At 36.9% G+C, this 72,089-nt stretch overlaps 1 protein-coding gene across 1 annotated transcript; it reads left to right on the top strand.

The window, feature by feature from the left end:
• The first annotated feature begins 27,256 nt into the window (after positions 1-27,256).
• On the top strand, positions 27,257-71,805 carry LOC134658380 (lachesin-like). Its single transcript, XM_063514059.1, has 10 exons — positions 27,257-28,045; positions 56,309-56,412; positions 58,271-58,478; positions 59,635-59,790; positions 63,196-63,324; positions 65,459-65,596; positions 68,141-68,290; positions 68,434-68,502; positions 70,089-70,175; positions 71,610-71,805. The coding sequence occupies exons 1-10, from the start codon at positions 27,958-27,960 to the stop codon at positions 71,699-71,701; spliced, it is 1,221 nt and encodes a 406-aa protein (XP_063370129.1). The 5' UTR covers positions 27,257-27,957; the 3' UTR covers positions 71,702-71,805.
• Positions 71,806-72,089: the final 284 nt, after the last annotated feature.

Raw genomic sequence — 72,089 nt, 5'->3', positions numbered from 1 at the left:
ATTCACGGTCGCGTTGTTTATGGACCATTGAAATACGAGCACCCATTGACCAGGCCATTTACACGAAACTCACTTTTGTTCTAAAATACTGTGCCAGCCGACTGCAATCTAATTGTACCTACATATACTTTTATACAACATGTAATTTTATATTCTTAATTAAATAGGTTAATATAATTAGGTACAATGTTATTATTATGATTTCCTTAGTAAATTTCTAGAATTAAATTATAAAAGGCACATGTTTCAGGATGTGTCAGGATGTGTTTTGCAGGCGATTATCAGTCAATTTTGAAAAATTAGGAACATCTCTTAACCTACTCTAAGTCTGTTTTCTCTTTAGGCTCTTTATGTTTAAAGTTTGTCAAGTTATTCATGCCCACCGTATATAAGTGGGTTTTCCTCTTACCAGGCCGCATAGCCAACGTGCCAATCGCTAACGCTCCGTAGCGAACGAAACGCAACTGTCACTGTCACACTAATAAGGAAGAGTGATAGAGAGACACAAAGCGATTCGATGGCGAAGCGATAGCGATTGTCACCTTGGCTAGGCCGCCAGGTCCTCACGCCATAATTGTCCTATGCATGCATACCGCGCTATAGGTGTCATTCACTGATAATTATTATCTACCACTGAATTAGAACTTGTTCAACTATTTAACCCTTAAATGCATAGTGTAGGAAGCAGCCTACACAACAAATACATCTAATATGATTTAGCCTATGCACTTCTAACACTGATTTCGCAGTTAAAATCGATGTTATATTTTTTCTGTGCAATCTATGATGTCATATATTAATTTCGGGCAAAAAGAAAAAACAGGACAAGTGCGAGTCGGACTCGCCCGCCTGGTTCCGTACAAATTTAACTATTTTTTTTGTATTTTACAAATTTATAGTTTTTTGATTTTTCCCTGTACTTGTAGTGTTAGACGAAATTAGATGCTAAATTTCATAGTTATACCTAGGTCAACGGGAAGTACCCTATAAATTACTTTAATTCCCTTGAGAGTGTCGAAATATATTGTAGGTACGTTTTTTGCGGCATAAACGGCCGCATCTTTTTTTACGTTAACTTAGAAGTTTGATTTTTTCACAGCTTCAGGAGTAAATACATGAGTGATTACTGATTATACATATACAACAAAGTGATTGTATAAGGATTCCGTTTTTTTTTCCTTTTGAGGTATGGATACGGAACCCTAAAAATCATGCACTAAAGGGATAAGTAATAAAAATATGGGTATGCTATCTATTTTAAATATATCTATATATATATATATATATTTATTTATTTATTTATTTATATATGTATTATACTACTCATATGATAACACGTCTACATTATGCCGTCCTTTTAAACTTCAGATAAGAAAAGCCTCTTTGAAAGTATGGGTAAGTGCAATCCTTGCGAGTTAAATTCGCCTCATTAAAAGTTTAAGGCTGACGATCTGGGTATAATATCGGCAAACATACGAGTATGTACCTACCTACTTCGATTGCTCTCCTGTTGCGGTTAAAACTAGGTTAAAATAATAAATAAACTTCAAGCTGGTATGAAAAGTATGCAATTATATACTGGTATACGAAGTCTTAATCCAGCCATTAAAGACGAGGAGTAGAAAAAAATAACTATAATACCTACGCCCCTCACCCTTCCATGTCGCCTTTCCTAAAATACTATGGAACCGATTCGATTTTGAACTAGATATCTATTAGACATCACCAAGATACGACAACGATATTTTTAAAGTCTAGCCTGTCAAATTTGACATTTCCGCGATTCTGGAGATACTCTTGAACGATTTCCACAATGTCTAAAACGTCTCGTTGTGTATTTTTAGATCTCAAAATGATTTTGAAACGATATTACTACGATAATTTAACGTAAAATTGACATTGGTTGCCCGAATTGAGCTGCAAAAGATATCTTGTTGAATTCTAACTATCAGGTATGTCAAACTGTTTATACGATTTTTAGTCGCTATTGGCGACATGTTTCGGGCCCTTCGGGGGTCCTTCCTCAGGCTCGAGTGCTCGCGGCGACTGCAACTCGTGCACTAATCGTGCCGCCCGCCTCGTCGCTCGTTGCGCGCGCGCTGACAGGGCGGGGGCGGGGGACGCGGTGCACTCCGCATCCGGAGTTGTCAGGTGAAGGTCTGGAAATAAGGTCTGGAAGGAAGGGACTAAAATTCAAGTTAGTGAAACCGTTGTCGTATAAACAGTTTGAAAATATGTCTCACGAAAGTTTAATATCGATTATCAGGTATCTAGTGCATATCGTATCGTTCTCTTCTCTAGAACGGATCTTGTTTTCCGAATACCGCGGTATGTCATAAGTCATCAAGATCTTTATAAATAGAATTGACGCTGTATAAAACAAATAACAAGGTGCCTTAGTTAAAATTACAGCTTTTTAGGTAAGAATAACTTATACATTGAGTAAAGATATTTGCTTGTTATGGTTTCTGATATTATCGCTTTGGTAATTAATATCCATCTTGAGAACATTTTAGAACTTTTGCAAAGTGAATCAAATTACCCAGGGTTTTGCTTGTTAATTTAAACAAACGGCAAAATAAGAGGGAATCATTATTTAGCGTTAAGCGCTTGATGGTTTCAAAAAGTACGAGTTCTTATTAAGTCTATTGTGGTAGTATTACAATTTTCAAGTACCCTATTTTATCCTACTCTATTATTTACGCCGCGAACAAGGCGTCCTCTCACTATTCAAAATTAGTCCATTTTTAACAATTTAATATGAGTCGAATTTAATATTTTACCTAAAGTACGTGCACATTTTACAATAACATCGTTAGCGTAAACAGCGTTTTATAGCGAGATCTTTTGTGAAATTGGAACCCATAAAATACATAAATTATTTAATATTAATAACTTAAATACGCCGCCTGCCAAGAACAACAGTTTTGTAAACGGACTGAATACTGAAACATCTACTCGTATTAAAGAATAATTAATAGACACGCATTAGACAATAGTTATTTGTTCACAAGGAGACAAAGTTGTTGTTTAACCTCTTATGCTAATATTAATACACGAGCAAGCAAAAGATTCCGAAACAGAATCACAAGCATACCGAGTGGTTCGAAAAGTGGAATCTTGAGCGTTGCAAGGGTTCCAAGGAAAGAAATTTTGCCACAGAGTGGAACGCAAAAATTTTCCCATCAGCAACGCAAGGGAAAAACTAATTGTAAAATATCAAAGAAAATCAAACCAAATCAATTCAAAATGAATGTTATTAAATATTTATCATTCAAAACCATCATTCAAAAGTCAATTCTACCAGCCAGCATAAGGAAACAACTCAAAATTTGCATTTGATTACTTTGCCACACATGTGGATAAAAAAAATCTTCATACCTACTTATAAATTACTGGCAAACATATTATAAGCTAGAATAGCTAGATCAAGCGTAAGTCATCTAAAGGAAAAAAAATGTGTGATTACGGAACCCAATTGAATCGCCATTCCGACTCGCAGCCGTTTTTAGGGTTCCGTACCCAAAGGGTAAAAAACGGGACCCTATTACTAAGACTTCGCTGTTCGTCCGTCCGTCCATCCGTCCGTCCGTCTGTCTGCCACTAGGCTGTATCTGATGAACCGCGATAGCTAGACAGTTGAAATTTTCACAAATGATGTATCTCTGTTGCCGCTATAACAACAAATACTAAAAATAAAATAAAATAAATATATAAGGGGGGCTCCCATACAACAAACACGATTTTTTGCTCTATTTTTTGTTGATGGTGCGGAACCCTCCGTGCGCGAGTCCGACTCGCACTTGGCCGGTTTTGTTTTTTTAATATTTATACATTTATAAATTATATGAGGTGGTGGGTATCACCGGCTTGCTTATAACTGCAGCGAAGAGCCCTATTCTCTTCCGTCTACTTAGTTTCGCCTTCCGCCTTCAAAAACTAAGTAATTACCCAGATGATTATTAATTTTCTTATTATTAGGTATTAATTACTTTTTGACAGAAATTTGCTTTACGACGGGATAGGGACTGGACACGTATAGGGGTGCCATATAAAAATTATTTTGGGCTTTTCAGTGGGTTGGTTTTTTGAAGGCGGTTCCCTTTTTTAGTAGATAGATTGATTCAAGAGGAAGGTTTATGTATAATTTGTTAACCCGTGTGAAGCCGGGGCGGGTCGCTAGTATAAAATATAAAGTTGTTTTTATTATGCAGTTGTGCTGTCAGCAATTGTTTTTACCCTTTTATGAATCTTCAAGTATGCACGACTGATCGAGTCCCGATACTTAATAATAACCAAAGGTTAATACTTTGATAAGTCGCATTTGCGTTCAATGAATAAATAACACTCACAACAGCCTGTACAGTCCGCGTAACGAAGAGACCTGGAGAGCGCGGTAAGATCCCGTCGAGAGGCCATTAAGACGCCCTCCGCCGCGCCAATCTTCTTGAGCACCACATCTAACTCTTAGAACAGATGCTCAAAATGTTACTATGTACATAACACTTTTTTTTTCAAATGTACTTATCAATATTATGAAACATTGAGGCGTCTTGCTTTATAAACTGCGTAAAGTTACCAACTAAATAACTCCTCCTTTACTAGTTAATGACAAGCACCTAAACGCCTATTCAGATTAAAAAAAAAATATACACCGATAAAAGAACAACATCACATTAATAACAAATTAGAAATCAGTATCAGTATCCTTAAAATTTCGAAAATCTGAACACGCCTCCTTCTACTACCTATCTCGTTTTTTACTTTAATTTGAAATTTAATAATTTTACGTAAAACGTAACTTGAAAAGTCCAAACTACGTGATGAAATCGTATTACTCTAAAAATCTTAAAGGATACTCACAAACTTTTACAAATGAATTATTTATGTTCAACAGAAAACAAAGCGCTAGCTACACATATTATATTTCTATTCGGTACCATTTCATTATTAAAGAGATATACGAAAACGGCGGGACTACGTAGGGAGTATACATTGTTATATAATCAAATTTGTTATTGGATTAAGTAGAGAATGTGCAGATGGCGCCGGACGAGTAAGTAAAGAGCGAAGTGATAGGGTCTCGATATACGTGTTCCGGTTACTGACGATCACTTTCTTATTTTTGATATTCAGATAGAGCAGCCACTGGGAATAAAAACCCAAGATAATGTCGCGATATTGAAAGCTTATGGATTTTCGATGTTGTCGGCTACCTAAAGTCGGTCACGGAGGACGTGTTTTGATTGTCACAATACAGATCAATTAAGAATGGTTGAAATATTTTAGAAAATGAAAAAAAGAATGGTTAAAACAGTATAACATTTCAGTGAAGTAGTATTGGTATTTTATTCCTAAACATGTAAAAATCATGAAATCGTAAAATGGACACTTACCTCAGAATACAAATACAAAAAATCTTTATTTTGCATAAAATATGCTTCAAACGGTGGTCAGACAATATTATAAGTACCTAGGTAACACATATTTCACTAGCAACTGGCGTGCAAAAACTTAAAACTAAAACTCAGTTTAAACAATCATAGTCTTAAGGTCTATATTACAATTTTGTAAGTAATTAGCAATTTAGCACAGCTACCTCAGTCAAAAGATGCCATGTATTCCTCGATGGAATAGAAGGCCTTTTGTACGAGCCATGCTTTTAGTTTTCCCTTAAACATTTTCAAAGGCAACTGTTTGATGTTATTACCCAGTCTATTACCTATAGATTTTTATGCTCCTACAAAAAAAAATACTAGGAGGTATCGGTATATGCATTGTTACACTTGTGGTGCCTCATAAAAAGTAATATATTGATATGTAGGTAATTAGATATCATTACAACATTTACATTTCACAATATTTTGGTACATTAAAATTCAGTAAATCCTAAAAATTTCACACCACTTACGTATTCCGAACTCTGTGTTTGGTCGGCAGCCAATTTTAATTGAATGAAAAAATGATCGTCTATGCATTTTTTCGTTTTGGTTGATGGGTTAATGGAAATTGGCAGTGGTCTCCGCTGCCATCCGTGCCAACTTTTGCGGAGCCAGCTATCGCTACGCTCCGGTCCGATGCTACGGACGAGATATATCGGTACGATTGAATAATGGTCTCATGGCAATTGCCTTCCACTGTCCGATTTAATGAAATGAATTGCCTTTTTTCCATCCTTAATTGAATAGGTACTAACGAGCCTTAGGTGTTCAACGATGTATGTACATACGTAGGACATAAATATATGTAAAATATGTTCAATGTCGAGATGAAGGAATCCATATACACAAACCTGTTTAATTTAATGAAATAAGCTACATGAATCAAAAATAGTTCTTAAAAAATATAAATAGGTATTTAAAACAGACTTGCAATGACCATTATGGGAAATGTTAGTAATTGTGGCCTGGATTGTTATTTGAGACCCGTCAGTTACGTTATTGTTAGATTATTAAGTTTGACTCATTTTTTTTTAAATTAAGGGTGGCTTGATCTCATAAAGTTTTAAACAAGCTTTAAAAAACTGGCTATGCGTTAGGTATATGGTATATACCGGGTGTGGCCTGTAACACGAGCAAAAAATTTAACTGTAGGCTGTACTCCTCAAACTGACCAACATATACAACAAAGCCGATGTGAGGTTTTATGCGTTTGAATAGGTACCTATATACGTATATTATTGGCTGGTAAAGTGATTTCATCCGTCTTTTCAATGGGAACTCGATCGAATGCGTTCTAAATGGAAGTATTGGCATGCAAAGCCTTGTGCAGTTTCTATTGAATTGTAAATTTAAGCCTTAGATCGGGTTGCGGTTATCGCAGTTTCAACTAGACTGTTACGAAAAATCACCATCATTATGGTCCCATATTTTACGGCACCTCTAATTTATATATTTTTCACTTTCGAATGAAAATAGTATTTCAAAGAATCCTTTTCAATCTCGTTATGCAAGTGCGTCATAGGTATACCTAATTAAAAAGTAAGTTTCTCAACATTGTGAATTGTAAAACTTCTTTTGAGGAAATAAAGATCTTTGAACCGATAAGTGTTTTAATGTAGGCAGGTACTCATTTAATATTCATACTTGTATTAAATCTCTCGGTATTATAAGCACTTATCGGAAAATTACGATTACCTACCGGGTTAGAAATATATTTTTATTAAATACTTTGTTAATTGAGAGCAACCATGATACTTATTGAGCCGTGATCGGGGCGAGCTCGCGAGCACTCCATCTGCGGCGCGAGATTTAATGAGTGCGAAATTTTCATGTATCGTTAGGGCCAGCGTCGAAATCAATCACGATATTAACGACATGTAAAATAAATTGAACGAGTGGGCTCGGATCGCGCCGAATATGAATGGTATTGAATTTACGCCGTATATGTTTTTCGGGTACACAATTTATCAGGCCGTGAGATTTATCATCAATTTATGGAATTATGGATTACAGTTTTAATATTTCAACTACTAAAATACAAACGTCTGTAAAAAGTGCTTAATACTGTATTAAGTATTGTAGAAACATTTTGTAAAAAAAATTACTTACCGGGTTATGTTAAAGTTGCACTTTTCTATTAACCCAACTTTGATGTTAACTTAATTTCATAATTATAATTAATATATTTATTCAGATGCATCCATGGTAAGTAAACAGGTGTTACATAGGTTTTAGTTGTATCACATGGGCCCTGGTAGGGCACGGCAACATCTTAAATCTATTGAGTTTGTATGTAAGTATGTAGGTACCATTAACATTGCAACTTGGGACGTCGGTGCTGTAAATGGCATCCATCTGTATGACCTTCAGTAAAAGAAGTACAAGTAATACCAATCATAAAGAGTTCCATGAGATCTGGGCTGAAGCCTAATGTATCTTTTTTTAGTTACGCCCATAATGAAGGTCGTATGATTTGCATTTTTCAAATTGTTTTAGCTATTTAAAACGACCGTGGCAAAAAATTATACAGCCCGACTGATGGTAAGTATATGGTTAACGTAATCTATAGACGCGTGCAACTTCAGGAGGTTGTCGATCCTTTAAAATTCTCCTTAAATTTGTTTCTTGGACATTCCCTTCAGAGGTGCAAAAAACTATATTATGAAAATATGACTTCTGTTACTACCTCCAATTTGAACCCATTCAGCTTTAGCAAACTCGTTAATTACTACCTAGAAAAAAAATAATTTTGCTTATGAACATGAGTCCACTTTTATCTATATAGTCATAACTCCTTCTTTAATAAAAACATTTCGTAGAACAGAAATAAAAAGAGATAACATGAAAATAAGTATATACGCATTTCTGAAAAATAATTACGAATTTGCGGCACTTGCGGTCGAGACTTTTGGACCTTGGTCGTCAGACACCAAAACATTAATAAAGGATATTTCCCGAAAACTTGTTGGGGTGTCTGGCGACCTACGAGCAGGGTCATATTTTGCCCAAAGGCTGAGTCTAACAATACAGCGGGGAAATGCGGCTAGTGTCCTGGGGACTATGCCCCAGGTGACATTAGGTTTCGTCTGTATGTGTAAATTATGAAAATAAGTTACTGACTTTACTAAGTTATCAGAGTTTAAAAATTACGTTAAAGCCTTTTATTTTATGAGAGTATTGGAAAAGAATGGGAAAGCACGGGTAGTCATGTCTCGTCCATTCATTTTCAAAACAACTGCCAGTTTGTCAAACGCATTCACAGGCCCTATTTCAAACGGCGTGCTCCGCGATACCTATTATTTTATCACGTACCTTACCTACCAACTTTATCATATCTCTCTTCTTTTTTCTTTTAAATATATTTATTACATGTGCATGTGCATTAAGAAAGGGCTTTCAAAGTCATATTTTTAACCCTTTCTCTGAAATCTATGTTGATGGCCTGTTACAATGTCGTCACTTTTGATTTTTTTTTATATTTATTATTTTATATTTTCTTAACATTTTTTTCTATTATATTTATTTTTATTCGTTGGTAAATTGCACTCGTAGCATTACGCCGTAATCCATAACCTGCCTTATGACTGTAAGTAAATTAAGTCGTAGATTAAAGCATTTAATGCACAATTTTTTCGTGTCAGACATTATAATTATTTTTGAATAGGCTTTTGTCGTTTCAGGGTTTATTCTAAAGTTTGTGGGTGTGAGCACCGCCACGTACTGTACTGATAACTTTTGTGAACACGAAAGTAATTATAAATAAATTTGGTTACAATCGAATTCAATTCAACGCATTATTGTGGGTGAGCAAAGTGTGAACCATTACTGACTATTTAATTCAGTGAGAATCTTTGAAAAACTTATCAACTTGAGACGTTGTTGCGGGAGACAAGATCTAAAATTTGTTATCAAATGTTACAGAATGGTTGAAAATCTACATAGTAGTTAAAAAATCCTTTGCGAGATCAATGTGGTACACAAAATTCGTTATCTTCAAAGCTATAGCGTCGAACCATTGTTTTACTAAAAAACGCTGCGTCGAGTATTCGTCGGCAACAGACTCATGGATCTGTCAGGCGCGCGTGACCGCAGACTACAGAGCTTTTACTCACAACAGTTTACAGACGCATCGGCTCAGGACAACCAATATTAAGCGTAACCTCTGATAACGCTTAGTTCTTACGGACCCCCAAGTCAGATTATACTAGGTATACCATACAGTCGAGACACAAGTGTTTGTGAATTAGGTAGCAGAGGATTTGATGACGAGCGATGCCTTCTACCTGCCTATACTGTCGAAATATCATTGTTTCAATCTACATCAATCTCTCTTCTATTTTCGTTCCGAACATTTCATATCATATGTTTCTCTTTCTAATGTCTACATATTTTTCTAAATGTATAAGCACGCCATCAAAACGTGTTAATCAACGCAGATTTTTGTAAAAACTTAATGCAACTTAACTAGGTATTTGCAATGTTTAGCTTGTGTAGTTGAATTGCAAGACCTGACTTGAAATGTATTTGAAAAACGGAAACTTCACAATTTGTAACTTCCCAAAAGGTATGCAATATAGAATTATATAAAATAATAATTCACCCACATAGAGAAATAAATTTGTGTATTTAATATGACCCAAACTTTATACTGACTCCACTATACTATGGCCCCAGTTTTTGGGGTCATTATGCAGAGTTAATTCGGCATCTCTCTTTATTAACAATAGTTGCGGCATGCACACCGCCTGCGTTTTCTCTGTGCACGCTCTTCATGCAAACCAAGTTTATGCGTTGCCAAATAGTAAGGCATGGTGCCTCTATGTGGAATTGTAATAATGTTAACAGGATGTTTATAAAAAATAATTAAATAAATTAATTAAACGTGGAAAATTTCACTGCCTTGGGGGGGAATAATATTTTCCTTCATAAGTCCTTTTTTTACACTCTGAAAATAAAATGGTTTTTTTTTGTAATGTCCTATTCGAGCTCTTTTAAATGATATCCCACATGACCTAGTAAGTAGACTTTGACACTTTGCCCCTATTGCCATATTGGGCATTTTCCATAATTAATAAAAATAAAATAAAAAATTACACTTCCTATGTGTTTGGGTTAGCGTTGTTCATAATTATTCCAAATTTCAAATCGATAGCTTCAGTAGTTCTCCAGATATTTAGCAATGTGACAGACAGACATAGAGACAGACGGACCTTTTTGGTACTGAACCCTAAAAAAGAGTGGCATCCCTAATCTTTGTACTTTAGTACAAAATATTCATACTGTTTTATAAAAGAAAAACCGAAGTTTCTTCTTAAACAACATTAGTACCTATTGTTGAAAACTCATAAGTTATCGCTATAGGTTTATTAAAACAAGAATTTGATTTAATCTTCAAAAAGCCGCCATAAAAATCATATTAGATACCTAATATTCTCTCTGTAAGAGAAAATTTGATATGTCTTGAGAAACGAATGGTGTTATAGGTAATTCGGCGCCATTTGCTCGCGCCCCGTCTGCGCTCCTTCCGACCAGTACGTGCATATGTGTGAAAACTTTTTAGGAGACTATAAAGAAAATTATTTCTCTTGAATTTACGATTTCCCTATCGCGCTTAAGCGGCGAATCATGGCGCGGGATGAAATATATCGTTCTTAGGATACGCGCACGTGTACTGTGCTAAGTCGACTGGTGTAAAGCGTGGTCGAGATTTTGCATCCGTTTTCACTCGCATTTGGATTTTTTTTTTCAATTTTCTAACCGATAATTCGGGATGGGTTATTTGAATAAGTGGTTACTTATTTGTATGACTTTTTGTTTTTTATGCACATTCTGTGGTTCAAATTGCATGAGTGTCGTGACGTTTCAATTGAAAAATTTACATGAGCTAAAGCATAATATTTCAGTAATCAGTCCTGTGGTTTAGTATGTAGCATGTATGTTTACCTTTTAGATTGTTATTTTAAACAGTGCGATCGAGTGAGGTGTTATTTTCATCAAATAAATAATTAGTAAAGCTTCTTAAAGCTCTATTTGGGTTTTCTTTGATTGTAACAAAATGTTTGTTTATCAAACAATATAATTACTAAGTATTAAAATTTTGTGAATATCCATAACATTTAACACGGGTTCATTTGCAAACTTCATCTTGTCTAAAAATCCTAGGTATTCCATGTTTCTTTTTATAGCCCAGTAAAAAAAAACGAGCAAAATCGTAACTCAATACTATCCTTTTAAATAATTGCCGCTACGTTGCTTAGCTGTCAAATTTATTCATCAATATCCGACGCCTCAATTTCAACAAAAGCTTCCGAAGAACATGAAAATTCATCAGAACTTTATTGAAGCTGAAACAATACATCAAGGCGCTAAAACAAGCATCTTAATAGCCGAAAGATTGATCGTTCGATCGGGGCAGCTAGCATTATCTTCGGAGGTATTGTGTGCGCTCTCTGTGGGCGCCGTGTCCGCTTCAACAAAAACGCTAATCTATTCACTAATTCTTGTATCAGTCTAGACTGCTAGCTAGCTACTTCCGTAATGCACTAGATACAGTATCCTAGTATGTGGAAAAAAAAATTGTGTAAATTTAGTGCACGAATCCAAATCTAACTGGACAAGCAAACCTCTCTTACGTACTTACCTATGTTATTTGTCTCTATTCCTTTTGATTCTGATGTATGAATCCGATAAAAAGAGTGTCAGTTATTATTATGTCAGAGTAACATAACAAAACATTGCCCACACCATTGTGGAATGTTTTAGGAGCATTTAGTAATAAATTGATAATATCGAAATTACATTATTTAGCTAGTTATTTTTTCCATGTTTATAAACAAATTGTTGTTTGATAGCATTACTTACAAACTATTAACATGTTAAATTGTACATATAATGTCATATCTTCTAAGATATTCGTAATATCATCATTATACCCACCATTGGAGCTTTTACATGTACAGATCCATGTAACTTTTGCGGTTATTATTAGCAAGCCACTTAACATTGCAGAACGTAGCTCCACGCTTCAACCCCGATTCGCCGAGGTGCAACGCTTCTCAGTAAGTTCCATAATATGCTTGCAACTATGTGCGAAGTGGGTAGTGGCTTTAATCCTATTATTTTATAATGTACACTATTTGCATTCCTGATTTTGCACGTGCAGTTTGAACTTTTAGCAGAATTAATAGCTTTGCGGAGAAAGGCGACGCGAATATCTGCTGGAATTTTACAAAAATAAAGAAACTACCACTTATTAGTATAAGTAAAATGACTGAAGCGCATGTATGAATAATAATATGAATTTGTTTTGTTCGGCATAACAGTTTTTTTTAACGAATAGTTATAAATGATGGAAGATTCAAAGCGAGCGTATTTGGAAAGAGATTGGCGTGGTATCGATGCCGGTGCGCGACGCGACGCGTCAGTAGGCCGAGCACGTCGTGCGACCCTATCGCGAGCTTCATACACTGCCCGGCGACATCTGCACATTTCCGACGTTATCGACTGAAGGTGAGAGTCAGAATGGCGGGTGTATGTAAACAAAAGTAAACAAAAAGCATACCATATTTTAGTACCTAATTTGTACTAATTGGTACCTCATATAAAAAAATTAGTACCTCACGGTATTTAAAGTTATTACCAAAAAACGTTACACCCGCCAACCTGACAGTCAGAATGGCGGGTGTATTTTATTACGCTATGATCCCGCGATTATTGATAAATTCTATAAAAGCCAAATTTTAGTACCTTTTTAGTACTTTAATATTCAATTATAAATTGAGCCATTTTATTTGTGGTTTCCGAGTTTTACACATTTTACACTTTGCATTGCTATTAAAAAATTTCAGGCGCTTTAATTTTTCACCGTATCGATATCGTTTTTAAGAAAAAACGCTACGCTACAACTATTTTGATTACGCCAGGATTTAGTACCTTTCATGTTTAATCTGTTACCCTTTCACGGTTAATCTGTTAGGTTCAATTAACTATGAAAATTACGTCTTACAAATGGCCAGGCGCCATGTCAAAGGATTCTTCCTAAAAAGAAATTCCGCTCTTCATTGTGCATGTAATTGTGTACCTAATACCTATTAACAATTTTTTCAATTTCAAAATATACTTTATTCATGTAGGCCTAGCAACAAGCACTTATGAATAGTAATTAGGTATTACATAGGTACATATATATTATCTTAATCTAATTATCATAGCAATTTATTGATGTTAACCTACTACTAACCCACTCTTAAGTACATGGTGATTAATCAAATAAAACCCGCAAATTATGTCTGTTTGTCGGTATGTTAGTCTGAATAGTGTGATGTACATCCGAGATCCCACAAAGAAGTATATACTTATAAGTATATCTCGTAGTTTCTTAACTTATACATAAGTTAAGAAACTATAACCAAGACGATAGTTATGTATAACTAACATCATACCACACCCGGTGGTATTTTCATGTTTAATTTCCAAAAGGTTCTATGTCGAGTACCTGCTAATGTAATTTCAACTCTATTCTTAAAACAGTAAGGATGTTATCTGTGTGGAATCATTTGTGACGTCCCACGGGTAAAGGTACCTTATGGCCGTTGGCGCTTACGCTATTATAAACGCCGCCCCGCCGCCGCGCGCTATTATTATTGCGGCGCTATGCGACGTAAGCGCCAACTGCCATAAGGTACCTTTTGCCGTGGAACGTCACATTGGTTGTTATTGCATTTCATTTTGCACGCGTAATTAGCGGTTGGGTTTAACAAAGGATAACAATGCGATTCATCGCCAGGTAATCTCTCTATTATAAGTATATAGTAGATTCGGGCATTTTAAAACCATCCTACTATACGTGTCTGAACATCAACAATTTAAATTTAAAAGTGGAAAAATTACTGTCTTGGGTGAGACTTGAACTCACGGCCTATGGATCGATACTCCAGCGCTCTGCCATCTGAGCCACCAAGACCTCATCCATAGCCAGCAAATCTTTCCACCATATGGGTCAAGGGGACCCGAGTAGAGATGGGCGCCGGCGGGTAAATACCGGGAAAATACCCAAAACTACCCAATCTACCCGATATTTACCCGTATCTACCCAAATTGTTGGGTATTTAAAATTTGTTCGTATAATTGAAGAAATTCATTATATAAATAAGATATATCAACATTATTATCGTATAAATATGAAAATAAGTTAAAATAAAGTACACAAATCACAATCACACAACTTTTTTGTACACAATTAATCTAAAATTTTTTCGACGAGTGCATTTTGTTCACTGATTTGTGTAATTTGTGTTGTAGGAATGTTAATTTAATAAAATTAAGCTATTGTATACCGTATTATTTACATTTCTTTGTTAATTTGTGTACCTATTATTATTTTATGTATTTATATTTTTCCTTTTTTTTTCATTTATTTTTATTTTACCTACTATTTTTAAATTATTTTCATAATTTGGATTTGATATTTCTACATTATATTTTATTTATTGTTTAATACAGTAATTTTATCGTTAGGTATACGGCCAAATTTGATTTACTGAAACCGGTATGGATGAAATTTTGTCTGTATCTAGATTGTTTGAAAACACAATATGATCCAGTAGGTGGCACTGCTATAGGTATATAGCCAATTAGATATGAGCGCCGATAGGCATTTAGCCGGCGGCGGCGCGCCGGTCAAAATTGGTCGGCGGCGGCGGCGAAACGGCTTCGTGGCCTTGAAACACCTTCGATTAATGAAAAAAGAATTCAAACCAAAATTTTACCGACAAAACATGTCTTTGCTGTAAGAAAGTCATGAAATAAATGCATTTTTTATTTTCAATGATAATTTATTGAATAATGGTACGAAAAAAATTGATATCGTATAAACTGTGGATAAACGGTATCGCGCGGCATCAGAGGCGGTCTTAATCTTGGCGAGGTTCTCCGGAAGATCTTAGCGAGGCCCTTATCTTTTGTGCTAAGTTAAAAATTGCGGATTGACTGTATCAGGGAAACGTCTTGTCGACAGTCCAAAGAAAATCGAGATCCGTCATTAACCAATATCGATTCAACAAAACCGATTTATGTCAAAAAGTGAGGCCCAACGCCGAGCTCCATGTAACACCGAAGACTTGATTTCGACGCCTCCCAATGCGAGGCCAGAGGTCATCCTCTGGCCTCGCATTGGCAGCTCATGCTGCAGGTAAGCATACAGCTAAGAATCGAACGTCAAGTGTAAGCTTGGCTGACGGCCGAACGCCTGGAGCGCCGATTGCGGCGCGCTTCTGTGCGAGGCCGAGCTGCAAGAGAGCAGAGCGAGGGCGCAGGCCGATAAAGACTGAAGCCATAGTGTTAAAGATCTGGAGCTTTCCTGCGGGCGCATTCGTGCGACGCCAAAGGCCGAGCTGCAATGGAGCTAAGATCGGATAAGGACCAATGCTCAAGCGTTTTAAAACAGGCCGAAAGTTGAGCTCCAAACAGGGCCAAAAACTTGCAGGTTCAGATAGCGGCTTAATTCCATGCGAGCGATGCAAGGCCAAAGATTGAGCTGCGAGAGAGCAAAGCTTGAAATTTGAACAGCACGGCTAGCACATGATTACCCGCGGGATAGCTCGCGCCGCGAGAGACGGCAGTCGCCCGTCACAAATTTCTATCTCTATCTGTCAATTCCTCGATTTTGGCAGCATGAGTTCGCACATCGAGAAAAGAGTTCCACGAGAGAGAGCCATCCCGCGCGCGACTTAGCCAATGTGGCCATTTATACATGGAACAAACTTTTCATTCGTGGCAACACTGAATCGGTAAAATAATAATCGGATAAGTAATGAATAGTCAGCCTTAGAAACGGAGCGTCCCTAGTCACGATAACTTTGTCTCTTTCTCGCAGTATGAAGAATAAGAAATAGCAAATATTATTTTTAAGTCGAAAATGTCAGTGTCAATACTGTCAATCAAAATTTGATTCGCTTTGTCGTTACAAGTTGGAATATATTATTATAATTATCTAAAGATTACCTACCTAATCATTAAAATACAACTCCTTACGAATAATTGGCCTTTTGTTAAAAGTTTTGGCTAACAAAATACCATCTTTACGAAGAAGTCAAGTTGTAAGTACTTACGTACACAATTCAATCTTCATAAAGCTCTTTTCCGTTGTCTTTTGCAAAAAAATTACATTCCTTTTAAATCTTATTTACAGACTAAATATCTTATGCTAATCCCCGACATATCTCCCTTATGGCTGGCTAGCCGCTGCATTGCTGGCTTCGAAGATAGATTGAATGACAATCATGCACAAGCACAAACACGGAGGTATTCTCTACACCTAAGCATGCTGCTGCTAACCGCAGCCCTCCTGCCATCACGGAGGACATAGAAGGGCTCAAGTTGGGAACCTACTCCGTGCAAGGACAGTCGAGTGTTGATAACACTTCTCAAATAATGTGACTTTTAAATAAATACTACCAAAAACTTTAAATGATTTTATTTACTTTGACCTTTTTGAGATAGGTACTCAGATTTAAGTACGATTCGTCGGAGTCGGAGCACATTTCACATTTGTATGCCCAAAGCCGAGCCGGTCGGCTGCTTGCGGATCGGATGGCTCCGGGCGGATTCTATCGCTTCTGCCACACATTATGTAAATAGGTACACTGAAAAAGCATTCCGGCGCGGCCCAACTCCAGCCGGTCGGTGGGAATCGTAACTTAAGGATTAGGCTAGTACCAACTCGTACACTACAAAGTAAGTATTACGGCTGTGGTCTTCTGTGAGGTGGAGTTTGAGTTGAGCTGCCAGATTCATTATTTGCATTCTTTGTGGAATGTTGTTTCACAAAATTTCGTCTAAATCGGTTCGGCGGATTAAGCGTCAAGAGGTAACATATAGTCAGCAGCAATAGTTGCTAAGCGGGCGAGGTGTTCAAAATTACCTTGACGCGCTCTTATTCTCTTAACAATAAAGTCGCGTCAAGATCATTTTGAACACCTCGCCCGCTTAGCAACTATTGCTGCTGACTGTACATAGGTACAGATTTACTTTTGCATTTACTTATTATAAGTGAGGTTGATCGCAATATTCAGGTCGGGATTGTGTTGTTTATATCCCACAATGAATGGAAACACCTAAGGAGCGACATAATATAGGTTGTCAACAATAATTGCATGTAAAAATACGCGTGTAAATATAACGGGTTAGCACTGATTGAAAGCACGTAATTGTTTCCCGGATTAGCAATGTAATATTTTTGTATCAATTATTTATGTTTCTATTAATTATCCCCCAGTCAATTCGCCACCAAAGGTTTGCTTTGTTGATGTGGTCGTGATCGTACAATCTTAGGCTTAGATTTTTTTCTGTCGGATTTTCGTTTAACTTAAGAGAACAAACAAGTCATTGTGAAAAAATATAATAATTTTGATATTAATGGCATGATCATGAAACTCAAGATTCAAATTATACTTAAACAAAAAAGTGTTGTAGTATGAAATAAATATAAAATATGGAAAATTATCTTTCTTTTAGAACAAAAGTCAACAAAACTTCGACCAAATGCGCTTGTCGCCAAACTCAGTACCGGGAGCAAACCCTAGTCGCGACCCTCTAGCCTCGAAGACAATTTCTCTCATTTTGACGTTCAAACGCGGGACATTTTGTCTCCCATAGTACACTCGTGCTACGATTTTCGAGAGTATCCCGCGTGGAACTGTCAAACGACAAAATTATGTCGCTTTGACATTTGTCCGCGAGACAGCGGGTTGTCGCGCGGCTCTTATGCTACCGATTCGCGAGAGAGCTCTATGTCGCGGCATTTTCTCGCCTGTCGACTGTCGCGCCCATCATGTGCTAGCCGTGCAGTGGCCAAGTTTAATTGAGACCCGATTCCGACGCTCTTCCAAGCGAAGCCAACGGCCGGACATTTGGACGTGGAAACGCTTAATATCTCAAAACTAACCCCATTTATTTACAAACAAGATATATACAGTGTATTACTAAAAGAAATTAAAAACTAGCTTAAATCTAAAATAGGCCCTAGACCCCATTTTATACCTTTTAAAGACGTTTAACCATGCTTGCAATGGTTAAATTCGCGGTAAATGTAAATGACTGACGGCGCCGCCGCCGCCGACAAAATTTTGTCGGCGGCGGCGGCGCGCCGGCGCGGCGCTCATATCTATAGCCAATAGTGTTTTCAAACAATCCAGGTACCGGTTGAAATATATGCACAAAATTTCATCCAAATCGGTTTCATTAAATAAAATTTGGTGATATACCGACAGCAGCGCCACCTACCGGGACCAATAGTTTCTTCAAACAATCCAGGTATCCGTTGGAATATTCCAACGGATACCTGGATTGTTTGAAAAAACTATATAAAATGTATATACATATACACAAAATTTCACCCAAATCGGTTTCAGTAAATCGAATTTGGCTATATACCGATAGCAGCGCCACCTACCGGGTTCATTTGTTTTCCCAACCCTTCAGGAGCCCATTGAAATATACACACAAAATTTGATCCCAATCGTTCCAGCCGTTTAAGAGGAGTAGAGTGACAAACACACGTATTGTAGAATGTATGTATTAAGATATTAAACATTTGACAAATTCCTTAGTAAATACAAATATTATACATTTTATAGAACTACATGAGTATCAAAAAAACTGTTATTTACATTATCTCAATTCAATTTATTACTCCGTTTCCAACTTTTATTTATACCCACTCATTTGGGTAGAAAAGGTAAATACCGGGTAGATTGGGTAAATACCCGATAAATACCCGATATCTACCCCGGGTATTTACCCGCCGCCCATCTCTAGACCCGAGCGATATCTACCGTAAGAGCGTAAGACAGTAATTTTTCCACTTTTAAATGTATTCTAACCTTAATAGCATGGATCGCAGACGTTTCTGCTTGTTAAAAATTAAAAATCAACAATTTAGTCGAGTAGTCGGCGAATTATTCGGGTTGGTCTCGGACTGTCTAGAACACAAAATGACTAGTGTAATATTTTGCCTATGTCCCTTTTAGTCTACATCGCAAACGGTCTAGAACACAAAATGACTACAATTATTTAGACCTTTATTTACCTACATTTCGTCGGTTTATCTTTACGTTAGCGATGTCGACGGAGCCTATTTCTGTGCGGTTTGGCCTTCGGCCATTTGAAGATACCTAACGAACCTAACCTACCTATATGTAGTCATTTTGTGTTCTAGACCGTTTGCGATGTAGACTAAAAGAGATATAGGCAAAATATTACACTAGTCATTTTGTGTTCTAGACAGTCCGAGATCAAAGCCCACTAACTCTTACTAGTCTCGACTAGTTCGAGTAGTTGCTAGTCTTAGTAGTCTTAGTAGTCGTAGTTTGTTAGTTAGTGGTCTACTGGACTACATTTTTGGTGTTCAGACACGTTTAGTAACTAAAATACTCGCCACTTGACTAAATTAACGTAGTCTTTACTTACTTGTAACTCGTTCATCTGTAGCGCGAACGATTTTTGGTCAGTTGACCGATTTTAGTCAACTAAAATACTCGCCACTCGACTAATGTAGTTCGAACTAGGCTATAGTGAAATCTTTTCAAAAAACTGTTTTAAGGCATAGTATGTAGGTACATGTACAGGCATAGGCTATCAGATTTTGGAACGTTCTCCCACTCTCTATCGGGCAAGCGCAGACCAAATTCACATTCAATTCAAGCGCATGCTGCGCAAGCATTTCCTTGACAAACTTTCTTCTTCGTCAACTTTAATTAATGATTCACACTAGCACTAGCTAGGTATAGGTACATGTTGGCCTAAAAATAAGTGCATTCCCGTTGCCAGGGAGGTTTTGGGATTATACTGAGCAACTTTTACTGATAGAACCAACCCCGAAAACGAGTTATTCCCACTAGTTACCACCAAGTCGTTACCGCTGGTAACTACTGGGAAAAATAATTCCCAATAGTTACTAAAAAAAAAAAAATTAAAATTGAATCTGTTTATTTTCAATCAAGAGGTTAGTTGTACAATCAATCTCAGTTACAATCTCTATATTTGGAGATTACACATACTACCAACTCGGTTTGGTGGTACCTACTGAGTAGATACCACTGGAACACGCCATACCTACATCAAAAATCATTTGCGTTTATATTATTATGTGTGCACGACACGTCTGTACATGCGTCATTGTGTGGGTAAGTAAGTCGCTTATAGGGCTGATGAGGGCCTTTCATCCCTTGGTTAACAATCTACTAGTAACACACCTTTGTTTTTATTATGAAATGATGTAAAAAAATACCCCGTTATTTGAAGTCGAGTGTGAAAATTATTATTTCTTGTAAAGATTAATAGAGTCTGTGCGGAAAGAGAAGAGTCGTGAAATGTATGGGCTCCCTTACATTCCACGACTCTTCTGCACAGACTCTATCGACTAGTATGATTCGCCCGGATTATCCTGACTGACCATAATCAAAATTGCATATAAAAGTGCCAAAACGCTGAGCGTGACGTGCCTATTTCTGTAAATTTAATGAATGTATAGAGAATGTATACTTAGTGAACAAAAGCTAGGTACATTTATTAAGTGATTGTTAATAATAAATAATTACAGCATTCGTTTATTTGATTTGATTTCTAATGGTTTAAGTATATTCCTAGCGTTGGTGTGGAAAGAAATGTTTAATTTGGTAGCAAAGGTTTTTTTCTAAGCCTCATGCTCTGAAGTTGAAACCCTCGCAACTTTCAAGATTCCTGTACTTTTAGAACCACGCGCTACGCTCATGGTTCTATTTTTGGAACTTTCACTTACTCGTGTATCAATATTAGCACGAGGATATAAACAAGAACTTTGCCCCTTGTAAAACAATTGCACATTAATGTGCCCAATAGGACGGATAGTTATTGTATATTATTATAAATATTATAACGAGCCTTAACAAAACGATCACGTGTACTTTAGGCATTCTTATTGGAATAATTACCTACATCTATCCATTTTCGGGAAACTTTCTGCTGAAAGGGACGGAGAAAACTACTGCCCCTATTAGCAGCAAGTTAGCAGAAAAGTGTCCGGAGGAAGGTTGTATGTGTAACATGAATTATTATTTTTATTATTATAAGCCTATACAGTGTCCCACTACTGGGCAAAGGCCTCCCCACGATCTCCATCTTATTTGATTAATCACCATGTACTTAAGAGTAGGTATTATAGGTACACAATTACATGCACAATGAAGAGCGGAATTTCTTCTTAGGAAGAATCCTTTGACATGGCGCCTGGCCATTTGTAAGACGTAATTTTCATAGTTAATTGAACCTAACAGATTAACCGTGAAAGGGTAACAGATTAATCATGAAAGGTACTAAATCTTGGCGTAATAAAAATAGTTGTAGCGTAGCGTTTTTTCTTAAAAACGATATCGATACGGTGAAAAATTAAAGCGCCTGAAATTTTGTAATAGCAACGCAAAGTGTAAAATGAGTAAAACTCGGAAACCACAAATAAAATGGCTCAATTTATAATTGAATATTAAAGTACTAAAAAGGTACTAAAATTTGGCTTTTATAGAATTTATCAATCATCGCGGGATCATAGCGTAATAAAATACACCCGCCATTCTGACTGTCAGGTTGGCGGGTGTAACGTTTTCTGGTAATAACTTTAAATACCGTGAGGTACAAATTTTTTTATATGAGGTACCAAATAGTACAAATTAGGTACTAAAATATGGTATGCCTTTTGTTTATTTTTATTTACATACACCCGCCATCCTGACTCTCACGACTGAAGGACACATTTTTATAGGAACAAATTTAATCTAAGCAGAAGTAGGGATCAGTCTCGGGAGTGCCCTACTCGCACGTTTCCCCGGGACGTGAGCACGGGTTAACGATTTTTCACAGAATGTTATTATGTGTCCGATAAAGGGCTTTATCTTAAGACTGTGCCATAGGCGTCAGGTTAACCCTCTTTTTATAAGTCCCATAGTAAGTGTACTGCACTATATATTTAAAACTGTAGTTATAGTCTGTAGTTTCGACATGAAACGTTATTAAAATCACACCGATTTTTTTGTCATGCAAATGTTAGTTAATGTTTTACCAAGCTCTATTACTAGAATTGCTCGTTTAAAGGTACAATATTGCAATTATAATTACATATTGCACGTCAAAATTGATATTAAATAGATAAATTAAGTTACAATTATTGTAATTCTAAATATTAGATTAGATAATAACTCGATTGTAGATCACTTAGATAACACTATCCTTTCAGCTCAGTCCCTAGAAATGTTCCATCCTGTAATAAAGTCTTAAATATAAATAAATACTATAGGATTCTTACACAGATTGACTAAGTCCCACAGTAAGCTCAAGAAGGCTAGTGTTGTGGGTACTCAGACAACGATATATATAATAACATAAATACAAATACTTAAATACATAGAAAATACCCAAGACTCAGGAACAAATATTTGTGCTCATCACACAAATAAATGCTCTTACCGGGATTCGAACGCAGGACCGCGACTTCACAGGCAGGATCACTACCCACTAGGCCAGACCAGTCTTATTTTTAATTAATACATATCTGTTAAGTATATATTAAATCTGACATGTACTAGTGTTTAGGTTCAAATATTATTCTCTAAGGATTGAAAAACTGCGTACCATTGCGCCGCTCGAACAAAATTTCCTTAGAAAACCAATAAATTTTCTGTGAGCTACGCTCGAGTGAGTTTCGGTGTCGCCGAAGTGAGAGCACGCTCGCCATAATATATTGAATTTGAAACGAACAAAGTTTTACGTTCTCCTTGCCGCATGTAAAAAGATTTTCTCCAAATGTTTACAACACAATAATTTTTTCGACATCAAAAACAACGACGATATTAAATTTTACTTTAGCGACATAAGTCTAAACCTTTCCTTCATGCTAAGCGAGGCTCTACGGAAAATCTCAGCCTACGTGTTTATAAGTGAACAAATAAATATATTATGAACCATATATCCATTATGTTGCAATTTAGAACGTCTCATATATTTTCTCATAATAACTATGTACAATGTATGAAATATTATTAACTTTTCTTGTGTTTATGTTTACTTACATTATTATGTTAGACCATAGAGAAAAAAATACATAGAGTGCTCACTCCATACATCAGTTCAGACTATTAATATCAGTGTCTACATCTAGCATCGAGTAGCGGAACTATCAGTACTGCTAATTGACAATAGATGTAGCACCGAACGGAAAGTCTTATCTCAACAGCATAAGACTTTCCGGTCGGTGCTACATCTATTGTCAAGTAGCAGTACTGATAGTTCCGCTACTCAATGCTAGATGCTAATAGTCTTTTTGGTACTAAAACTGATGTATGGAGTGAGCACTCTATGTATTTTTTTCTCTATGGTTAGACTAAAATAGTCAAAACAAACCTCACTTTTGAAAAAAAAAATGTTTACTGATGTACTTATCGTAACTTAATATATATTCTATATTCTGCGGGAAAAAACCACCTATATGCCAATCAAATAACTCCTAACGCAAAACTATAATAATATTTAAGTACCAAGCACGGCTGCCTACAACGACACCACCGCCACCACCGGTCTCATCGCGCGGCCAACGTGGTGTGCGGGCAACGTGAGCCAGTTGCTTACCAGGAGGCCGATTTTTGAATTTCGATCGCTTGATTTCGTCACTCGAAAATCGGTGGAAAACGGCGAAATGTTAATTTTTGAAATACGAGCGATAGAAATTTGGAATCTATTGGTATTGACCACTCGATTTCAATTCTATTAGTAGAATTTAAATGCCTAGTAGTGGAGAAATTATTTAATGAAATACACGAAATCGAGTGGTCGAAATTCAAAAATCGGCCCCCAGGTACTTTATTATACTATTAAATTTGTTCCTAAGTTATGGATTTTGTCTATGTACAGTCAGCAGAAGAAGTTGCTAAGCGGGCGAGGTGTTCATAATGATCTTAACGCGACGTATCATGGTCATTTACATAGATAACAGCCATAACCTAGGAATACATTTAATATTCGTGATAAACACACACAACAAACACACTTTTAATGTACCTATATTTTATAAATTCGTTATGAACTGTTACTTATATTTATTTTGCAACTTTTTTGTTTATATTAATGATGTGTCTTTTATTTTTTGTGTTACACTTCGTGCTGCACATGATCAATATGATCATGGCCTTGACGGAAAACCAGTGATAACCCAGCCAGGCTAGCACCACAGCTAGCACCATGCTGAGTCGGGAAGTTGTGTTACAATACAATACAATACAAATACTCTTTATTGCACACCTCATTACAGATAATACAGGAAGAAGAGGTTAAACAACAGGCGGTCTTATCGCTAAAAAGCGATCTCTTCCAGACAACCTTACGTGTTGTTTCAACTTTTTTGTTACGTGTTGTTTCAATCTTTTATTTTGCCACGAATAAACGCTCTCTATTCTATTCCATTCTAGTCTATTCTAAATAAATGCCCAGATTGGATGCCTGGATTCAAACCCAGAACCTCCTAGGTCACTACCGACTAAGCTAGGAAAGGTCTTTTTTGTCTAATAGGAACTATATTTCCTTATTGTTGTTTCAACGTTATTTTGTTCAACACCGTGCTTATCGGTCGTCGTCAAAATACTTTGTATCAGAAGCGGACTAGCGATTTACCTTCGGTTAATCCGCAAAAAATATTGGCGAAAAGGTGCGAGCGCGCCAGGCTTAATCCTCGACGATTTGCGAAGACGGAAAAAAGGGTTCCCGAAGCTTCAGCGGCCCCCTTCTTATGACCGACCCGTCTTCTATCCTCCTCTTAATTCTGTCCCGCCCAGCATGAAAATCGGAAGTAGCGTTCGAACACTCATTCAAATTTTTACCTTATTTTCGCGCAATACGATTCAAGATCAACTGATTTCCAAATTCACTTACGGTTGTTCTGCACGGTGGGGCAGGATTCGTCTTTCTTGTATTCCGCTACATTAATAAATAGTGTTAGGAGTAAAATCGGTAAAAAATACGTTTTGTCTTTATTGCCGATAATTTTATTATTACAAGCTTTTATTTAACTTGCTCTTTTAGTATGTACCGTCGACTACAAAGAGACTTTTTCACTTTATTGCAATGCAGTAAGGTGAAAAATTGGATACATCTCTTTGTAGTCGACTATTTATGCATAGTTACCATTTATGTTAGTGAGTCAAATCTTGGAAGATAAATTTCTATCAGTAACTTTAGAAAACTACAAATTCGGTAAAGTGGACTTAAAGTTGAAGACCACATAAGTATCAGAGTCGTTCCAGGAGGTGAAGGAACTTGCAATAAAATTTCTTATAGAGTGGACCGAAAACAAAGATTTTCATTTAATTTCGAAAAGAAATCTCAATAGATAATTATGAAGGAAGCTTTTCTCGCTTTCTGTATTTAAAGATTTGTAGGAGTTTATCCGATCACTGCGACTATTGCGGGTAGAGGGCTTAAAAAGTCAAGGTTTAAGTAGGTATTTTATTTACGTGATATAGTTCTACATATGTAATGATATTCGAGGTAATCCGTTTTCATTACTTTTTTATCTGTAATTTTAGCAGTAATCGAAAACAATATTGAATTTTGTACTAGTAAATAAAAAATATATCCTAGTTTGCCAGCTAAAGTATTTTAGGAAAATAATTATGAAATATATTTCATTATTAAAATACACATTTATTACTAAAACAATATCTTAGCAATTTCTAATCACATTGTTCTTAATTTTGTGAAATAAGACGGCCCAAAAGATAATTAATTACACCGTAATTTATCAGCAATCTCGTTAGCACAGGTATCTGTTGATTGGGCGCGAATCGCGTTTGTCTACATTTCAGAGGTCTCTATTAATTATTAAGTTAACGGTAATTATTCAGGCATCTCCCACCTAGGAACATTTCAGCTAGACGTTTGTGTGTAATCTATCTCGAGACCGATCGGCGATCTTACTCATTAATTATTATTTCGCACCAACATTATTAATGAAAGGCTTACAACAATACCCGAGGATGGATCTTGATATCTTATTCGTCTACGGCATCTGATTGATTATGCAGTGACAATGAACAAAAATATTGTTTATGATAACCAGGTACCTAATATTCTATTCAATAATGGCTAAAGAGAGGGTTTAAAGACGCCAGATGCTAAATAACTTTAGCAAAAGAGATGAGACAATGCAACAAAATTGATCGCTGATAGGTAGAATAATTATTCAAAACTAGGGTACCTATCTTAAAACCCTAAAAGCGTTCTGTCCTAGATGGTTAATACGCCCATTGTAAAATCTTATACAAATAAGAAACATGTATGTTATATAGAAATGACATACTTATCTACGATATTCATTTTGAAGGCGTGTGCAAAGCCGAACCCAACACGTAGGGTCCATTTCAACAGTTTCATGAAATATAAAGGATTTAACATTCTGCCTGCCTGTGTCATGGGACGCACGCAGAGGCAGCAACCGCCAGGGTGTAAGTATTACTGAGAGTTCATGAAAGTTTAAATATTGGTTTTAAATAGGAGGTTGTTTGAAAGCTATAGAGCTATCGGCTATCGGAAAAAAACTGAACTAATTTCAATACCAGCGGATGGTGACTCGTAGATTATTATTAAGTATTGAGCACCTTTATTATTACAAAGTTGACATACTAATCTATCAACAGTGACGTTTTCTCAAAATATGTACATCTTCATACAATGCAAAACCTAACTGAAGTCTAATTTAACATTTCTCATTTTAATCTAAAACCATGACATTTTGTAAAATTTTAAAACTAAATGATTTATGACTTTTTTGCACAAATTTTCCTTATGAAATTCATTTTGACTTCCTTAACTTAGTAAAAAAGTCATATTTGTGGCCATGATTCCATTGTGGCCTAAGAGACTCATCGTAATTAACTTTCATTTAAATTAGAGATTATTCTTGGGAAAAAGGGAAGTTTCTCCGCGCTGGTATTTAACGTCGCACCTGCCCGAGGCGTCTTAGCGTGGTATAAATTAATGCGTCGCGAACTCAGCAAAAGTCAATTACACTTTATTAAAACCGTCTCCATTTATATCAATTTGACGCAAACTGTTACAAATACTGGTAATGTTCCGTCATTTCATCCGAGAATGAGGCGGGGCTACGCTTGCGCCGGTGGGTGCTCGGCGTCGGCGTCGGCGGTCGGAACAAAGCGCGGCCCGCTACTCGTACGAGGCAACGCGGTCAGTACCTACGCAGCCGGCAAGCTCGCAGCCTGAGCCGCGGCATCTCTGTCCAGCCGTGAGCGCCCCACGCGATCGTACTTCGCGATCTTCACGCTGAAACACGATTTTGGTTCCTGATCGCCCGATGAATATTTAACTACCCGACTCCCTAGCCCAGCCTACGCTACCAACGAAGATGACAACACTTTGTTGACACACTTTTTCTTGTAAAAGTTTATAAAACCGACTAGGATGTCAATGGGTTAAAGTAAACAAGATGAAGGTTATAAGTTCAATTTCGTGTTCGATGGCGTCGCATGTTTTATTACTGCTCTTAATTGTCGGTACCGCGACATCATCCGACGGTAAGTTATTAGCATAAATGTAGACACCTTTGTTGTAAATCTGAAGACGTAATGGCAAATAAAATACCGTTTTATGAAGCAACGACAACAACAGCTGTTGAATGTTTAATTGCCATTGTTTAAGTTGTTTTTCGTTGGTTTGAGACCTATACAAAAGAAATGCTATTTTATTTGGTTTTTTAAAGGTTCTAATTAGAATAAACTGGTATTATAACGCACATGGGTCGTACGAGGTTAAAACATAAAGAAATGATATCTTTATTTAATCTTACAGGTTACAATTTTTTTAACCCTAGTAAAAAACAAGCGCGCATTGTTGACATAAAATTGCAAGAGGAAGACTGTAGTATTTCTGCTGCGGTTTCAAAATTATTAAGGCGAGGGCCTTTTAAGAATATGTGATTGTGTAAAATGGTTTTACATCTCAACGTTTCTCAATGTATGTACCTACTTAGATATTATCTCAATATATACGAGTATTAGGTACATAAAATATTTAAAAATAATGCCATAGGTACGTATTTGAGGCCTTCATTTGTTTCCCTCAGATACCCGTTAAGTTGAATTAACTTCGCTTGATAAAAAATCTAAATATGTATACATATATATATTTGTACATAAGAGATCATTAGAAAATTGCATCAAAAAAGAGTCTGTTCGGAAAGAGAAGAGTCGTGGAATGTATTGGGCCCCCCATACATTCCACGACTCTCCTCTTTCCACACAGACTCTAAAGCGCACCAGCAATGTCGAGAATATTATTAATATTGCAAGACGTTGTTTTTTTAACCCAAAATCAACTCACCTCGCCCTCAGTGGGTCACACGCTTCTCTCCAATCACTTGGAGGCCAATTTCGACTTACGTTTTGATATCAATACTGATGTATTTTTATTATAACTCACTAGTTTATTTATTTTTAAGATTATATCATTAAAAGGGACCTAACATACAATTTATATTACAAAACAACCTCTTAAAAATCAAGACTGAACTCGGACTAGGCGGTCGTTCCCGAATGAATGGTCCTCACCAACAAATTTTATACCAAGTGTATTTGTGTTTCTTACGGTATGCTATCCTTGTCTAACTCGCTACCTAATTTTAGGCGCTAGAAGAGCGTAACTTTACTAAAATGCGTCCAATTTCACCTCTAAATACGGCAACACCTCATTAACCACTCACTGGTGGCCGACAGTTTACTGGTTTTCGCATCGACCCTTGTGTGGTGGGCCGCCAGTTTACTGCTTTTCGATCCGACCATTAACGGGTTGACCGCCACTTGAAGGGTTGATACTACTGACACTGTGATGTGTGATCTGTGACATAATATGTATACTTATGGAAAACTTACTGGCTATTTACATTCAGGTACAATTTTTGTTGATATAGAAACCTATGTATAATACGAGGGCTGATCCGAATGTTGTTCGCTGCTCCGGCTTTACTCATGCGATTGAAATATGATTTATACCATTGTGAGGGATATTTCAGTACGTAAAGAGGTGACGTCCATTCATATTTAGAAAACGCATAGTTTGTTTTTCTTTTTTTTTTTACTTCGACGTGCCGAAGACTAACCATCAGCCAGGGTGATCAGTGATTGAGACTCCATTATGTGGTATCATTTTATAAACATTATTGGTTTAAAATCATATTAGATTTTTTAGATGCTGTTAATTGCGAATCTCGACCGTTTTATTGCGTATAAATCATTTTGATTGAGTAAACATAATTATGACATAATAGGTGTCAGTAATTACTCATTTCATCAAAAGTAGTAATTTCAGATAGTAATTCAAAATGTGCTTTATCATATAAAATTATTTATCATGTATCTAAAATGGCAAAAGGAACCGAATAATTAGACCCGGGTAAATATAAGTGCGATTTTTAAAGATTTCAATACGAAATTCATTTAATTGTGAAAAAAATGTCGTTTTTTTCTTATTAATTTATAACTCCACACAAAACAGCTTTCAGTTAAAAATATATTATATTAAAAAAACGCATCAGTTCAAAAAAACCATGGACATAAGTATCATTGAAATATCCCTCACAATGGTATATTTGCATATTGCAATCGCATCAGTAGAGCCGGAGCAACTTACTACTTTCGGATCTGCCGTGCAGCCCTCGTATGTACAAATATTTAAAATTCATTCGCGCAGAAGTAATTCAACTTAAATTAGTTCCTAGCTACTATTACATTAAACATATTACACTAGGCGCTCGGTAATCCGGCACTCGTCAATCCGAGCCTTCCAGTAATCCGGCAGTTTACACCGCGGAACGCCGGCTTACAGAGCGGGTGTTGCATTGCGGGTGCCACGTGTTTGTTTTCGTGCTTTTATTACCCAGACGAATCCACTAATTTGGCAGTTCTATCAATCCGGCAGTGGGGGAAATAATCGGGTGCCGGATTACCGAGCGCCTACTGTATGTACGATGTAATAACTACTCACATATTTCTTTATATTCAAATATCTGGGTAACCGAGCTTCGCTCGGAAAACATATAAAAACTCGAAAATGCGCGTTTTCCCAGAGATAAGACCTAGCTAGATCGATTTTTCGCCCCCAAAAACCCCCATATAGCAAATTTCATCGAAATTGTTAGAGCCGTTTCGGAGATCCCCGAAATATATATATAAATAAATATATAAATAAACAAGAATTGCTCGTTTAAAGGTATTAGATAAATTCCTTATAAAACTATAACAAACATTTATTAATATAATAAATAGCCATTTTTTTATTTATTTAAAGCTTTGGAAGGCATTGTTAACTACCGGTGCGGTAACATGAATCATCTTTGCGGTCTTTTTGAGTTTGTGAGGGGCGGTCTTTATAGTTTGTGCGCGTTACGAGTGACCCCTGAATTTCCGTCATCTCGTCTTCTATACAGTTTTAGGTTCTCTCGTACAGTTCAAGGTTCTCCCATACAGTTCTATATTCTAGGCGACCTAAATTTTGTCTACTTGGTCATTATATAATTTATAATCCCATCCTTTAGTGTGAAGGAAGTGTTTGTATATTTTTCGTTTTTACATATTATATAGTGTTAAAAGACACGGGAAACATTTTTCATTAATACAGCTAAATTCGGAATATATTAAAGCAAAATAACCATAAAAGTTTCTAAGAACCGTCATGAAATCATCACTGCTCACCATTCAACACATGAAATCATCACTGCTCGCCATTTTTTGCAGTGATGATGAGTTTGCGATTTGAGTTTATTGTATTTATTTATATTTAGAATACAGATAATAGTTATGTCTGTACCACAATTGTGTGGTACAGTAATTATTTTCTTATAATATATAATTTGTAACTTGTATAAACCAAAGCCTAATTGGCGACGATATGCTCAGTTGTATTAAACTACGTTTTATAATTTTTTTTTGTAATATTACTCCCGATTCAATCGTGTGTATTTTGAAGTGTAATCGCTTTTTGCCAGAACTTCACTCACTTCAGAACTTGAATTTCACTTATTTTCACTTTCACTTCAGCAGTATTTTGTTTGCTGTTCAAGTTCATAATGATTTTCCCATGATGGCGTTGACGAATATTGGTACTAACATTAAAAATACATATATATTATAAACCTTCTTGGTGAAGGAATTATTGCATATTTTTTCAAATGTTTACCTATCTAAAATACAACAACGTGAAAGAAATATAATTTAACTAAAAGAAAAATCGCAAGATAGATGGTGATCATTTAGACACAAGAGACATTTAATTTATAATAAACTGTACGATTCTCAGTAACTTTGATCAAAAGACTAGGTATTTAAAAACAAAAGTTTTTGCTAATTATTAAAAAAGTTACATTAAATACAACGCCAGCGCAGCGTTTCACTGTATTTCGAATACAAAAATTACAATAATATCAACAACAAAACCTTTATAATTATTATTTTTATTATAGTAAGTATTAATTAGTACAAATGCTTCATAAATAAATCTGAAAATACAGCAGCTTAAATGAACGTACTTAAACTACTCTAATTTAATTTTGAATAGCTTCATACTGTAGAAATATTAAAGATTCTTTCCATTGAGCTACAGATAATTCAAAGCGAACAACCGTTTCGATCGAGAGCCGTGAAAACAATTAAAACATCAGACAAAGCTGAGATTTATTATTTAAATGGCATGAGCTCATGCCGCGCCGAACAATTGGCATATTTTTTCACCACGCCTGCTGAAGCGTTGATATCTATAACCCCATTATTCAGCGGATTAGCTTTTTGCTGGATGAGCTGTAGAATATTCAAAAGGGAATTACTGGATTTCGTTGAATCTGTGAGTGTGGCGTAACAATCCACGCTTTTGCGTCTACTTATCGTCTTTTGTCCATTCTTCTTTACATTAATTAGCCGCCTGATTAACTAGGTCTTAAATACGTTTCTGGTAGGTATCGCGTTCACCTGCACCTATATAGACATGTGTCGTTCACGAGTGAGTGATTTAAATAAGCTAAGATATCTTTTGATAGAACTCAGTCACTCTTCAACTCACTGTTGATTTAATTCGCTCAGTCGCTCATCCATCTTCCAACTCAGTGTTCCTTCCACGCTCTTTCGAATGAGCCGGCCGAGCGAGTGAGCGAGTGAGACAATACGAATAGGTTTCGGAGCGGTTCGGAAGAATTCGGAGGGTGTCGGGAAAACACGGCGGGATCGTATTGCGTGATTCGCCATCTTGCTCGCACTTAAGGCTGTGTATCACTGATTGATTGACATTTCCCTCTACTCACTCGTGATATGTCTACAGATCCACTGAGCGAAGTGAGCGAAATGAGCGAAATGAGTGATATATATCACCGCGAGCGAAAGATATGAATCAATCTTTTCAACTCAGTGAAGCGTTTTGCGCATCTCTACATTTATACCTACTAACTACGCCATCTGATTTATAATTTCTGCGTGTTTTCTCTTTTCACACTCCATTTAGATATTTCCTTTACAAAACTCTTGATGCTTGATATATAACATAGCATTTAGCGTGCAATTTATATTGCAATTTAAATTGAGTGCTTAGAGTAACTTGCATCTCTCTTGACCGCAATTCCAAAACAAATTACAGACAGACTCGAGTTGTAGGAACTTTCATCTCACAATTTACCTTGTGTATGATTATTTGTGAGTTGCGGCACTATGCTTCAATTTGTAGCTCGCGCCGGGACCGCCTTTGCAAGGAACTTGGTCCCGCTAGAACGCCGGTTCATTGCGACGCCAATTGCCACATAAACAAGCCTCCCCAACCCGAGTTATGCGGTTGCGATAAAACTTCGTTATTTACTGTTCACACCAATCACACCACACATCATAAAAGCAAGATCTTACTTAAGAAGACCAATTTACGCTATGCGAACTAATTTTATACCAAAGCAAATGAAAAAATCTTAGGTAGGTAGTTCTACAGCTATTTTTGAAAAGGAACGTAAAAGGAAGAAAGGAGAAGAATCTGCATGGAGCTTAGGATTTTTTGTAATATTATCTAGTATGGGTAATCCAAGAGTGATGTCCAAGACAACGACAAAGATACACCAAACAAGTAGAATTATTATTACCTAATTCTTACAAAGGACATAAGTTAGATAAGACTTACAAACTTTTTTAAATCACCACTTAATATATTATGTTGTTACACTGAATCATTACTTTAGACATAGCTAAGTCATGATCTAATAATAAATTAAGATTATAATCCCACGTTAACCATTTCATCCAAAATAATTATCTTCACAGCTTAGCCAAACCTTAATTAAATTACCACATTACGTAATCAAGGCGAAAATAAGGCAGGTAGTTAACCGTCGTTTGCTTTGACATTAGGTAACCAGTTAATGAATTTTAAAATCCAGCTGCTACAATAAGAGTTTGATATTATTCTCTGATTTGGAAAATGAAATTTGCATAGCGTGCTTGTTGGTAGGCCGGCAAACGACAACTTAGAGACACTCACGCCACCGCCGATTGGCGAGCATTGTAAATACGAGTATATCTTGTTGATGCACTACTTTAAAAAGAGTTATCTTATGGTATGAAAGGTTATGTGATATTATTATTTCGAGTGTCACGTGGAAGACGTACCGTAAAATGGGGTGAGTAGGGTCAAAACTGAAATTCAAACCTCGATAACATTTTATTTTACATATGAAAACTGAATGGTGTATATAATAAGTGTTCCGGACGTTTGTATTTTAGTTTTTATTTTATTTTGGGTAGTTCCATTTCATAACTTTGACGATAAAGAGGAAAACCCACCTTACCCTGTAGTGCGCCTCGTATTTGGGGTGAGAGGGGTTTTCATACAAAGGTGATTTTGGAAGATTGTTGGATCGATTTTTTTTTATTATGCGTATTACTATAGCTCCATTTTAAATTGGAATACATTATTTTTGTAGCAGTAGCCTTAAAATCCCTTCTCACCCCCCCTCTCAAACCTTCTCTCCCCATTCATAACCCACCTCTCCCCGCGAAACCTACTCACCCCGTTTTACGGTAAGAAGCTAAATTGTGATTTTTATTTAAGCGTTTTTGGACTGCTTTACATAATTAATACTAAATAAATATATTGTAAGTACATACTTAAATCTGTATTAAAGTAACATTTTTATAAGGCGACTGACTAATGACTATTTGGAACTACTTATTGTACAAAATCCAATAGTCGGTTTCGCCTGGCTGACTTTTGGATTCTAGGCAATTTCAAAAAGGTCTTAAATCCAGAAGTCAGCCAAGGGAGGCTGACCATACATTTTTCAAAGCTTTAGTCAGCCACTTCTTAAATAGCCAGCCTTTTTTTAAATGAAATGTTAGTCGTTTAATGCATTCACTGCCAGCTACCCAGTAAGCGGGTTCTCTGTTCGTAGTCGCTTTTTAGGGTTCCGTAGCCAAATGGCAAAAAACGGAACCCTTATAGATTCGTCATGTCTGTCTGTCTGTCTGTCCGTCTGTCCGTCTGTCTGTCCGTCCGTATGTCACAGCCACTTTTCTCCGAAACTATAAGAACTATACTGTTGAAACTTGGTAAGTAGATGTATTCTGTGAACCGCATTAAGATTTTCAGACAAAAATAGAAAAAAAACAATAAATTTTTGGGGTTCCCCATACTTCGAACTGAAGCTCAAAATTTTTTTTTTCATCAAACCCATACGTGTGGGGTATCTATGGATAGGTCTTCAAAAATGATATTGAGGTTTCTAATATCATTTTTTTCTAAACTGAATAGTTTGCGCGAGAGACACTTCCAAAGTGGTAAAATGTGTGTCCCCCCCCCTGTAACTTCTAAAATAAGAGAATGATAAAACTAAAAAAAATATATGATGTACATTACCATGTAAACTTCCACCGAAAATTGGTTTGAACGAGATCTAGTAAGTAGTTTTTTTTTTAATACGTCATAAATCGCTTAAATACGGAACCCTTCATGGGCGAGTCCGACTCGCACTTGGCCGCTTTTACTACAGACCGCGTTTTTCCCATCTTATCAGCTAATAACCTCGTAGTTAGCGATAAACTGTAAAAAAAAACACAAACTACCTGTACATAAACTATAATCATTGTCAAAAAAAAAAGTTCTACAGGAAGGGAATGGGGTCGGATTTACATAGTAATTTTATGATTATTAAAAAAAAATCTGGTTCATTCGTTTAAATTCGAAGAATTTTGCAGCCGTGAGTAAAATTTTAACGCGCCCTCAGTTCCTCGCTCTAATGAAGCCAATTTTCTGCGCTCGCTCCACCTTGCTTTCCTTTTGAATTTTCTTGCGTATTTTCCTTGTTATCCATCTCCTTTCGCATTTCCATCCAGACAGATTACTCTTGATTTCAAATTCCACCTTCATTGATTCGTACCTACAATGCAAGCGGATACAACAGGATGCACAATTTTAGCAATATTTTGCAAGTTGTTGTAAAGTTGCCAGTAAAAAGTGTGGAATATTTCCTACTTAAGCTTGGGCTAGGATTTCTGCGAAAAGAAATGCAATGATTAATTATTGATAAAAACGAAAACGTTTAACCCCATTCTCACCATCTTAGTTCGAAAAATCCTTTCTTAATGAAATTCTACAATATTTGAAAAAATTCAAGGGCCCCCCATAAACTGTTTAAGTTGTGCGATGTCTCTATACTAACACACTTATCTTGCGAAAATACTACAGTTTGATATTTACACTTACCTTTTGTATTAATTTGTATTCGACGGGACTCTTTATAAACAACCATTTCAATAAAAAGCGGTGCACGAAAAATGCAACTCAACAACTTTAGCCAAAAAAATCCACAATAGTATTTTTTTTTATTTCAATCACCGTAATTCACCTTTATGTTTTTAACAATAATATTGGTACGAGTATTGTACAATTACGTAGCTATCATGTCAAATTTATATTTACCCACATACCCTATACTGAGCATGGCCCGACATGCTTTTGGCCAATTATTAGTTAAATGTAAAGAATAGTCCCCAAGGTACTACACATTATTTTACTCTCATAGTTCCAAATAGCATCATGGATCCCAAACAGCCCCTCTTGACGGCACATCGTTAGTTTATATTTGGTTTGCTTCCCTGCTAAATTGGTTGCTGCTTTTTGTGTACCATCCACACTACTTATTTGGTGTAGAGTCAGCTGCGACGGAAGCGGCATTACGAGTGTCTGCGCGATACAGATATACTCTCTGCGTCTCTATTCAAAATTAACAAGCCGTAGGTTTACGTAGCCGCTACACTCGGGTAGTAGTTTCGCAATAATGGCACGGCATTGTGCCCGAGACTTGACTTATAATCCCGCCATTAGTGTTGAGTCGCTCACTCGTGAGGCACCTCATTTGTACCACTCATTTTGTTAATTTGTCGCAGTACTTCGTACCGCAAAAATGTCCTACTTCACTGCTCTATTCATTTTATTCATTTACTCGCGCGCATCACAAACACCTCTTGCCACACTTCAAATTTCAAAAAACTCTTATCCGTTCAAATTCACTCGCGAGTCTCGCGACCCTCAAAACTCATACACTCCTCACAACTCGCAACAGAGTCCCTGGATTGCGCGAGGCGCTAGGTGCTCGCCTGCTCGCCGACACTCAAAACTCAAATGTCTCAAATGAAGAAACGAGTAATGATCCACACTGTCAACTGCCGAACTACAAACCTTATTGCAACGACAAAAGGTCCACTCGCCGCCTCTCTGTGACATGAACCCCTCAAAATCCTTTCAAAATGAAACAATGAATTAGAAATACCCAAAGAGGGAGTGAGACCGACATGCGACGTACTTCAATATCGCTTCGCGTCACCACCGAAAATACGTTAACAATTAAACACGAAAGACAACAAGCGTAAGCGCTGCAAGCTTACATACATCTTAAAAAAATTGACGCTGTTGGAATTAATGGAATAGTTGACGCCGAAAATATGCTAGTACCTCACCTCATTTGAAGTAAGACATTGTAACACCTCATTTTAGAAAATGAGGTACTCATACAAACTCATTTTAAATTGATGTCCTACCCATCACTACCCGCCATTGTAAGTGTTTCGTATGTCTCTGCGGTGCTTTATTAAATTACTCCTTAAAGCCCCTCATGCTCATCTAATATGCTCACTTTTAAATTAGCTGCATATTATAATGTTACCTACTAACTCTTACCTAATGTTTTTAAAAACATGAGAATAAACTTGTACTTTAAATATTATTTTAAACAGTCAAGTATTATCAAATAATCCACATGTGAGTAGGGTTGCGATCCAACGTTATTTTTAATACCTTGTGACATTGCACTATTATTATTTCGTGATATGACCGCCACATGACGGTAACTTGATACGCGACGGCGGGGTGCGGGCGCCCGGCACCGGGCGTCACGATGGTCGCCGGTGTCATAATTCTCCATATATCCTATGTTACCCATATTTGCAAAGCTTACCCATATTTTTAGACTGTCTACACCACCCGTAGCTTTTCACGCGACATTCTGTGGTGCTTTAATATGTGATTTCCGCACCACAACTCCATTTTTATTGACAGTTGAACTGCAACGCTCGATATAGCGCTCAGTCACGGAGCAAACAAACCTACGTATTAAGTGAATCTGGCGTAGCGTAGGATTTGGCAGTTTCACGTCGTTTTAAAGTATGCACACGAGCACAGGCACGCGCGGATTCCAATCTGCCGGTATGAGGCGTAAACCATAGTCGCCCGCTGACGTGTGCCACGGGTTGTAAAACTTTTATTGCTCTTCTTTTTTCCACTCGACCGATCCTTCACATGTGAATGTACACACGTGCACCCAGTTGACGGATGTTATCATAAGTTTAAAATGAATGTACACACTGCGTCACAAACCATCCTCGAAACTGAGATCGTTAATTCATTATCATAAAAGGTAGGTACATCGCTAATGGGTGCCCCCAGTTGAACTGCTTAAAGGAGTGACTGTTAATTTGCAATTTAAATGCATATATATCGATCTAACTATCAATTTCGTTAAATATAACGTAAGTACATTAACTATTTAGCATGCTCTTTATTGTTATTGGGGCCATTTTCTCTCATTTATTCCCAACTCACATGTGGGGCGAGGACAAAATAGGATAGCGCCCACTAGATTGGTTGTAGCACCAAGCTTCAAAGGTTCTCTTTATAATTTTGGTTCCTGGAGCACTCGGATAATATAAATGAATTTGTCATAATGTGGTCTTAATGCTCAAAAAGTATAATTTCTATTTATCATAACAACTTTTGCAATTTTTTTCACTAATAATTTTATTGGAACAATAATTATAAGTAGGTAGGTATGACAACTTTTTTTAATATTGAATCTTAGTGATGCTTCACAGTGCTAGGTTTTTTTAGGTTAGGTTAGGTTGTTGGTTTTTTACGGGTTCAATAAAATATTTTTTTGTAAACATAAATACATAATCACTCCTACATATACCGTTTGTTCGTTATACAACTGAACGTTAAGCACAATTGGCTTCATGCATGACTTTTTTTTATTGTTTTAAATCATTATTTATATCGTTTCAACACCGGAAAAAATAACAATACTTTTATAAACCTTCCCATTATTTTATTAAAAAATATTTTTAAAATAATAATTTAAAATGTTCAAAAATTTTGAGCGGTTGAAACACTTATAGTTTTTGGCGCGAATTCGACGCGCGTGATTACGTCACGCGGGTCTTTTGCATGCAACTGACGTATGCCCTTTGCTACTCAGATAAGAATGCCATCCTTTTTAGGGTTCCGTACCCAAAGGGTAAAAACGGGACCCTATTACTAAGACTCCGCTGTCCGTCCGTCCGTCCGTCCGTCCGTCTGTCACCAGGCTGTATCTCACGAACCGTGATAGCTAGACAGTTGAAATTTTCACAGATGATGTATTTCTGTTGCCGCTATAACAACAAATACTAAAAACAGAATAAAATAAAGATTTAAGTGGGGCTCCCATACAACAAACGTGATTTTTGACCGAAGTTAAGCAACGTCGGGCGGGGTCAGTACTTGGATGGGTGACCGTTGTTTTGCTTGTTTTTTTTTGCTAGTTTTGCTCTATTTTTTGTTGATGGTGCGGAACCCTCCGTGCGCGATTCCGACTCGCACTTGACCGGTTTTTCACTCTTGGGTGGTCTTAACAATTTGTTGAAACTAGTGACGTCACGTGACGTTTCTACCAATGGTGCGTTTCGTTCACTAGCTTCACGCGGGCAAATTTTTATACTTATTTTAGGCATTTCAATGATAATTTAATAACGGAAATGCATTTGTAACATGAATTATAATGGTAACAAACATCGTAATAAAAAATAATTCGTTCAAATATAATCTTCATGCATGAGGCCTATTGCACATTGATGATTATTAGGGCGAGCGAAGCGAGCCCTATCACTATTCGACAAACTATGCATTCTTGTGGTACACTTTACGGAAAAACTACTGCACTGTTAAGTTTGAGATTTAACGTAGTAAGTTAAATTCATGTCTAGATGTGTTATCAAACATAAAAATATCATTTTATAAACCTAAAAAAATAAAATAATGTAATAACACTTTGTATTACTACTAGCGCCATCTGTTGGCAAAATTATGAATTGACATTCGTGCTAATGTTAACTATTTATTTCTCTAACAGATGGCGTTTGTAGTAAATAAATAAATATTGGACATTCTTATACAAATTGACCAAGCCCCAGAAAAGCTCAAAAAGATTTGTGTTGTGGGTACTCAGACAACGATACTTATGTGGTGTTTTCAATTTCAATAATGTCGATGGCGCTTACGCCATTAACAACGATGAATACAAAAGTGGGTTAACATTTTGGATTCAGACCCACCTCGCTTCGCTTGGTTTGATTCCCAATTTAGCAATTAAGTTTCTGTGAATACCTACTAGAATAATCAATCTTGCTGTATATTCACTGCGGAGGTCAATTCACTCGTATGTTTTGTGACGCTGATGAACTGATCAGTCATGTTGTGTTAGCAAACTTAAATCGGGTATTTTCAGTTCGAGAAACAGTTTTGGCGCCATTCATTTATTACGTAAGACGATTTTGAGGTGAAGGGGGGTCGAACATATCTTATTGAAGTGAAAACTTCTTTAGCGGCGCTGTGCACTTTTTGTGATGGGGAAAATTTTTTACTCGCGAGAGCGTAAGACGTAAGACGTAACCCTCTCTTTCTACCGCGCGGCGAAAATGTATGCCTGAGCCTGCTGTTTCGTTTAGGCGGCGCAGGGCGCTTGCGCGAATGTGCGTGTGTGTCTGTGTTACAGCGTGCTACGCACATCCATAGATGGTGATTGGTGACTGACTGCTGATGGCTCGACCGTCTGTGTACTCGTAAAATTCGTGTATAAGTATGTCGCAGTCGGATCGTATAATCCGCCGTATTACATTACGGCTAGCCGTTTTCAAAAACAGGAGCGTTTTCAAATGCGGCGGTTTAACGATTAGATTGAATGCGGCTGAATGAGAATCCGCCGGAATGTATTCGGCGCCATACGTTCTTCAACACGGCTAGCCGTAATGTAATACAGCGAGTCTTTAGCCGCCGGTTTGACAGTTTTTAGTTCCCATTTTTAATAATCGTGGCGCTGCCTGACATAACAACAACAAACTATGACAAACGCTGGGGTGTCCATCAAATCTGAAGTTCGTCGGACTGTTTCTTTTCAAAAATCATTTCCTTCGCAATTTAACTAGACTTCGCGGGGCTCCTATTTCTGAGCGGTTTGCCCTTCGGGCATCTGAAGCTACCTAACGAACCTAACCTACCTATCTATTGATTTAGTGAGACGTCCGTGAAAACATTACACTTTGGGGAAAAAAGCGTAGGTAGGTTAGGTAGGTTAGGTTCGTTAGGTAGCTTCAGATGCCCGAAGGGCAAACCGCCCAGAAATAGGAGCCCCGCTTGCGGGGCTCCGTCTATTTAAGTTGTGAAGGAAATGTTTTGGAAAAGAAACACATGTAGTGCGGTGGGACCATGGTAAAAATAAATTAAATTGCAAACATTGTCAAACTCCGGTTACGTAGGCGACCGAAAGAACTGGTCACTCTACAATCTAAATAGTTGATACGATGCGGCTAAACGTAGGCCGCCTTATTGAAGAACATATCGCAATGACAATCCGGCTAATCGTCGAACCGCCGCATTTCAAAACGCCCCTGTTTTTGAAAACGTAATGTAAATCGGCGGATTATACGATCTGACTGCGACATATATAGGTAAAGTGTTTAAAATATGGAAATTGAACAAAGTGCATCTATTAATGAAAAAAATGACGAAGAAATAGCGAAAGAAAATGAGTGAGTACTTTATAAATATACTAGATGAAAACCCGGCTTCGCTTGGGTGAAATGTGACTCATAAACTCATAATACATATGTAGGTACAAAATGTAGGTAGATATTTCTGGAGTTATCGGTTCTCAAGGAATATTAAAGGCAAAGGAAGGCATAGATTTGTATAGCATCCTTCATTGTGTTTAATAAATATAGGAAATTAAAACTGCAAAAGTCAAGATGACATCCGGTGTCAGCATAGAAAAAGGGTGTAGATGTAATATTTGTAGTTTTCACTTCTGCCGGTACTCCCGGAGTGCAACCCGTTGTTTTTTTTTTATTTTTTTTTTTCTTACTTGGAGGGTGGGAGTTTTCATAGTTCTTACGTAAGCAAGATCACAAAGATGCGATTTTTTTTAATTTCTATGAAATTATGACGTTAAAAATAATAATAATACTTCTACACTCTAAGTCTATGCTATCAAACACGGTGCAGAGTTAGCTTAAACGAGCTCAAGTACCTTTGTCCTGTTACTATTGCTTGGAACTGCTAAAATTATAAATAAAGTTTAGATCATACAAACTTCAGTGACTTAGGGCCGATACACGACTGCAACTTGTATGTAACTGCAACATATATATCCGACTCGTCATGTGATCACTGGGTAGACCAGTTAAGTACCCAAGATAGCTGATGTTGAACCCTGACAGTACCTAGTGGAGCTCGGGTTTTATACCACAGCACACGCTGTTTTGGTCATGCAACTCGTCTTGATGAGTACTTAGGAAAATAGTACCCAAGATAGAGCTGATGCTGAACCTTGGCTGTACCTAGTGGAACTCAGGTTTGATGCAACATAGACACACGCTGTTGTGGACATCCGACTCGTCATGATGAGCACTTGGGAGACCAGTACCCAAGATAGAGCTGATGCTGAACCCTGGCTGTGCTTATTGGAACTCAGGTTTGGTGCAACGTAGGCACACGCTGTTTTGGTCATCCGACTCGTCTTGATGAGCACTTAGGAGATTAGTACCCAATATAGAGCTGATGCTGAACCCTGGTTGTACCTAGTGGAACTCAGGTTTGGTGCAACGTAGGCACACGCTGTTTTGGTCATCTGACACGTCTTGATGAGCACTTAGAAGAACAGTACCCAAGATAGAGCTGATGCTTAACCCTGGCTGTACCTAGTGGAACTGTGTGTGTGTGTACACACATAAGTGCGGATGTGTGCGCACATAAGTGCGGAGCAGCGTGATTATCGCCAGTAGGTATCCAGACGGGATAGTTTATCGCTCAATTGTGTGGTGTGGACGCAAAAATTAAATTCAAGGACATTGGCTCGCTGACCCAACGTTATGTAGGAAAGCCAGTTAGCTTCCTTACAAAAAGTACTGGGCGACCGTGTAGGATGTAATAAGCGCTTATGAAATTGTAAGTATATTACGTGTGGATGATATTGGCAATTTGATTTTGTCGTCTGGACACGTTTTTAATGGAGAAAGTAAAAGCTGTGACAGACAAGCGTACCGGACAGCAACCGGGGTCCAGTTAGTATATTTCTTTCTTGCTCTTACGTACCCGCCCGATCGAACATGAAACAAGCCTCGGATTGGATCAAAGTCGCGGTCCGGTACGTTTAGGTAGAAAAACTCCGCGAGCCCTTACAAAGCTCTGCTTTTTGCTAGTATACTTACAGTCTGAAATATTGCAAATCGATTTTATACAATGTGAAAATATGTTACTTTTTTGTGTAAATCATTACACACCCAGATACATGGTAACATAACGCCAAAACATTATGCTTAAGCTAATAGCGTATAATATTATTGATATCATAACATATAGATTTCGCAGTTTCGTATCAGATTCCAAACAAACGTGCCGAATTCCAAAACACCCAGTTAGCGCCACGAGAACTATATCGGATGGAGTTAGGGAAACACTGGCAAAGTTTAAGCTACTTGTTTTGTCGTTGACGGTTTCCGAGGATGGAAACACGTATACAAATACAGCAACGGTGAAACTCAATAGCCGGGTAATAAGGCATTGGTGAATGTTCGAGTGATATTTATGCAGTAGCGTTGCGTGGCATCGCCGTGCCGACACGCTGCGGCACCGGCGCCGCACGCCGCGTCACGCCACACCCGTGGTTCGTCGTCGCCACACTCCTTTGTCGCCCACCACTGATTTATAACAGCAATAATAACGCCAACTGTCATCCAGATATTTTTATAACTTTCATACGGTGTTCGTATTCTTATCGCTTTCGCTGCTTGGCAACGTGTATGCTTTGTTACTATTTATTTTATTTTCTATAAGAAACTTATGTGGATATTTTTGAAAATACCTACGTATTTCTGGATATTCATTATAGTAACTATTAAATATTACACAGTAAATAATTGACTGACAATTATATTTATTTTATTTTGATCTCTCTTTGACATTTATATTAATCTTTTGTTATTTAAATAATTTTAATGTTACCTAGTCATTATTTTCTAGTTCCTTAATATTATTTGCATGAAATGTTGTATTTTGATTAATTTATTTATGCAATAATTATGCTTTCAAATATAATTGTGCATGATAAGTAAATATTATAAAACAATCGTACGCCTACAGGCAAAACATAGTGTTCCACAACATGTATATTTTCTAAGACCTAATTATTGTACCTATGTTTTACGAATAAATGATTTATGATTTATGAATAGGTAATGTAACGACTGAATGAAATAACATTTAAATAAACAAATATATAAAAATATTGATTAATTGATTGATAAATTCTCCTCATTTAGACAAAGTGAATCGGCGATCTTCTAGGAGAAGATCTAAGTAATTGTAGCTAGTAGTGTCATAAACACCCAAACTTTTGCAGTATATTGCGCATTGGAATAGTTTCCGGCACTAAAGTAACTAATTAAATGCGCGTAATGGATAATCATTTCGCGCTATAATTCGCAAACTTCAAATAACTTAGCTAACCACAATTTACGTACATGTTTGTGTGTGCTTTGAACAATAGCTAAAACTAAAATTAGACGCAACTGATAATAAACAGGGCGGAGAAATCGGATCCGGGCTAAATTGGCTTTATCAGCATCTTATTGTGGGGGCCCGGGCTCGCCCGCCGCCTTATCCACAGCTAACCGCTAATTGTGTTCATGTGTATACACAACTCCAATTCCCTCCATTTCGCACGACGAGGCCTCGCATTTCAACACCCCGCCGCCATTCGCAGCCATTTACAAGCGTCGATAGCGATACCAACGTACGTAATTGCTGCGCGATTGATAGGTATACCGCACAATACGTACTAGCCATGTCCAAGTGAATCTTGTTGCATTTTGCATAAAATCGATACTCATGAATAGGTTCGCAGCGGAGCCGCTGTGCAGCCGCAAGAGAATAGCCGCTCGAATTTGTCGAAATCGGTTTTATATTTATAGCAGCCCTGTAGCATTCGACTCAGTTAATTTTATCTCTGATCGACAATGTCAAATTACCACAAATATGCCCGGTGAAATACGGTGTGGGAGGTGTTCACGAATTATTTAACAAAGCAATATTTTGTTTGTAGGTCAGTGATTTAGAACTTAACCGATTTTTTTTTAATTGTTTGAGTATTGTATAGAGACTCTAGCGACCCGCCCCGGCTTCATGCGGGTTAACAAATTATACACTTAAACCACTCAGAGAATCACTCTATTGATAGGTGAAAACCGCATGAAAATGCTTTCATAGTTTTTGAGTTTATCGCGAACATACATACATACATACAGACAAATAGACGCGGTGGGGGACTTTGTTTTATAAGGTGTATTGATTAATGACACGACACTCAACACACATGCTGTTTATTAATCAAAATAATTATACTTGTGTTTAAGGGTTAATCAACTTTATTTTGTCACATGTTGCTATGGTTACGGTCTCCTGAGTCACTCTTAAAATTCCAGGTTTTTCGTATTTAAATGAACCAAACTTGCATTTTATGGTAGTTATAAGATCTTTGCATAATGGGGCATCTACTGAGCATGTTAGTAGAACATGGTACAGCAGTTCTTCTAACAATCTATGCTCCTATTGTCTCCTCGCTGATGGGACAAAATAATTACAAGAAATAGTTGATTGACCCTGATTGACCCTTAATCAAAGTAGCTCAATTATTGCAGTCAAGTTTTAAAGGGGCTAAAATTTATTTTTCAAATAGCGCGGTGTCACGGCAGACCTCGCAGGAGATGGATGGATAAACTATTATAATTCACTAATGGGAAACAATTTTCTTTCAAATTTAACATTCATGCGCAGATGACAAAATAATACGTAATCGTTGAACGTAATACCTACATTTTAATATGTAAAGCGTTAAGTCTTTCGATAGAATTGGCACAGTGTTAAGTGACATTTTAGTGCGAGTATTTTCACTTTCACCGCTGAGCTACGGTCGTAGCGCTACGTCGTAGCCGATAACATAGATTTCCCGGTATGTACCAGAAATGCTTCGTAGAGGCAAAATGACAACGCGTCGTGATGAGCGCTCAATGCATGGGTTAATAAGATTTGCTACACATTGTAATAATTTAGTTGACATAAATAGTATATCGGACCGATTCGAACTTTAAGCTACGTCAAATATAACGTCTATATACGATATGGATTAGTACTGATCCATATCATATCCAGACGTAATACTTGACGTGTCTTAAAGTTAGAATCGGGCAGTGTGTCCTTTGAAACAAATACTTCAGTTTTATGGCTCTACTCTTCTTATAAATAAGAAAACTAAAAAAAAATACTTTGCACATTTAAGAAAAGAAAACAAGAAGAGAAATGTAAAAGAATCTTTACTTTGCTAATTTAAGGAAATTTAAACAAGAATTCAATTTTTTTGAAGAAAGTTAGCTGTATGATTGAGTAAGTTTGTATGGAGTGAGAGTGACTATTTGTAAGATTTTTTTACATTTTGGCTATAATATTTTCAAACCCGCTTACACTAATATTTACACATGTATTTCACAGCAGCTGTATATTTGTAAGTATAATATTTACATACAGTTATACATACAGAAAACAGAAACTATTGCATTTAGCTGGAGCCGCTACGAATAAGCTACGCTACGCCATAACGCAGGTCTATTCTACACTCCGGGCCCGATTCGGATTTTGTAATAGACATCTATTAGATATCTTTTAGACATCGCCAAGATACGATAACGATATGTTTAAGATCTAACCTGTCATATTTGACATTTCCGCGATTCTGGAGATACTCTTGAACGATTTCCACAAGATATTACTTAGAGATCTAATTCACATCTAATAGATATCTAACACGATCTATCGTAAAAGTGACATTGGTTGCCCGAATTGCGCTGCAAAAGAGAACTAGTTGAAATCTAAACTATAACGTATCTAGAATTGATCTAGTACGTGTCGTCTCTTGTGAATAACTTGAAGTTCGAATACGGCAGTCCGTCGCCTACACTATCACTTTGCCGAGTCAAGTGCGCTGCAAATGGGCAGGCGGGGGTGAGGACATAGCATTTACTAGTATGCACTAACACTACCTGGGTTCCACATTAGTAATCGTCACCTCCCGAATACCTGAAACTACATGAGTAGTATTCTCACTTAGTCTCAACTACTAATTCCTTTTATGGCCTCATGTTTACGTAATGAAATAAACAAGTATGGTATCATAATCTGTTCAAGATTTCAGCTTTGTCGTCTGTTTGGGGAAACAAAACATGGAGTCCGACACAATCCTCTTTTATTAACCCGTAGTCATTAATATGGATGTATTTTTAAGCTTTTATTTGAATTCCACTTCGCAGTACATTTGTAACACACTTGCTGACATCCAACTGAGCTGGGCATAGGTGTTAAGAACGGTGGCGAACTCGTGGCGTCTTTATTAACCACTCGCCTTTTTTGACCTCTCTTAAACAAACTATAATTGATATTACGCTGTTTTTAGCATGCAAATACATAATGTATAAACACAAATTAATTCAAAAACAAATCTCACTTGTCATTTCATTAGAACTACATTTAGAAAACGGCTCCTTCATGATCTTCTTCCTAAGCTTCCTAATCACCTAGTCCGTGCTAGCGGTACATTTCGCCCTTTATATTTGCGTGACGCAGTCCTGCTTGTACCTTCATATTTTAAATCTTCGTTACTTATCTGATATTGATTAACAACAATAATGTTATGTTAGTAGGTATTTAAGTTGTCACTATTTATTAGTAAATAAAAAGAGAGTACCTAATATCATATTAAATCAAAAACAGATGCGCGCATAGTGCGTTGCGAGTCTGGTCAAGATGGTATTATAACAAAATCAAAACCTTAATTGTAAAATCAGAATGCCGCCCTTGGCGTTTTAATACATTAGCTATGCCGCCGTCACATGTAGCAAGTTTTAAAATTAACTTGCAAGAAGCATACGAAAATGAGCAAAGACATGCATGACATCTCTCTCAGTGCATCTGTACGGATATGATGGTCGTTCTTGTCTACGTGACAGCGTGATAAAACGGTGTCCGTCACTTTCTTTCCCACGGTGTTAAACAGTGACAGTTATTTTATCACGTGGATAAAGATGGATAAAGCTATCCATAATAGGCTGGCTGGATGGTACTATACATCGGTGCGTATATTCACATATTAAACTTATGATACCAATCCAAAAAGACGTGTCCAGACGGGTAATAAAATAAAATAAAATGCTGATTTCATCAACGGATTAATGCGTTTATAAAACCACGCATATTATAATTGGTCAGTACGTAGTACTTATACTAGGAATAACATCCATCCGAGTTAATAACTAAACAGTAATTTATTTATAAATGAACAGACCGTAAACTCTCTCACAAAAAACAACTTCATAATTAAGTTGTCACACCCGCATTTAAAATATAACCGCACAATGGTTCTCTGATGAATTTTTCAATTAGAGCCGCAGTCAATTTAAGATAAAAGAGGTAACTAAGGCACAATACGTACGGTTGGGAAGAAAATCTAATTTGCGTGGGTGTCCGGCCGGACTTTTGTCACAGCGCACTGTGGCAATTAGGCAAATACGCGGGCACGGGCAGGGACACGCGCACGGCGCGGCGCGGGCGGCACGTGTTGACCACTTACGACTTGATGAACCGGCCGCGCGTAATCGTGTTCCAAGCACTGGTCTATTAAACCCTCCTATGCCACTGATAGGGTTCATTTGTATAATTAAATCATACTTCAGTCAAAATGAGATTCATAATCGGTGGAGTTAGGTATGAATCATTTTCAGGTACATGAGTACCTGAAAATGATTCATACCTAACTCCACCGATTTTCAGGTACTCATGTACCTGAAAATGATACCTAAATACAAAGTTTTACAAATATTTTTTTCACCTCAGCAGCTCGAACAAGGGTACTTTGCTACTTAAAAACAGTGAGCAAAATCGCATTTTGCTCACTGCGCAGGACAAAATGAGCAAAATGCGATTTTGCTCACTCAGTGAGCAAAATGCGATTTTGCTCACTGTTTTTAAGTAGCAAAGTACCCTTGTTCGAGCTGCTGAGGTGAAAACTTAATTGTTGGTCATCATCATCCATTCTTCCATCCTTAAGAAAACATGAGTGAATAGAGGTAAGTAATGAAGAAGGAATACATTTTTCGGGTTCTCTAATATGTTCTCACTGCTGAGGTGAAAACTTTTGTGAACTACACGAGATCAAAGTTATTTACATCTCGTGCGCTTTTGAGTCCCTTACTACGCTCAAGATTCTAAATTATATAGAATCTTATATATAATAGTATAGAATCTTTCGCTTGCACGGGACTCAAAATAAGCACTCGAAGAAATATCAAACTTTGATCTCTTGTTGTACAAATAACTATTGTACCCCGGACCTACTTTTACCTCGGACAGTTGGGTAATTCTTATTCTTGTCTTTTTTGTGTAACACGTAAGAATAGCATATATTTTTAAGAAAATAAGTAAACTCTATATATTATATACTTAGCAATTTACCTCTAGTTTTAGGTCAACCTAAATTTATTGTCCTAAGAGTAGTAAAAACAAATTTAAAAAATTTACAAGTTCGAAATGTTACGGACGTGTAGTTTGATTTCCCCGGATTTTGTGATCTTATTTTTTTTTTTTTTAAATATGAAGTGATTTTGCAAGAATTTATATCAAACATAAAACAATAATCTTTGTTCTACAACACGGTTTAAAAATTGTATGGATATATAATGACTTTATACAGTTTCAAACAACATACATTTTGTGGTCAGTTTTCGTGTCACCGCCGCGTGTGGTAATATAAACATGCGGTACTCGGTAGAAAATTATCTTTATTACTGGCAGCCTTTTTAAAGTTTTTTAAGAACGACAACACTGTGTTGTTTTCAGATTTGCAAATGGCAGATGGGAGAAGTTTTGTAGAAAATTATTTATTTGTATTAATTTGTAAAAATAGTAAACCTTAACGCGTCACCGCCGTGTTTGAAATTTAAAAATAAGTACCAGTTTCACGTTATTGTTTATAACATAAGATATACATTATTAAATTATACAACGGGACTTAATCGCGTATCTAAGTTTTAAGATTTACCTCCGACGTTTCGAGGACGGCGTTGTCCCCGTGGTCTCGGAGAAGACTGGCTTAAGTTGACATCAGCATCGTCTAACCGCGCGAGTTTTTCGAACTACCCGCACTTGGTCTTGTTTATCCGCTTGAACGTTTTGCGCACTAGGGATGTCACTCTGTCGACACACAACACTAACGATATTCGATTTATCGACTGTCGATATTCGTTTACGCTTACATTTACTAATGACTGGATTCCATGTGGATGAGATCTTGAAACCCTCGTCCCGATTGAAATTACTATGTTTTTTGATTTCAATCAAATCAAATTGAAATTACTATGTTTTTTGAAATCAAAAAACATAGTAATTTCAATCGGGACGAGGGTTTCAAGATCTCATAGCGGATAAACAAGACCAAGTGCGGGTAGTTCGAAAAACTCGCGCGGTTAGACGATGCTGATGTCAACTTAAGCCAGTCTTCTCCGAGACCACGGGGACAACGCCGTCCTCGAAACGTCGGAGGTAAATCTTAAAACTTAGATACGCGATTAAGTCCCGTTGTATAATTTAATAATGTGTAAAAATCGTGAAAGTTTAAATCAGTGTTACATAAGATATACGTCATACATTGAAGATTAAGCTAGTTATTTAACATTTGCAAAGTAGAAGGTAATTTTTAAGTAATACCGAACATGTTCCAAATTGTCACGACCGTGGCCTCAAAAATCTGTCACCGCCACGGACTTTTGAGTCCACGTTTGTGCCATATAGACACGTGGTCGTGAAATTCTTAATTCGTTTGATTAATTTAGAGGCATATGTACTCTTTAGAAATTGTATTTTATTAGCTATGGATCATTTGCCACCAAAGCAGAAAAATGTTTTTCGCGTGTATGTATGTATGATGTGTATCCACTTCTTTGTCACGCTCTACAGCATTTATAGTTTGACATATTTCAACGTATAAGCTGTCATTACATTAGGTTTGTCGTAGTCATGGTAGTAACTTAGGCCATGTTAAAATAATTATATAAATCAAAATAGTGGAGTTGACCGCCAAAATGCCGAAATGTCACGACTGAGGGACACTTTGTCACAACCGTGTTTATGTACTAATTTTGTTTACCTATCCTGTGGGTATTAAGCTTGACCATATACATCAAAAATTTGCTTTTTGTATGTTCTTTTAATATGTATAACAATATGTGAAAAATAAAAACTTGTATGAAAAAAAATATTTCTGGACACAATTTAAGAATCACCCAGTTGTCAATATTTCTCTACTCCCACGGTTATTTAAATACATTATATCATTTATATAATTTGAAACGGTATCATTAAATATCGAAACTTAGTTACTTAATGTTGCCCCACCCGGTATTAGGTAAGTTTATTTAGTGAATTATCTGCTCAATGGTAGGATAATTTCAACTTAATCTCAATTGGAAGTGATATTGCTATTACAAAGCTTACTTTTCCAAAATGACACGTCTGTCGCCTCGGCCCGGGGTCCGGCGGTCTAGCGGTTGATGGTCTAGCGCAGTGGTTCCTAACCTGGGGGTAATTACCCCCGTGGGGGTAAAACTGGTATTTTACGGGGGTAATAAGCTAATCTAATATGACAATACAAGAAACGTATACGTTTTATTTTTTTATTACCATTGAGGGTAGGGTAGGGAGGAGGGGTAAAATCAGGTTCCCTAGTTATAGTCATAGGGGTGACCGGACTGAAAAGATTAGGAACCACTGGTCTAGCGTGTGTCATCCTTAAATGTAAGCAAACGTCTCCTTGAATGTCTGATTCGAATATGTGTCTCAGTTGACAATATGGCGCCGTGTTAATTGCATTCCACCTTCGATAGTAATCCAGTCCGAGCACTGAACTTTGCACGCTGCGATTGATTCGTCAAAGTCACTCCACTCGCTGGGCTCGCAATTATCGGTGTACGTTATCGTTAAGTATTTCCATGCGATTATTCCGTAAATATAACAGATATCCAAAAAAAAAGTACCATCGAAAGTGACAAAATTAAATATAGGAAAAGTCAAAAGTTCCAGGAAAATATCTGAAATCTGATAAAAATGATAATAAGTTCCTCATAAATTTTCTTAAGATTTTGCTGATGACCATTATTTTTACTTATCCGATAATTTTTAATTAATTAGCGGACTTCTTTCATAAAACTTGTAGGTACATAATTGCCTTATTAATCTGTTGTTTTATATTATCATAAAATAAGCATGATGAGACTTTCAACAAGATACCTCTTAGCTTAGCCTAGTAATTTATCAGTAGAGAGCTTAATAAAATTAATGAAAGTTTTTTATTTATTTATTTGATGTAAATTACTTGTTATCCTGACTTCTATCACTTTGCAAAATTCTATCCAGTAGGGAATACTGTAATGTTCTTAAAATGGGAAAATATAACTCTAAATATTTTTTGAGGTATTTTTCTTTTAGTTGTTATTTGTATTACAGGAGTGTTGGTTATTTGAATATTATATTTGTTTACTCGAGGAATTTTTCGTATCATAATTTTATACGATTTTCATTGCACGACTGTAAAACTAAAATAATTAGTAAAACGTTAATTAACGACTCTATAATAAGTTAGGTATATTACAATTATTTCGGCAGTTTGTAGCATATGACGCAGCTCGTAGTCGCAACTGATTGCGCAAAGCAAGATATGGCAGGTACTTTAATGCTTCACCGTGAATTTAGGATAAAGTTCCATTTAACAGAAAAATCCGTGTGACCTCTTTAGAACCTTAAAACAAGTGTTTAGCGTTCAAAATACTTAAACAACAACCTAGCAATAATAAATAACCCAAAAATTTAAATAAAATATACCTGACCCAGTATACATTACCGCGTTTTCCGCTAAGACGCCAGCAATAAATCCTCCGAGCTAGTAAATTACGAAAGAAGTTCATGGCTAGTTTAAAAGCACATTCCTTCGATCATCAGTCTTCGCGGTGTATTCGAAACAACATTTCGCGATTGTTTATTCGTTGCTCGGTAAGCTCTTCTTTCATTAGAGTCGGCGACGTCGCTTGCGGGGAGGGCCCGCCGTGCCTAAAGATTGATGGGGCTCGGATGGATTTGTTCTATTCGCGTTCACACTCATCAATCATTCGCGGATATTTTTCCGTGTCTCAGGTTGTTTAGCCTAAATAGATTGTTGCAGGCTTTGCCACGTCGTCGTGCGTATCGACATGTGTATCACATTAGCTGTGATGTGACGTTACTACTGAATCAACTCTAAACACTGATAAGTCAAATTGACAAGTGAAAAGTCTTTTGCGCATTTATTTGTTGGTTAAAGGAATTTCATGAATCATAAATTGAATAAGTCATACATTTAATTTTGATACAAGCTTTTATTGCTTACCACTGTGTTTTCTTTCCAAGGACAACTAATACTTATCGAAAATGTTCTAATAACCCCAAACACAATTCGGTTGCCTTGATTTATCACAGAATTCCAATGGCTACCTCCTGTGTAGAAAAGGACATAGGATAGTTTTTATCCTATGGGGATGAGGTGGGGATGTGGTGTAGAAACTAGTTTGAACTATTTAAGGAAGCATAAAATATGTCAAGAAATACCATAAACAACTATGTAATATAGCTTAAACCAGCGGTCATACCGTAATCTCATGAGCAGAAACAATTGTTTACAGGCCATCAAAAGATATTGTAGGGAGATCAATTTATCCGTATCTACATACATCTTGTGTTTAGATAGCTCAGAGCAATTTGCAGCTGGTAGAAAACAAACGAGGCAATCCGAAATTGGCTAGCAACACAATCAACCGATTTTGCCGATAGCTGGGTCTGAATAATTCGAATGGTAATAAAGTTCCGTTTTTTTGAAGTGAAAACTTCTTTAGCGGCGCTGGGCACTTTTTGAGGTGGGGAAATAATGATAAACTCGAGACAGCCTAAGGCGATCACGTGACCGTAAGGGGCGTAAGGCGATCACGTGACCGTAAGCCCCGTAAGGTCGTAAGGCCACCGTAAGGCCACTCATAATTTAAATGGCATTTAAATCAATAAAGAAAAACTCAATGTTCTTTGACATGTAGGTATGTTGCGGACTCCTTTTCAAGACTTTACCTATGTTCAAATGATTTGACGTTGTCATGGCAGTATGTAAATAAACATGTCAATGAAAAAGTATGATCTTATTTGAGAATGATAATAATATATAATAAATAAATAGAATACCTCCGCTAAACGTATGTGCAGTGTTACCGGGCGTCGGTAACATAGTGAGGTGAATTTTCACTTCTATCGGCACTCCCGGAGTGCAACCGTTGTTGCTTGTTTTTCTACAAAAGCTACATACCTGCTAAATTCCATAATTTCTGCTGAATGGGGCCCAATTTAAAGCTAAGATGATTTACTAGTCCCAACTGTGTAAAAAAAGTTACTTTTAGTCAGTCAAACATCGTATTCCATTCAAAATTGTAACTCTGAATTTAAAGTTAAAATGATTTACTAGTCCCAACTGTGTAAAAAAAAGTTACTTTTAGTCAGTCAAACATCGTATTCCATTTAAAATTGTAACTCTAAATTTGTGCCATCATATTCAATCAATGTAAGAGTTTTTAATAATTGGCCTTCTTCGGCGTGCTTCGGCGCCACAAGAGCAAGGCAAGCATTCGCTTTACCACGATGAATAAATAAAAATGGCCGTTTGAAAAGGTCGCCCGACTATCTATCGAGTCATGGTGACGATCAATAAACTTCAACTAGACACCTGCTAGACAGTATTTGTTGGAGACAAGTTTAATGCAAGTTTTGATTGATTGCTTGTTTTATGTCGCAAATACTCGTATGTACTATGTTATATACTATCCTGTAGCAATTAGTGTTTTCAATTATTTCAAAATACGTTCGCTATTATTCGAACACTTTCTGCTGATTGTTTTGCAATTCATTTGGAACCTCGTCAATTCAATTTAAATCGTATTGATGTTACTTCGCCCAAATTCATTTAATTGCGATGATTATTAAATTTTAAAGAGGTTTGTTTTGTATATACAAAAAAAAACATTTTTATGCTTACGACATTTTATATTTTAATGAAAATATACCAGGATAACTAATGGCACCTATTTAAATTTACGATACAATGAAATAAATATTTTTATTTAATAATATTTAACTTTTTTTTTGATAGGGAAAGGAGATAAAATTGTCTCAATAGTACTATAGAACTTACGAAAAAAACATAAGAAAATGGGCTCTTTTAGTTTCATTTTAGGTAGATAGGTTTGGACAATTTAGTACCACTACCACCAGTTTGGCACTGACATAAACGTCATCGAGAACGTAATTTACTTTCTATGCATCTCGCTCGTACTCGCATATTAGTGCAAACGAGATGAATAGATAGTAAATTACGTTCTCGAAAGCGTTTATGTCAGTTTTGACACTGTCAATGACTCATGGTACGGGCTCTGGTCTACGTTGACAGTTACTATTTATTGAAGTAACTATATTCGTACATTTCGAGCTCGAGCAATAGGAACAGGGAGGGTGTGTTACGCGACGAGCACACGGCGCAGGGATGGAAAGGCAAGCGGAAGGCTTGTTCTGATTGTAATAACTGAATTTATTTTTGATATGATCTGTCAGCTGTCAACAGTAACATGGCTGAAGAAATGTGACTGTTGACAGGGTTCTAACAATTTCTGGAGCTATGGACAAAAATCTAGGATTGAGACAGTTTTCGTTTTTGAGTTTACATACACACAGACAGACGCGGCGAGGGACTTTGTTTTATAAAGTGTATGATAATGATGCAAGTAAACTGTTCCTTGTTACAGAATCCCTGTTCCCGCGGTTCGTGGAGCCAGTAACCAACGTGACGGTGACGGTGGGCCGCGACGCTCTGCTCGCATGCGTTGTCGAAGACTTACGGGGCTATAAGGTAAGATAATACTCGTATTTCAGCACAGAGGCTACCATGCATAATTTAGATTATCACCGGCGTTTGGATTATATATATTCTTGTAGAGTTGTGCCGTTCTCGAGAACGTTCTCCGTTTACTATAAAAAATAAAAACAACGGTTGCACTCCGGGAGTGCCGATAGAAGTGAAAACTCACCTCACTATGTTACCGACGCCCGGTAACACGATACATACGTTTAGCGGAGGTATTCTATTTATTTATTATATATTATTATCATTCTCAAATAATATCACACTTTTTCATTGATATGTTTATTTACATACTGCCATGACAACGTCAAATTATTTGAACATAGGTAAAGAGTCTTGAAAAGGAGTCCGCAACATAAATGTCAAATAACATTGAGTTTTTCTTTATTGATTTAAATGCCATTTAAATTATGAGTGGCCACTTTACGGGGCTTATGGTCACGTGATCGCCTTACGCCCCTTATGGTCACGTGATCGCCTTACGCTGTCTCGAGTTTATCATTTTTTCCCCACCTCAAAAAGTGCCCAGCGCCGCTAAAGAAGTTTTCACTTCAAAAAAAATAAGATATATTTATTCATTTCATTACCTAAACCAAAAAGTTTTACAATATTCTAGTTGGTGTCTCTTTTGTTTACTATGGGGAAAGTTCTCGCACGAGACTTCGGATTTGTGAAATTTTGTGAGCAGTTTGGATAATTATTATTTTGTCGATTAAGTTTTTTTATTGTACTTGTTCACTTTTCCGTCTGTACCTAGTCGTTGAAATAGACGCCAGTTATTGCGGTCGACGGCTAAGGTTTTTAAATGTCGCTGAAAGAGACAACATTTGCTTTTTCTTAGATGTTATTGTTCCTTGTAAAATATCAAAATACCGGCTACATTTTGCTGTCGGTAGTGGAATTGGTAACCCTTTCAACTTTGGTAATATTAAAACTGTTTTGAATTTATAATACACGAAGAACGCGATATGCGATCGGTCCCAACGTGCAGCGCTCCACGCTAAAAGCCACACTTATTGCCGGATCGGATGGGATGAATATCCGTAACAGAATTGCAATAGATCGAGCAAGTTTTACCTACTTCAATATTATATTGTCACATGTATAAAAGCAACTTCAGTAGTAGGTACTCGTAAGATACGAATCATGTATCTGTCAAGTGCAAATGTTTACTATTTATTTAATATACAAGTTTTATTTTATTGTAGTGAGTAGGATAACACCATCAGTAATAATAATAACGAGCTGGTGTTTTATCTCTGGAAATCGCGCCGAGCACGCTGCACGTCATTGGCGCTCGCGAGGAAGTTTTAACAAGCCAACTTAATATCACTTTGCTTGGAATGCACGATTCGCCTGATATTAATCATGCAGGGCGACTAGTTAGTGAAATTAGAGCATGATTTATACGTGCAGCGTTTAAATTCTCTCTAGCTGGGTGTCTGGTTTTAATAATTAATTGCTAGTTGTAAAATCCTAAGTGGATCTTACCTTTGAGATTTACAAAGTTGTGTGCATATAATGATCCAGCACGCTAATTGTTTTATAGCTTTGAAAGTTTTAATCGGCTTAAAGCTATCATTTTCCACTCACTAAAAATATTATTCACACACACCCTTCCCTGACCTTTCTCTCCATCACTTAGTACGATGATCGCGAACTAGTCAGATCGAATCTAAACTATATAACACGTTTGTTTAGTTCTATTAAATCCGTCAAACTGTTTAGAATGCAGAATATTAATAACTTAGAAGTCACAAGTTTGGATTCCGACTTGTAATTTTCAACATAGTATTTTGTTTTCTTGATCGAACAGTTCATTCAAAACTTGTAACGCTTTTCTTAGGTGGCATGGGTCCGTGTTGACACGCAGACGATCCTGAGCATCCACCATAACATCATAACGCAGAACCCGCGCATCAGCCTGTCATACAACGACCACCGCTCCTGGTACCTGCACATCAAGAGCGTGCAGGAGGTGGACCGCGGGTGGTACATGTGCCAGGTCAACACCGACCCCATGCGCTCCAGGAAAGGATACCTCCAGGTCGTGGGTAAGTACGCATACCTAGACCGGCATTCAGGAGAACTTTGTAATAGACTTTATTTTGATATTAAATCAAAAACTGTCAACATAGTCATCAAAATCACAATTTTTTAACCAACTACAAAAAAGGACGAGGTTATTTTACAATTACCTAAGTAGATTTGTATTCGGGTCACAAATTACGAAACAAAAAAATTACAATACTTTTCCGTGCGTGGTTATTTCAATACCGGCAATATCTAAAGGTACAATTTTCGACAGGCACTTGTACGAGTATACTAAAGCACTTGCCCATACATATACTCATAGAGTATCGCATGACATAAGTAGGTGGGTGTCTCTAATTTGTATATAAAAAGTTCTAGAAGGCGAAACCATAGACATAATTATACAAGTACAAGGATGTTAAATAGAAAAATCAACACGAAAACTCATAAAATCATTTATTTAGATAATTATAATTGATACATAGTGGTAATACTAAACTAAATTAATAATTAACATTAATCTAAAATAGGCCCTTGAGGGATTGTACCAAGGATGCTGGCGGCATTTCCTCGTTGTATCGCAATGCTGATACGTTATGCGAGGAAGAATAAGAATAGACATATTTCAGGTTGCAGTATACTCTGTTAAGCTTGAATTTATAAGCTAAAAACTGGATCGTGATTGCCCAGTAGGGATTACGTGACTAAGCAAAGGCTTGGATACGACAGAACCACGGACTGAAAGGACGCAGACCGCCGGGGATGCCTTTGAGGAAACACTCTCACATTAACTATTTACGAGTTTAACTATTTACCAGATAGAACTGCGGTAGTAATAATATTGTTTGATCAAAATCACTCTACACATCAAAATAAACAGACAAAAATTGCCTTAAAATTTGTATTATCACATCTATGTGTAACATAGGCACGTAATATTTTAAGCCCATTGTATTTTAAACCTACAGTGTTTAGCAAGATGAAATAATCCGAAACAATTCTCGTTTTTATGCCCACATTTTCATAGAAAGATACAGTCGTATGTGAAAAACTACTGCGTAATATACAGTGTAACTAAACCAGAGAATATATAGAGTTTACCCGTCTAATCATTAATTAAGAAGCTTTTTCGAGCGTACTTCTAGTCTTACATTATATCAATGTTTTTATGGTTAGTTCCGCCTGTGATCATCGACAACATGACATCGACGGATATGGTGGTGCGCGAGGGAACAAACGTCACCATGGTGTGCCGCGCCACGGGCTACCCCGAGCCCTACGTCATGTGGCGTCGCGAGGATGGCCAGGAGTTCAACTGCAACGGTGAATCAGGTCAGTATTAATAATTTACAAAACTACTTAGCCAAGGCCTCTACACAGTGCTGAGATCGAACCAGATGCCATAACTACTAGGCCACTACGACCACAGCGGTAAAATAATAAAAAAATCATATTCAATAAAAGATTTGTATCGATGTCACTAACAACACAAATATAAACTCACCAAAATGCACAACTAAAATGATGGTTTCGTACCACGAGTTGGCAGTTGGCACATGACGTTTACGAATGCGATCGCGTTCACACAGTCGCTAACGTAAATGTCAACTCATGATAGCGTGTAGGTGATAAATTTCGCGATAGACCAGTCTACGTATAAATGTGAGTTAATCGGTGACGGTCGTTAGACGTTAACGTCAAAAGTAAAAAATGCTATTGATCTTTTCGTTATCATCTGTGATTCTGACACATTTTTAGGGTTCCGTACCCAAAAGGTAAAAACGGGACCCTATTACTAAGACTCCGCTGTCCGTCCGTCCGTCCGTCCGTCCGTCCGTCCGTCCGTCCGTCTGTCACCAGGCTGTATCTCACGAACCGTGATAGCTAGACAGTTGAAATTTTCACAGATGTATTTTTGTTGCCGCTATAACAACAAATACTAAAAACAGAATAAAATAAAGATTTAAGTGGGGCTCCCATACAACAAACGTGATTTTTGACCGAAGTTAAGCAAAGTCGGGCGGGGTCAGTACTTGGATGGGTGACCGTTTTTTTGCTTGTTTTGCTCTATTTTTTGTTGATGGTGCGGAACCCTCCGTGCGCGAGTCCGACTCGCACTTGGCCGGTTTTTTTACTTATAGGTACACGTGATCATTTCAATACATTCATTACAGTTATACTCTATACACAACGTAGTATTATGTGAGCGATATACTTTAAATGATTGGCCAGTAAAATGTCGCTTCATCCTCGATTTAACTTGCTGTTCGAAAACATACACCATTATCAAATTCAGCTGGAAGCACTTATTTTTCCAACAAATAACCGGTCGAATTCACGAGTGTTCGATCGTTATGATGGCGTTAGCTCTCTCGCGGAGAAACAAAACAGATGAAATAAAAGGAAATCTCTGGAGCGCGAAAGTACAAGCCGGAGTTCACGTGAATGGACCCACGGACGGCACTCGACGAGGGCAACTCGAAAACCCTCTACCTAACCCTCGATTGCATAATCGAAGCGCGAATATTATCAGTCCGTCTCCGTCCTAAAATATGTTTCTAGAAGGGGATAAAGCGAAGCTATTTTGTTGAAGTGAATTTCTGGGCAATGGTTCGGGAAAGACCTTCCGGCGGAATGAGGACGACTTGAAGCGATTGTTTCGCACAATAAGACCAAATTGTACAATCATCGCATAGCAGAAATATTTGCACAATTGAATCAACAATCGAGATAGATAGCACTAGAATATACTGGTTTATTATTGTCTTCTGGTCACTACCCTATTTACTTTATTGTTTACGCTCGAGATTCGTTTCATTGCTGTGGTGTACGGTTTGTATTTATTTGTAATTAGTTTAAATCATGAATCTAGTATTAAACTGGATTGGGCATGAGTGGTGGGGATAACTGACAGAACGGGATAGTCTTATGTATCTTTCAGTAGGAGTAGCAGCAAAATCGATATTATTGATTGTCCTTGTCACAGTCTCACATTTCTTTTTATTCCCCACCATAAATTAGTATGGATTATGGTGGGCAACAAATAAATTCGACCAATCATAGCGTCGCATTGCGTATGTTTTGTCCCTCACGGAGGCACGCGTAGACCACTTCTATACGATGCTACTTTCTATGGTTTAAATGCACGCTTGCTATACAAGTATACAGGGTGAAACCTAAGTCGTAAACAGAAATGTTTGTTTCTATCACAGTATTTTAAGGCAAATTCATTGCATTAACTCTAGTAGCAAAGAATTAAACTTATTGATCATGGTCACCCTATACTCTCCTTAGTTCGAATTCGTCGGCCTTTACTTCGTCGAAAGTTAAGTCAAGACTACGCGGTGGTGTATGGATCCATTTCGGCCTACCCAGCGTTCAGGGTATTCATAATCCAAGTAACTACGGACGTCACGTTGAAAATGATCTCGAAATCCTTCCCGTGTTTGCTCTGTAGGTACATTCGTTCGAGCGTGGTCTTACCATATCGAAACGTTCAATAAAAGTGTAACTTAGATATGCAGCCGGCATTTTAAACGCGAATTGATATTAATTATTATTATTTCAGTTTAAATTCGTAGCGTAATGTTATGACATTATGACTTTTGATTTTGTCATTGTCAATTTAATCTTTTTTCAACGTTCTTACCAGCAAATACAAAAAGGTTAAATGATTAATCTTAGTAACATGGTATGGGTCTACGACAGTTTAACGTGGCAATTAGGGTGACCATGAGACTCAGTACAGTAAATTTAAAACATTTTTTTTATTTTTTATTTTTAACAAGCAGAAACGTCTGCAATCGATGCTATTTTTTTATTAACGAATTAACAAACAACGTTTACATATTTTTGCATATTGTCACCTCCACATGTTTAAGCTAAAGTTAAACAGTAAGAAACACAAATTTCACTTCACGACTTAGGATTCACCCTGTATATACATCAAGCACTACTGGATTATATTGGATTTTGCATTGAATTTTTTGTTTCATGTACAGTCAGCAGCAGAAATACCGTAATAATTAATCTAGCAATGAAATTCACTCTACTTCTACTTTGTAGTACTTTGTACAGACAAAACTAGCAATTAATTTATTAGCTTCGACTGCGTCCAAAATTTAGAATATGACATAAGAGTAGATATTAGTTACACTAACAAAGTTTAATTTGTTTCACATCCGATAATGTAGACGGTCCAACGACTTTCAAAAATTACGGATGTCTGAAAATTATAGTAACAGCAGCGACCAGGCAAGTTCAACTTTATATTTCGATGTTTTAAATTACGATCACAGTTTTCGTATGCATAAAACTAAAATACGAACAAAACTGATGGAACATGCAACTTTACCTACCTATGCAGATTTTTTTTTTGGTACTCCTCTTTATAGACCTATTCAAACTTTTAAAATATCATCAAATCATCATAAATAGAAACTGATACGTATCTGTGCATCTCTCGCGCACCAATATAAAAATACGGACGAGATTCATATCAACAAGATTTGAGATTTAGATCGACTTAACCTCCTGGTTTATGCCTACAGTTACAGGAAAATTATTGAAATGTATGGAAATAAAAATCGTAATAAGGGAAAGAACTAACATGACCGGTACGATAAAGGGTACCGGTTCCAATTTTGGTTTGGAATTTTCAAAAGCACGTAATTAAGTAGTGTTTCACGGTAACATTACGAGAGCTTCCATTGAATGTTGATGTTCTTTGTTGGGCAGTGAACGTGGTGGACGGAGAGAACCTGACAATATCGAAGGTGTCGCGTCTGCACATGGGCGCGTACCTGTGCATTGCGAGCAACGGCGTTCCACCTTCTATCAGCAAGCGTGTCATGCTCATGGTGCAATGTAAGCTATACATATTCCTTATGTGTATGTTTTCGTACTTCCTGCCCACAGAACATATCATATTAAAGAGGTTAGAATGACTATCGCGCGCAGTTAGTATTGGAACCGGTATCGCCGCTTGTTCCTCTCCACATTTACTAACACTCGCGCAACAGTAGTAAAAACTAGCTAGCGCCTTGTGTGCATGGTGAATGGATACGCCTCCTTTAGACAGATTTGATGTCTGGCTTCTTAATCTGAAGGTTATTGTGGCGCAAAAAGGCATGTTTGCGCAAAACCGGCGGCGACACGTACCCTGCTCGCATCGCTATTCTAACTTGTTCTGTGTTCCTGCCTATTGAACATTACACTAAACTTCTCCCACCTATTGGACAAATTAATGATATGTAGGGATATATTTAGCTTATAAGTAGGTAGGTAACATGAATAAATTGCAAAGAAGACGTCAAGACATGAAGCTTTAAATATCAGTTGTATCCCTAGAGTAGTTAAAGGAATTGTATACATAATAAAGCTTCATAAAAGTGATGAAAGGCACCTGCCGCTCCGTCGGTGGGTAGAGAGGAACAGAAAACGTCAAAAAAAATTGATATTTTTTCCTAACTGAAATTTTATCATATTACAGAAAAGATATGATCTTGAAGAAAGATAAAAGTCAGCTGACAATTAAGTAGTGGTTGTCGTCAGCTGGTGGTGGCCGGGTATTGCTAGTAGCGCCAAGTATCTATTATTAGTCAGTCTACTTTATTATTCAATAATAGCCTGTTCTCTGTAATTTGACAAATCAGGGGCAAATAATTAAATATATTTTATTCTACATATTTATTGGGGCGGCTCCCGTTTCTTAAACCAATAACGTTGTGGCAGCATACAGTATACATCTCCTTTGACCGCTTTACGTCTTATAGTTTATAATGTTATAGATTATTTTTCTACGAATAACGAAATTCTCGTAACAAGTACCGAAATGTATGTCAGAGTTCGGCTTTTATTTCCACTCACTACCGCATAATAATCGAATAAATATCCTGATCTGTATTTTCAATAAATGCGCTTTATGAGAAGCTGGTGAAGTTCTCTTGAATTATTGATGTAGCATGGAATTTGTAATGTCGAAATCAACAACATTCTTAATTAAATAACTTTCACTCTAAACGTGCATGGTAATACAAATGAGTTTTATAATTTAATTTAATATCATTTGCCGTTTAGCCGAACGGCGGCCACGAAGTCACGGAGTGAATGAAATAAATATCAATTAGCAGTTTAATGTAAAGACTCCCGCGCGTCACTCAGCGCGAATGGAGGTCGTAAAACAGCAGCCAAGCAAATTGTACCAATATCACTTCCTCATCAGGAAGAAAGAAAATGCCCGCACATTTTGCCCGCCCCATTAACTTGGCCTCAAATTCTTCCGTTGGTAAGTACGTGAGCATTTTCACGTCGTTTTCTTTTGGCGGGAGTCAGCGTTCAGAAATATTATTTTTCTCAGGGCGGGCGTCGTTAACGAGTATTTACGAGGACACGGCGTCTCTACCTGACGGCGCCTTCGCCGGATCGGCCGTAATTGCGCCCAATTAGAGCATTATGCTGACGTGAATACGGTACGGACGCGATAATGGCGATACTATCTCTCGCGCGCCCGCGCCGGGCTCGCCTCGCCTCCGCGTTCGCCCCCGAAACCAATGACTCGCTGTCTTCCCCTTAATTCACATTCCACATCTCGAGTGTTCTCGGGCTCTCGACTCTCTTCATTTCCACGGGTATACGTAAAACGTTCACGTAATTTTTACTCGATTAACCAAATCAGCGGCTTTTGAATTAAAATCACTACGAATGTTTCATACTCGTAGGTATCTAAGGTATAAATGAACAGTCATAATACTCATAATACTCATTATACAAATACTATGAAACATTGTTTTTATTTTTACTTTTTAAGATACTCGTAGGTTAACAATATATAATTATTTATCACAAGCAAATATCGACACATGTGTAGTATCATATTATTCGATTTCCTTCAACTTCGCGAGTCTACATTCATTAGCGACACTGTACCTATATTCCAAAATAAATTAAAAAACACGACGGAATTACGGAGTAAATGAATAATAAAATAACATGTGTGCAGTCCCACCGATGTTATCGATCCCGAACCAGCTGGAAGCCGCCTACGTGGGCCAAGACGTGGTGCTGGAGTGCCACACCGAAGCCTACCCCTCCTCCATAAACTACTGGACCACTGATCGCGGAGACATGATTATATCAGGTATTATTTTATATTTCAACTATAAGTAGTATATACTCGTAGATTATCTGTCGTCTGTATTATACAAAAGGAAGCCGAAAACATATAAGTGAAGCAGATGAGCCTCTCTACTTAATAGTATTGATACGATTAGTTGGCCCGTTATAATTGTTATGAAGCTTATTTTATTATTTCTGTTGGTATTGTGGAACTTTTTTTATTTTCTGCTAAATAGGTAAAAATATATTTAAGAGTAACAAATATGTGCAAAATAGCACGAATGCCGAAGCTTAACATATAGGGGGGAGTCGGCTATATCGCCGGTTAAATCAAATGTTTATTTACATGTGAGGAACCAAAATAAAGCTCTATAAAATGTTGTTACTAGTGGTATTCTGTATGCCATTTCAACGAAAAAAATTTTTAGTCGTATGCCACCGCATACGGCAAAAAAATATTGTCGTTGAACTTGATCTAACTTTTAACGTGGGTTTGTAACAACATAACTTGTGATCTAGATACAACAAAAAATAGGCAACTAAAAGTATTTAACTACAAATATAAACAGTATTTTTGAGTGGAATTTAAAAATTGTCTTAGTTTTATGCTTCTATTGTACACCGGGACTTAATCGCGTATCTAAGTTTTAAGATTTACCTCCGACGTTTCGAGGACGGCGTTGTCCCCGTGGTCTCGGAGAAGACTGGCTTAAGTTGACATCAGCATCTTCTAACCGCGCGAGTTTTTCGAACTACCCGCACTTGGTCTTGTTTATCAGCTTGAACAGGGATGTCACTCTGTCGACACACAACACTAACGATATTCGATTTATCGACTGTCGATTTTCGTTTACGCTTACATTTACTAATAACTGGATTCCATGTGGATGAGATCTTGAAGCCCTCGTCCCGATTGAAATTACTATGTTTCTTGATTTCAATGGCTTCCCGTACTTTCCTGCTGATGACGATCGGTGGACAGGATTTTTGGGTTATGCAGCTCAATCCAGTGGTTTGGTCCTGACTCCAGTAAATGCTCAGCCACGGCAGACTTGTTCACCTGACGATTTTTGACAGCTGCAATATAATAATGTGTAAAAATCGTGAAAGTTTAAATCAGTGTTTATGCTTCTATTTTTATATTGAATATTATTACAAAACAAAAATACTGCCATACATTCGATTTAAATGATCGAGTGGTTTTGAATTTTATGAGTGCGATTTCGATTTCTTGCAATAAATAGGTACTTGGTATTTAAACCATGCAAATTTCATTATGGATACAATTTTAGAGGTGATGGTTTTGTACCTTCTACTTTTGTAGCTCGTTAGCTAAATCGAAAAAAAAATGTTTATCTAAGATTATTTAATAAATTCTATAAGTATCTTAAGTACCTTCATAAACAAAATATCCAGGTTTAAGTAAAACTGGTACGATATAAATATAACTAACTCTCCCCTGAATAATTTAATGTATGTATCTTAAATCCTTTTAAACTTTTTTATAGCTATACAATGTGGCTTTAATGATACGGATTTACTTATTTTATTAATTGCTACAAAATACGTATAGGCATCACGTGGCAACAGTGATAATTGTGTCACGGCCTCAGAACCCTTGTCTTCACAATCTGATTAAACTAGACAACTGCCAAATGAGAAATAAATGTATACCACATACATGAGAGAGGTTTAGGTATGCTTTATATAAAAGATTTACATATTTTGCAATAACCTTTGCTGAGCTGAACTTTTACATCTTATTTTACTGTGAATTTAGATGCTACATAGTTGACTATGCGTTAGGATACTGTACAAAAACAAACTTTATGTAACTATATTATTATCTTCCTTTCTCCAATTAAAAAAAAAATACTCATTTCATTGAAAGATTATTGCACAGGTTTTTACTTTCTCGTCCGTCCGTCCAAAGTTGCTTCCATTTTTTAAACCATTGTACAACAAGTAGTCGCTACGCAGTATCAAATTTAACAATGATTAACGTATAGATCTTGGCTATGTTATCTGAAATATAATATTTCTCTCACACCGTCTCTCAAAATTTGTATTTGTTTACAACTGCTCAACTTGCCTCGACTTGATTTTAATTTACAGAAAATTTATGATTATTATCGAATTACACAAGTTCCGAAGATTTGATTATAATGAATCCAGAATCAAAACAATGTCTCAGTCGTCTCAGGATTGACAGCCGATCGTTAATCTGCTTTTAAGAATTTAACAGCTTGTAGGTATTTGTCGTTATAAAAATATGATAATGTAAACCGTAAATTTTTGTTCTAGTAGGCTTTTCCCAGTGAGGTACTATCAACATAATTACTTGTATGGGTAAACATAACGATTAAAAGTTGGAGATATTTACCCTCCAGGGCAAAGTTGGACGGTTTCACACTAATAAAACTATTGGAATATAACTTAATTTTATCAGTGCCAAGTATATGTATAGATGTTATTAGTTGTGAAAAGATCCTAATGTTTACTTAGTCATGTAGCGCTGTCATGTAGCGCATCCCTCTCGATGGTAATTAATTGTATTTGTCAACAGGAGTCAAATACATCACGAATTTAATTGACGAAGGATACAGCAGGAAAATGAAGCTAACGATACGAAAAGTATCATCCAGGGACTTCTCATCATACCGCTGTGTAGCTAAAAACTCGCTCGGCGAAACTGATGGACTAATCCGTCTCGATGGTACGTACTGAAAATAAGTACCTAATTATTACAATATTTTATATCAAAAGCTATTTTATTGTAATTGGCTAATCTGCTTTAGGGCCGGGTTTAAATTTAAATTTATTTTCATAGACTCGCACTTAACATTAACTTTTTTCCAGAAATAACTGCTCCACCCACGACGAGCACAGCTGTTAACTACGTCCCTACATCTACGGATAAGAAAAAAGGTAAAACGGACTAATATTTGGAACAACTCTGTACAGAAGTGACGAAAAAAGAGAATATTGTTTTTTGAGTCAACATATCTATGTACACTCGAAAAACAATATTCTCTACAGATATAGAGTCTGTGCGGAAAGAGACGAGTCGTGGAATTTAATGAACCAATACATTCTATGACTCTTCCCTTTCTGCGCATACCTACTCTATCTTATGTTGCCCTAAAGATCTATCACAATCAATCAATAGATGTTATGTGTATTTTCATAATTAATAATGATAATGGTTGTAATAATAATAATGTTAACAAATACTATAGGTACTTTCTTACCAGTCCGGTTTGATCAACAGAAAAAAAAATATGACTAGGTATATGCGTTACCATAAATTATTTCCTTTGTGATTTCGTCACCTAGAGCTCAAAAAAAGAAAGTTCAGTAAAATAACATCAACAGTTCAGTATAACATCTTAACATCGGAACAACTAAAATTGTCTCACAACACGATGTTGAACTGCAAGAAGCATAGCTATTATGTGGCTTCCGACAAGGGGTGATTGTTGTCCAAACTAAACACGGCCTGTGCTAAGATTGCTTCAGATCACGCGCGATCATAATAATATGGCCTAGTTTTAAATAGACTTTTACTTATCAGAAAATTACTAAATATGTATTTCATTGTATGCTATTTATTCAGATATACTGTAGCCGTTCTGACTTTACTGAGTAAATAACCTTCAATCGAATTGGTTTCATCGACATAAATTATGCCGTAACGAAAGTTGTTAATGAAACCCTTCGAGGGCTGATCAGATCCGCTAGGTAATGTGGTTTAATTTTTCATGAGTTCGGGATCATTTCTATTTCCGCCAGAAACTACGTAGGAATTGTTAAATTTCGCAACACAATATTCGTTGTAAACCGTTATTATGAAGAAGTCTACTGAAGTACAAAGTTCAACCATCCCTACACGTATTTTATACATTCATTCATCGTGATCCTGCACCCGGCCGGATAGAAAAGGTGGATTTTGTATTTATTGGTTTTGCCGCCGCGGCCCAATGCTTCCGTACAATTGGGTCGTTAGTAATATTATTGTGGGAAAAGCGATTTTGTTTGCGCTTTGACTTCCAATGTACCTTTTATTGTTATAGATTTGGGCTTTCCTTTATACTCTTTATAGCATCATATGTTATGTGCGACTTGAAAGCCCACTTCCATAGACCTTCATAAATATGACGCAATAATTTTCCGGATCGCTTTTTACGACTTAGCGACGTTTCTAATAATAAGACAATATAAGCCTTACCTTAGCCTTCCTCGCAATTGATAGTTTTGAGGGTTCCGTATCTGAAGGATGACGGCACCTTAGCAGCTCCGATAAATCTGATGGCAACTTTACTTGATTGTATATTATTAAGTCTAAAAATATTTTTTAAGGATTAATTTTATTGAAACAACGGAAACTTCGCAACGCGAATCTAACTCGTACTTGACCGGTTGTTATATACATTGCTTTTATATTTCAAAGAGAGTATTTAAGGAACACTACTAAATAATAAACTGAATTCTTATTAAAATGTATGTATTTTTAGGTAAAAATAAAAGTCGCTGGCGAGATGGCTCTGCCGAAAACAGGGTCATAGGAGATTACGAGGTTGAAGAGTGGAAAGATTCAGGAGGTGAGTTGGTACAAGCAGTTTTAACATTTACCTACTAGTCCGGGTCATTTCCCTAACGAATTTCAATATCAAATCAAAATATATTAAGACTTAAACACTTAGGTACCTACTGAGCGAAAACTTATCTCAAGAACTAACACATTCCTTCTCAGGAATTAGGTAAATTAGCATGTGATGCCGCCAGCGCCAGTACCTACATACTCGTAATGCAAATGATAATTTCAATGGGAGTGTTTCAAATAATAGTGTCGATTATTTTAACAAAGGGTAACAATATCAGACGGTCTAGCATGAGTTGCGTACTCGCGTGCGACTCCATACTTAAAGTCGCGCCAGATGTATGGAGTCGCGCGCGAGAACGCAACTCATGCTAGACCGCCTGGTCTGCTTACTAGTGCATTAACCTGTGTTGTGTACAATAAAGTGATTACTACTACTACTACTACATTAACCTTTTGAACGCCACAGACGGCAATTGACGTCAACGCAAAATCATGACAACGACGCCAAAGACGGCATTTGACGTCGATCGTTTTTTGATGAAAATCTACTGAAAAACACCCCATTTTTAGGTTGGCATTATTTTTTCACAAAACTAAATTTTACCTCCGTGGCGTCAGTGGCACCGCAAATGGATGCGCCGTTTGGCATTCAAAAGGTTAGGATGGAGTTATGCACCGTTTACCGTTTAAAATAAATAGAGACAGTCATTATTTATACATACAAATAATTAGAGTTCCGCTTCTAAATAGATAGTAAATCAGATATACTCGTTAGAAGCATAGAAATATTTGTGATTTTTGTAGGTATATCACACCTTATGTGGCTTTCTATCAGAGAAGGCTCCTTATACTTCATGTGCAATAAGAAATAAGAATGTTTCTGTCACAATTTCTGTTGAAACCCACTTATACTTAGACTAACCAAAAACAGAGTTTAATATTTTCAGGGTATGAGTGAGCTTATTTATTCCACCTTAACTTCGAGATGCCTTAAGCAATTTGAATTTCATAATTATTTCAGGACTTATACTCGTATATTAAGTTTTGAAAACATGCACATATGTATATTACTCAAATTAATGACTTAGCTACACTAACGTATTGATCACGTTAAAGGAAGCGGGACTGACTGAACAACTTCGTATTAGCTCTCGCACCTATAACATACATAATGGAGATTATACCACGTGTCCCAAAATTCAACGATAAGCTGGCACGAGAAGATGGACCTGCTCATGACTACTCAAGGAAAAAAAAGAAAAAAAATATCTCAATTTATTATGGAATTACAAAAAAAAAAAAATTTAACGACCATGTCTACAATTTTTCAATTTTTTTTTATTTTTCCTCGAGTAGTCATGAGCAGGTCCATCTTCTGGTGCCAGCTTATCGTTGAATTTTGGGACACGTTGTATATTTTTATACATGCCAGGTACTGATTACGATTCCACACAATCTTCGCATTCTTCACGTGGTCGTTGCGGAGTCGTCGCAGTAGTGGCAGCGCTGCTTGTGACCAGCTGACACGCGCTCGCTTCCGCGACATCGTGCCAATACCAGACGTTGTGCTAAATGAGATACGATATCTTGGATAAGTCAATTTGCTATTTGTATTTGTATTATATTACTTGTTATGTTATGTGCAAACTCACATTACATTGAGAGGTGTAGTCATAAAATTTCTCATAGAAATCAAAGGATACACCGTTTTGCATGTTCGTTCAACATTTTTGGTTTCACACGTTTATTTGTTTATATTGTTGTTGTATACTTTCATTTTGTTGTTGTAGAAATAGTAGGTATCGTATGAATGCAACGGCGTGCCGTTACCCGAGAATTTTAAGAGCTAGTATAGGTACGTAACTACTTAGGTCTTCAAATTTCGGTTGTTTTTTTCCAAAAGTCAGCTATG

This window comes from Cydia amplana, chromosome 2 (assembly GCF_948474715.1).
Source record: "Cydia amplana chromosome 2, ilCydAmpl1.1, whole genome shotgun sequence".
In the NCBI taxonomy this organism is placed as follows: Eukaryota; Metazoa; Arthropoda; class Insecta; order Lepidoptera; family Tortricidae; genus Cydia; species Cydia amplana.
This window is presented reverse-complemented; position numbering and strand designations above follow the sequence as displayed.

What these genes read in the sequence shown, in the direction of transcription:
- LOC134658380 (XM_063514059.1), top strand. Translation starts at nt 27,958, where the DNA reads ATGAAGGTTATAAGTTCAATTTCGTGTTCGATGGCGTCGCATGTTTTA. An exon ending in AAGACTTACGGGGCTATAAG is followed by an intron (nt 56,413 to 58,270) that starts GTAAGATAATAC and finishes CGCTTTTCTTAG; the next exon opens with GTGGCATGGGTCCGTGTTGA. An exon ending in AGAGTGGAAAGATTCAGGAG is followed by an intron (nt 70,176 to 71,609) that starts GTGAGTTGGTAC and finishes TATACATGCCAG; the next exon opens with GTACTGATTACGATTCCACA.